This window comes from Rhagoletis zephyria, unplaced genomic scaffold (genome assembly GCF_001687245.7).
Source record: "Rhagoletis zephyria isolate East Lansing unplaced genomic scaffold, Rhagoletis_zephyria_1.1 Rzeph_scaffold_01034, whole genome shotgun sequence".
Classification (NCBI taxonomy): domain Eukaryota; kingdom Metazoa; phylum Arthropoda; class Insecta; order Diptera; family Tephritidae; genus Rhagoletis; species Rhagoletis zephyria.
The window spans coordinates 59822-129579 of record NW_016158118.1 but is presented as its reverse complement, the minus strand read 5'-3'; the positions used below and the strand labels follow the sequence as shown (position 1 = coordinate 129579).

Sequence of the window (69758 nt, the reverse complement as noted above, 5' to 3'; positions counted from 1 at the left end):
ATTCTGCTGCAAGGAGTGACTCTTCGAATTCCTGCAGCTGCCACCCATACCCTTCGTACTACGCACGCACCATACCCACCTCTATGACTCATTAACTACGCAAAGTCACTTTGTTTACCTACTTACCAACAACGAATTCGAAGAGTCTTCGGAAAGTTAGCTTTGAAGTTTTTATTGTTGCAGCGGGAATTTTCCACTTATTTAGTGTATTTACACTTGCAGACAGGTTACGAGGACACAATCGTACGCAATTTACCAAGAATTGAAGTTTCACACATACATACGAACACAACCAATTACATTGAATACACCTCTCCTCATATGAATCAACCGAATTGTTTTGTTGTTTGCTCTCGAAACCTTTCGTCGCATTGATGATTGCGTCAACAAGACGCAACTTTTAACTCCTTTTCGGTTGCATCAGCTTGTTTTTTCCAACCAATTTATTTTCTATTCAATTTTTTGATTCATTCTTTCACGCATTTCAACGCATTTTCATTTCATTCCTTTCAAAAGGATTAACGCAAATTAGAAAAGCAAAGCATATGGTACTGACAGTCGTCCTCCACAGCGCAGCACAGCGCGGCGCAGCGCAACGCCTTGAGTCATGTAAGTCAATAAATAATTCACTGCCGAGGAGGGGTGACTTTGCTGTTGCGCTACCATATTAACACCCTGCGGCAAAAAGACATGGAGATCTGCGCTCAGCTGCATACATTACGCAGTTTAATTGTAATCGGTTTGTTAAGCAGTTTTACGTGCGTGAGTTTAAACTTTAAAGTGCGAAGTGTTGCTAAGGGAGAGTAACTGCAAAATGAAGTGGAGGTAAATGGAGCGCGTCGTAGTAAGGGAGTACCGATATCACTGTACTGCAATATATGTAATTCATCTTGGTAAAATTTGTACACACAAACTCTGGCAACTTGCGGCAGGAGCACTAGTTCTGGAGCTCCCAACCATGACTAAAGTGCCCTGCCCTCTCCCCTCAAGCACCCATAATATAAATTTGTAAAAGAAATGATATATACGCTTAAAATCAGATAAAAAGGACGGACCACGCCCACAATTCCGGGGGGAGGACTCGCTTATCTGCACTTGTTCCATCCGAACTGTCACTGTCTCCGGCACAGCAGTCAACGTGCATGGATATGAGGAGAGAAATGAAAGCATTGTAATAAACACTATCAATGTAACTGGGATCGACTAAACCGCTCGGCTTGATTCTAGATCCAAAACTGCCTTCTTGCCCAAAACTCGGGGATTGACCCCAAGCAAGGCGTGTCATCTCGCGCAAGCAAAATCGCAATCGGGAATATAGAGAAGATCATACTCTAGTTGTATAGATGAACCTGATACCCATGGAAGTCACCCCCATTCTAAGTTTTAGGAAAACCTACTTTTGGTGCCCCCCGGATGACTGACAAAAGTGACTTTTAAGCCGCTACTTCCTTGAAAGACTCCCACTTAACGCCATTCAAGAGCCCTCAGTATGAAGAAAACTCGGTTCGACCGAGAACATGTCTTATAGTGTATTCTCACTTCGCGGCTACCAAGTTTAAACAGTTTTGTCGTAAAGATTAAGAGACAAGAGGGGATTGATTTTACTCTATCTAACTCAGGTTAAATTCTAAGCTAAAGCGACCTGAGCCGTACTCATGTTCCCTGGCGGAACAAGAATCTACAGAGATTGAGCAGCGATTCGAAAATATGTCTTAACTGGGCCCTCAAACCTAATACTGAGATGGACTGGGAACACTTTCGTTGTATGCAATATGAGGAGCTAGCAATTAGTAATTTTTTTCATGACTGTAAAATGTGTTTAAGTTCTTCTAAAAACTTGGCTTACAAACTCATACTTTATTTGGGATTCAAAATCTTTTTCTTAGGCGGTGTAAATTTTTTACTCTTTCCTTTCCGCGTTTCGTTTCTTCCCCGTAGAACTATTCATACTAAAATATCGATGCTTTGATATAAGAAGAAGAGATAATTAGGGATAAAATATAGAACCGTTTTGAAATAAGACAAGTCTTACTCTCTCCTATAAAATTAAGGCAACCTCACATACGAGGTTTTGCATTTTCTTGATACGCGGTTTTGTACTTTAAACGACGATATGTACATTAAGCTGGTCCGAAACATTTTCTTTTCAGGCTTTCTCAGAACTAAAGGATTTCAAAAATAAAGAGACACGTATTTTTTATTTAATATGTTGCTGCGTCGCCGGGTCCTTGAAGTTTTCAATAAATATAATATGGGAGAATAAATTTTTGCGTCAAATTGCTATAAAATCTCGTTAAAAATAAATATTCTTTGATGGCATAAAAATACTTCCCTTCAAAAATACTCCAAACAATACATTAAATTATGGTGCATACTTAACTTTAAAATTTTAATAACTATTTTTTTTTTAAAGTTAGTCGTCATGAGTTCGTAACAACATAACGCGGGTTGGGAAAAAATAATTTGTGAAAGTTTTTTAGTTAAATTTGCATCATAGTTATATTCCTAGAAGATTTCTGAAAGGAAATATTTTTAATCGGCGTAACAAACATCGTCGCTGAAATTCAAAATGTCATAACTAACAGACAAACTTTTACTTTTAGATTGATATGATGGATTTCATCGAATTACATACAACTCCCCACATCATTTTATGAAAAAAAGTAAAATATTAGTAACGACTTTTTTCATTTCATTTACGATGTTGTTACGGCATTTTGTATTTCAGGTGACGATATGTCCATATGTATGTAAGATGGGACTACATGCCGTCCATTGTACTGAAACACGCAGGCTGTTGTATTCAAAATTTTTTAAAATGCCTAAAGAAAATTGCTGTAAGAATTTTTTTCTCTCCCGTAAATTTTTTAAAAATTTACTTAGCAACTTTTCACCCCAAGCTGGCGAAGTGCATAATAACATTCCTAGTTGCTGTGCAGGTGAATAAATAAATCGCGAAATTCATTTGTTTATAATTAGAGCTGTTTACACACAAACGCACAAGCATAACAATAAAATTTGTACTCTCCTCGTGGTGAATAACTATTCAACTGGTGAATTAGCGACTTTGGCAGCATTCGCCCAACTGTTTCCGTGGTGTAGTGGTTATCACATCCGCCTAACACGCGGAAGGCCCCCGGTTCGATCCCGGGCGGAAACAGAAAGTAAATTTTTTGTTTTTTTATTATTTTTAATTTTTTATTTCATTACAACTTACTTAATGTTTATTAAACTTTATAAAATTTTTCTATTTAATCGATTTATTTTTTGCCTAATGTTTTTATTCGTTTGATTTTTTTAAATTTTCGTTATTTAATAAATTATTTAATTGTTGTATTTTATATATTGCATATTTTATTTAATCATAATTTCATTTTAGTTTAATTGTTTTTCTATTTAAAATATTTTAGAAAAATAAATATTCTTATTTTTTTTCTTATTTCATATCTCCTGCATTAATAAATTTTTTTAAATCTTATTTTATTCCACTTCATTTAATTCTTAAATCTATTTTTTATTTAATTTATTCTTTGATTTTTTGTGAATTTTCTTATATTTTAGTATGTTGATTTTAATTTTATATTTTACTTAGGTTTTTAAATTTACTGTATATATTTTTAATTTCATTTTATTTATTCTAATTGTATGTAATTTTGTATATCATAATTAATCAGATCGTACCGAATATATGTGTATGTACATATAATAAAAAATTAAAAAATTAAAAGAAAATTAAAGGCAAATATTTTTGAGCAAATAAAACACGAACTGTTTTTTATTTGTTTTTAAGTCATTTATAAAAAAAAAAAATGTAAGACATAAATTAGACGTTGCACTTGAAAATTCCGAGAAAAAACTTGCAGATTGTTGAAAGTAACCGAAAAATCCCTGAAATGCTCGATGAGTTAGTCAATTTCATTTTCAATATAACGTCTGTATATGTAGTTATGTTTCACTTCAATATATGTTCATATTTACCTACCGTTTAAAAATTAGCAAGTTGCCAAAAAACTGTGCCATAGCTGAGGCCAGAACTTTGACAAAGGGTTGCCAACTGTTTCCGTGGTGTAGTGGTTATCACATCCGCCTAACACGCGGAAGGCCCCCGGTTCGATCCCGGGCGGAAACAGATTTGACTTTTTGAGCAAATTTTTTCTTCTTATCAAGCGGTCAGTTCGACGAAAAAATGAGCTAATATAAAAAGGGATCATTAGGGCATTAAACAAATTTTATTGGCAATATTTTTTAAACGCTGCTAATGAATGGCCCATATAAAATCGTTTTTGTAATGGTTTCTTTAAAATAAGCCATATTTGCAATTTATGCAATAATCGGGAACTTGAAAAAAAACACCTGGGCATTTCCTACAAAATTTGGTTAACTTTTTTCTCTTGGTAGACTTCAGGGTAAACGAGAAAGTGAAAAATTCTGCCTTGAGCGCTTACCAAGGAATAAAAATCTTTGCTGGGTATGTATGTACATTAGGGTGGTCCTTAAAAACTCAAATGAAAGATTTTTTTCAGTCTCACAACTTCAACCGGTTACACTACTGTCATAGATGTCATATATAAATTTTGGTCCTAATTGGAGACAGTTAAGGCGTGTCGCATAGGGGGCAAAGTACAGATTCCTCTATGGAGACTCAAAAAATTAAAATTATTATTTTTTTTTCATATAATAACCAAAATCGATACTACCAAAATAGAATATATCACATATAAATTGTGAACCCGATCGGATTCGATTAAGGCGTGTCGCAAAGGGAGTCAAAGGCCAGATGCCTCAAAGGACTGAAAAAATTAAAAAATATGTTTTCTCATTTAATCCGATATCTTCGACTATAGTAGCATCGATGTAGGGGTTGATCCTTAGGAAATGTGATGTAAAATTTCATCCCTACATTTAAGGACCACCCTAATGTTTATATGTGCGCATGTATTCGTAGGCATGCGACTTCTACTTCAACCACAACAGCTGGAGATCAACCAAAGTTGCATTGGCATCTGCCATACCTTTCCATTCTGCATGGTTGATTGCATTCAAATTCATTTTATTTGCCTCAATATTTGCTATTATTCGGTAAATTGTTTATTTGTGGCTGTATTTTTTTGTAGTTGAAAATAAATATATTAAGTCACGAATAAATTTCCTCCAAATGAATTTCATCAGAGAATTTGGTGTGGCTGATTGCTTTGTTGCTTTTTGGTGAAATACAGGTGTAAGTAGTTTTTGGGTTAAGGTGGGTCATACGAATTGCGCTTACAATGTATGTAGCTGTAAGAAAATAAATTTGAATAATAGTTTTAAATGGTGTTTCATTTCGATGGTCTAAGCATTTAAAATATCTAATATTTTAAAATGTTTTGCTGTCACTTTGAAAAAGTTGACTTGACTCGCAAAACTATCGAAATGATTGAGTGAAACAGTCTATAGGTTAAGGTAGAGTTTGTAACGCCTCATTACTTTCGGTGGGAATATGAATTTCAAACACAACTAATAGAACTAATAGAAACACAACTTATAAACGTTCTCTGCTTGGACAATATGTGGTTTCCACAGAACGGTGCTACTTGCCAAGAAACAATAACTTTATTGCGAACATCTGCAGTCCTATTGAATCACCTTATATATTATTTTTTTAAGATAAATGCAACGAGGAAATAAATTTTATTTTATTTTGGGTGATGTCAGAGGAATGGCATCTATAAAAGTCAAGTGTAAAAAACATGATTTCCTGCTTTCCAAAATATGAAAAAACAATAGCAACAATACGAAATCTTTAAATGCATACAGTGCTTTATTAATACGAAACTGAAAAAATCAATTCGTTATTTTAAAGATAACCATATAAATTAATAAATATTTTGTCTCATAATTAAAACAGAAGAAAAAGATCGAAGACTAAAATCATAACCGAAAATAAAACGAATAAAAACATTTAACTGGTAATGTCTAATTTCAAACGAAAAAGTTGCAGAAGAAGGTAGGGGATGGCGGGGATGGTTGGTCACGATAAAGATTAAGATAAGGATTAAGATTACGATCGAGATTGAGATTAAAATGACTTTTCAGTGTTATGCAGACCATATACTTACATAAATCTATATATTAAGACGCTAAATCGTCGTTTAAAAATTTTCTTATTTGTGTATGGTTGTTGTTGCCACCTTTTCAATTTTAGCTGTTTTCGCATTTTGTTCCACTTTGTACTTGAAATTAAACTTTGAAATAAAGATAAATATGAAGATGAAGAAATAAATGGTAACGATGAAGACAAAAAAGAGAAGGCAAAAGTGAAGATAAAGACGAAAATCAAGGCAGTGAGAAATACATAAGAATTAGTCTAACTGAAAGAGTAAGAAAAGTAATTGAAATTTTGTGATAGGAATCGAAATAGATTGAATCATATAAGTTACCGAAATTTATCGAATCATCGAAGTTTAGTTATCGAAATTTATCGAGTTATCGCAACGTATTGAACTATTCAAATTGATCAATGTTTATTGAGTTGTCGGTATTTACGGATAGTTATCGAGCTATATATAATCGAAAATTTTCATGTTAAAGAAATTTATAAAGTTATCGATATTTATTGAATTATCGTTATTTATAGATTTAACGAAGTTTATCGAGTTATCGTAGTGCATCGAGTTCTTTCAACTTACTGAGTTATCGATAATTATTGATCTAGTGAGGTTGGTCTATTTATCGAATCGAAGTTTATGGAATTCTCAAAATATATCGACTTATCGAAAGTTTGTATCGTGTTAATAGAGTTCAACGAATTAGCGAAATCGTTCGATAGCTTTATATACATTTTTGAGTTATCGAAATCTATCGAGCCCTCGAATTTCAGAGTTTTTGAAATTGCAAAGTACCTACCATCACGAAAAAATTGCATCAATATGGTTTGAGAAGCTGTCCTACCATACAATAAATAATGAGTAAATGGGTTTGGAACGAACATTTTTATTTAAAGTGAAAATTATTTCATAAGTAACAAAACGAAAGACAGTAATTAAATTTATATGCATTTAACAAAACATTAGTGCATACATATCTAATAAAGTAATTTAAGGTATGTCGAAATAAGCTCGATGAAAAAAAATTAAGTCAAAAAATTTATTTTCTGGTTAAAAGAATTTCATAATAATAGAGGCAGAAACAAAAAAAGCGCTCTTATTCAACCAGTTTTGTTTCTTTTGTTTATTAAAAATTTAAATTATTTTATAAAAGTCTACCTCATATTACATATAATTAACTGCATATAAACGTCATGATTTTTTAAAAAGGCTTTATCAAAGATATGATTAATTTCAAAATTTATTTAAAAAATTCAGCGCAATGTAAAACAAAAATATGGGTCCCAATTGAAAGAATTGTTGGGTTCACAAGGACGAATAGGAATTGAAAATGCCCCTTTAATCTATTTAATTTTTATAATCTAAATAAAGTTAGTCCTTAACATATAATTTTTTCAAAAATAAGAATTGCAAATTTTCAAGAATATTCAAGGATACAATTATAAAAGGGTATTTTAAATAGCTACCCGTCCCTTACGCACCAAAAAGTGTAATGTATTTTAACTCTAGAGAATCTTCTCTTTCATTTGATATCCATATTTTTTTTGAAGTATGTTACACTGAAATTTTTAAATCATTTTTTGAATTACTCATATCTTTCAAATTTCAAAGTTCTTTTCAAAAATCCTGACGTCAGAGAGAAAAATTAAGAACGCAATTTTGTTATATTTTTGCCCTTGGTTTTTTTCGAATACATATATTGAGTTTTTTTGTGTGCAAAATTGCCTGACTCAAGGTATTATATGTATATTTCAGGGACCAAAAATAACTGTTATCTCGAAATTAAGAAAATTGAAAACGTTGCCCGAATTGTGAAATTTAACGAAAACGTTGTTTCATAACAGTTATTAGATGAGAAATATTTTTTCCGTTGCCGATAAGAGTTATTACCCAACGTTTATTTTTTTACGTTGCTAACTTCAACTTCAAAAAAAGTTTTTCGATTTTTCCATATTTCACTTTATAAAGTTGAAATGTGCCAGTCATAGATTAATTTCAGTTTTAGTTAGCATTAAAAATAAAAATCGTTTGTATTTCCCGTCCTATTCATTTTTCCCTCACGTCATATTTTCCTATTAACTACTATTATATTTAATTTTTTTCCTCAGATTACAACTAACTTCTCTGTCCTCATTTCAAATATCCCAAAGTTTTTAACTTAGAACAAAAAAAAAACACAAATATATATTCTAACTTTCTCGCTCTATTCCCCAACTTGCCATTCATTCAATGCAAAACTAAACCCCTTTTACATTTTATTGTTACTTATTTTGATTTATTTGAGTTACGAAACTTTTTCTGGCAAACTAACTACAAACATGTATTATACATATTGACTACGAATAACTTTTATTTATGAGCTACACATGCACTTGCTGAGAGAATAGTACGAAGGAGTTATTGAAATAAGCCAATATTGTTTTTAGAAGTTAGGCAGTTCACTTGACTGCTGTGATAGTCGTATGAGTGCCAAACTTTTGAATGGCTTTTTAAAATGTATCGAAATGTATTCGTTAAAAGTTGTTGTGTTTTTTTTTGAAAGGGCTGTACAAATTATAGTAATTGTTACTAGCAACTAAATAATTAGGGCAACTACGAATAATTGCACAAATAGTAAAAAATTAAAAGAAAAACACAATAGATTTGAGAACTTGAATGTAGAAATTAAGGGCCAATTTCACAGTGCATAGTTAACTCAGAATCGGCAGTTAACGACAGATTTTGTACTGAAAAGATATGAACATACTTATTTACTCGTACATCAGTGGCGGACCCAGGGGGGATGTTTTAACACCCAAAAGCCCTGCCTAAGTCGGCTAGCCTTATCAATCGTTTTCGTCGGGTTAGCACCAAAGTGAGAGAGGTGTTAGCTGATTTGATTAAAGTGGACAAGGAAGAGGTGGTTGGGGTCTTGGGACAGCCTTCACCAGCCGGATATCGGGATCCAGTCTAGATAAGAATGAGTTCAGTGAACTGCAGTATCCAGACCTTAATTGTGACAGAATTACGCCGGTCTTTTGCGGCAGCTGAAGCTCATTTTCTGCTATGGATGGAATGGTTGGGCTCTAATAATGGCCTGAATACGGCGAACGTCCCCGAAAATTGTCTTGTATGTTTGCCCCAAGTCCTGCCTGCGAGCTATCTGAGGACCTTGTTACGGCTCTGTTCTTTATTGAAAATAGCGGCTGTGCTAACGCTTAACATTTTGGATTATTCACCGTCGGAATTATTGCACCGTGGACGTGGCTGCCTAATTGCAGCTTGCCTTCCTACGAGCAGTGAAGGAAGACCGAGAAGATCGCCGTTTACCTTCGAACATAAGTGGGTCATCAATTCCATTTCCGAACGAGAATATCGAACAATCGTCAGCGTCGGTAAGTTATTCCTAGATAAGCTCATATAATCCTTAAAGCTTTTTAGGTTGTTTGTTCCTGGTCAAACCAAAAGTGTCCAGTTTGCCAAGGCAATCCATCACCAGTTTGGTTGTTACCTGAGGAGATGTGAGCGCTTTAATATTCGCTTGGCTGTCAGTCAAGATTTCGATTTTCTGGTTCCGGTAGTATCGCTTGATATTAAAGTCAGCGCATCTTTCTATATCGCATGTTTCACCCTGAAAGATGGACATGTGCTTTGCCATAGGTTCCAAGTTTCTCAACCTCGGGTCCAGCTACACCTATGCTGGTACGCTTTTTCAATAAATTAGCTATCAGTGTACCAGTTTATCGTGAATTGGTTTATCCGATATGTCTCGGATATGGTTGCCCATCTCTTTTTAATACTTGGATAAGTTTTAAAACTCTGTGCAAAGCTGAATCGCGAATGCATGGTATCCCTCGGTATTGCAATTTCAGAACATTACTTCGTCAGAATATCGATCTTCCTACGACTAATAAACTCTTCTGCCCCGATGTTGGTACCAACCATCCAAGCTGTGCAGTTCTTTCAACTCAGATGATGGCTCCATACGTACTATCGCCGTATGAATCCATCTCAGTATTTTTGGGGAGCATCGCTAGCTATTTCCTGACCAGCTCGTCACAAAATCCTTAAATAATTTAATCTTTCACTTTACCAAGTGTGTGTGCCTCTTCCTCTCCTGTGCCAACTACGCCATTCTCACCTCCTGCTTGTGTCTCTAAGCGAGCATTGACACCTAAATTCAATTATGACTGAAGCACACGTCATTTGCTCCACCAAACTCCAACTGTCAAAACGGTGAAAACAATATTATACGACATGTCAAATTAACACAATCAAGACTAACGAAGAAGAAGAAGAACATTGGAACTCACAGACATAAACGCAAAGCAACAAGGGTCAAAAGTCATAACTACTCAAAAGATACTACATAAATCCATTATCAATGCATTACACGTCCATATCAGTTACTCTCTCACCACTTTCCCTCGCATTCATCTTAAAGACCCAGCCAAAGTGGCCAAAAAAAACTATTCGCATTATATTCATGTTGTGATTAGTTTGAGTTTGTAGAATACGTGTGGCGCCAAAAAGACAAAAGCAGTAGAATGATCAAAGGACTTTCACTAAACTTGCGCAGACTTCCCATTAACTTGGCACGCATCTGTTTTAGCAGCGCTGTATTGTATTGAAATGTCAGCTGTATGTATTAGCTAAATTTGTAAAGCAACTGTGCATAATAGCATAGTTTATGTTTCTCTTTCTTGTAGTCACTGTGAGTGCCACTCAAATGATATGGAAAAGTATGACGTCTCTCATTGCCCTTGGTGACATATTTTTCTATTTATGAGGAAAATGAACGACGCATATAAAAGTTGTTGACCGCAGAAAGAACAAGAAATTATGCATAAGTTGCATGCATAAGTAATAAAAACTAAATTGAATACACTCTGCCTTAGCCTGCTACAGTGGATCTCTTTTCCAGTGGATGCTCCTATTTTTAACCACTCGTGGGACGGTCTCTAAATCAACCCGCCAAATCCAAAGAACCTATCGTGGTCTGCCAATCCCACCGCACTGGGAGAATTAGGAGGACCTCGTACAGAAAACGGCAGGTCGCTAAGTGCAATTGAGCTATGAAGAAAGCCACAGTAACAGCACAGAAGAGCGCCGAAACGCCTACATTCAGTTGTCGGACGTGAGCAATAGATCGGAAGATCAAAACAATAAAGAAAGCAGGATCCCTTGACAAATGGCAGTGAGTCCATTTGAATTGCAACAGCAGTACTTCGAGTGGAACAGAACAGCCCACATCCGTTCTCATCATGTTAAGACGCTGGTTGGTTGTCTACTACAATCGACTATGACGTTAGTAGATCCGTAGAGCTAAACAAAGCTGCGAAGATACGATAGCCTAGTTTAAATGTTGTTTCAGCCCAAGATATTCCATAATTACCTAGGTGAGGTGGTACCATTGAACCTTATGGAAATCAAGACTTTAAGTTAGGAACACCCGCGTAAAATTAAAAAGGGATCACTACGAACAAAGGGATAAAAAAACATAGTATTCTCACTTCCTGATAACAAAAGCTTAGAAATTAAAGCTTAGAGGTGGCAACAAGGATAGCTATGGCTTTAGGAAGATCGAGGTCTATAAAACCTACATTAAAGCTCTAATGAACTTAGCGACATTTGTCGAAAGTAAAGAGCTTACCAGCGAGCACAACTCCAAGTGCAAAGGTCATGATATACTTTTTTTTAAGAAAATGTCATGATTCTTTTTTGGGTTGGGTGAGAAGGGCTTTTATCGAAAGTCTCACACTTTCACTCGTTGACATATGTATGTAGTTGCCTTACGCGAGTCCATTTCATTCGTGAGTCACAGGAGGAGTTACATTTTCTCTACCAGGTTTCCTTTGCATAGAGAAAAAAATAATAGTTATAGTATTCTGTGATGACTCAAGTATGAACTTTTACTGCAGATCTCTTGAGCTCTTTTCCTATTAAACAGTGGCCATATGTATGAACTTGAGACTTTACAATCATTTCGACTTTTCTTGTAGGACCACTAAAGGGTGGATGTATGTATAAGCTGACCATTTCATCAGCTGCCTCATTCGGTGGCATATTTCTATATACGGGAGCCCTGACGATGTGACACAGCTGGTTCTAATTGGGGTAAGATCTGATCCTCGATCGATATCAATGCAGAACCCTCTCTGGCTAACTCGTCTGCAGCTTCGTTTCCGGCAATGTTCCGTTGATCAGGTACCCTTACGTTGATTTCACAAACCAAAAGTCACGTATGCTTCCAGCGTCCCGTGGCTTTAGGTTTTGGTAACAAGAAAGCTACTGTTCATTACCGTCTCCTTATTATTCCGTTGCTCTTTGTTTATTCGTCCCTCAAACTAAAATATTCCAAAAATACTACGCTCAGTGAGTGCTAACTAAATTTCATCACTTAATTTCATGCTACACTGTCCTTTTATTTAATTTCCGTCTCTAACTTCCCATTTAAATTTTTTTTGCCATTTAATTAGATTATTCTAGAAATATCAAAGAATTTCAGTTCCTCGCTTAACTGTCACTTACATTCCTATGCCACAAAACAAAAACGCGTGTTATCTACTAAACTGTCACTTTTTATTAGAGCAAACATATTGCGAATATATTTATGGCTATATAGTACATATATTACATGAAATCATATCAGTTACTCCCACACACACACTCTGCCAAGTGTGTGCGCAATTCTTCTGCGCTGCAGCTTCCAATTCCAGCCAGCCTGCGCTCGCATACAATGTTGCATGAAATTGAATTTTATTATCCTACTTCATTTCATTTATTTTATAATCCCTTGGTTTCGTCGTACTTCACTCGTTGCATATGAATGACCAGCAATATATATTCGCCAAGTACGTGACAACAGCGAAAAGCATGTGGCCGCTGCCACTGGCCACCATACGGGTAACATCAGAGACATTGTGGAGCTAATAATCGCAGCCAAGTCACTGGACAATGGCTTGGCAAGTTTTGAGGGAGTTATTCAATTCTTTTTTTTTTTTTAAATTACGTAAATAGGTAATACAAATTTTTAAAAATTTACAACTTGTACAATTCGCACTCTTTCTATGCTGCGTCTTCCAACTAAAAGTTTATGTTACTCCCTTTTAATTCAGTATAGTAGATTACTTCCACTCAGTGGTTGTTTTCACTTTGGCCAATGTGAGTTATCAGCAAACTTTAGATAAGCATAAGTACAGCCATCTGTTTACTGCCTGCAGGCCTTTAACTTGTTGCCAAAAACCCTCCTCACCAAGGCTACCACTTTCCCTGCTGCGTTGCATTGGCTCGCCTGGCAAATTCGTTGGTTATATCAACTCACTTCTATTTCTCTTACGTGCCAAATTGTCGTGATTTAGAACGTGTCTCGAATTGTTTAATTCTGCAACTCAGTTTTCACTCCATTCCAACGCCTCTACTACCTTCATAGATTCTAAAGTTTAGAAGATTTTTATTCTTCGTCTTTGTGCTACTGCCAGCGTGCGATTCTCGAGACTAATGAATGCATGTGTGTTTATTACTGAATAGAAGATTAAATGCATATATGCCATATCTCTATGCATTTAAGCAAGCGTGGAGCTAATAATTTTTTAGGTGGTGTGGTATATGTAAGTAAAAAATTACATTAACAAATTATACGCACAATGGCACATCATTATGACGTCATGCTCTGCACGGTGAAAAATTCAGGTGTCGCCCCAACACCACCTTGTGTAAATTCGCATTGGTACTCTTCGTCGCTCATAAAAACGTAAAATTTTTTCAAATAAGTTTTTTTTTTCGCTTTTCTCAGAGCTATAAAATTGGGCGTAAGTAGTCAATAAAAACGAAGAAAATTTTATTTTGCAATACATATGTACATGCATACATATCTATACATCGTTGATCTGAAGCGCTGCAGCGAGCAGCAGGAATTAAGTTTGGAGTTACTTAGGGTTTACACCGGAAAATATCAAGACAATTATGTCAAAATTATGTGTTTGTTGTAAACACGGCGAATTCGTATTACAACAAACACATCATTGTGACATAATTGTCTTGACAATATTGTCCGGTGTAAACCCTAAGTAAAAATTTCGCAGTGATCGAGCAGAATGTAGGCCAGTGATCGGACTTTAAAAAAATTCTGTGTGGTAGAATCTGGGAAAAAATGTGGTAGATTAAAAAAAAAATATGGTAGATCTCTGGGTTTGGATCAAACTTTGTAGAAAACTTAAAAAAATTCTGCAAGGTTTCACTAAATGGCATCATTTTTAATTAGACTCTAAAAAAATTTCATTTTAGTATAATAAAGTTCAAGATCGAAGTTGCTTAAAATTGCGTTGAGTTTTGGCAATTATTTTCCTTGACAGTGTAAAGCAGTTCTTTCCATATTAGGATATTTTTCGAACATATTTTAAGATATTTCTGCAACCTTGTGAAGTGTTGCCAGCTTTTCTTTTTATCACATCACGAAGTAGCGAACAAATGTGGCACGTTCCAAAAACAGCTAATCGGGATTTGCTGATTTTGACAATTCTCAAGTTAAAGTAAACAACGCCTCAGAAACCTTAGATGCACTTATATTTGCTAATACTTTCACAAAAATCGCCGTTTTTTTAAATTTTCGCTATTAATTCTTTTTATAACTCATATATGTATTTTGCAATTTAACACAATAAAACCGCCTTTCCTGTTGAAAAATTGCTTACTGAGATAATTTACTATTTTACATTTTTTTATTTTATCCTCCCATTCGGCTTTATCTACTTTTACTTGAGACATTTTTTTCGTCGCCGGGAATGCGGAATCTTGTATTATATCATTCTTGTTACCATATCCTGTTTAGTGTTGGACAATTTTTGCTCTTAAAATTAAGAAAACTATGTCGAGCAAAAATAAAACTACTTAAAAACGCGAATATGTGGTAGATTTCAGACCTTGAGTGGTAGATGTGGTAGATGCTTAAAAAAATGAGGTCTATCACAATGTGGTAGAAGTCCGATCACTGATGCAGCAGGATCATCCCAAAACGTTAATGAATTTGAGTAAAAAGTGCTAAGTCGAGAAAAAGTAAAGTCGGAATTTTTATGCTCTCCCCCCCTAGGTTTGTTCTATACCGAAAAAATGTACCCCTATTTCTTATTTCGAAATAAAAAAATATTTAGAGATCGCTCAAAGTGCTGAAAGTTTTCGTATTTTATAGGGGGAGAATTCTTGAAAATCAATATTTTTTGACCGGAAAACTCTGTTTCTCTTCAGGAGGTTTCCAAAAATGATATCCAAAAATTTTTTAATAATAATAATAAATAATATTTTGGACCACCCTAATGTACATACATACATATGTGTAAGCTATTACGGACTTTTATTGTAAATCAGTTTGCAATTTTTTGAGGAATACTACATGCAACAGAATACGATAATGTTTGTACATACATACATATCAGCCGCCTATGTTGAAAGTGACATAAGTAGTTTCCACCATAAACTAGTAAAAAACTTTGGCATTTTATCAGCGAAAAAAACGATTTTTCCCTTATTTTCAAGAGGCCGCCCTCAGGAGGCTTGTAGCCCGAGGAGAAAGGGAGGCAGGTCATTGAATTCTTTGGTCTTTGCTTTCTCAAGTCGAAAAATGTAAGTTTCCAAGTTCCCTTATTTTTTTTTGTACCAGCTTCAAATTCAAATTTCCTTAAAATTTTCTATATTTTTTTTAATGCAATGCGATATGCATTAGTTGGAAAAAAGTCGAATATCGTTTCTCGAATTGTTTGGATCGATTCACGGAACGAATCGGACTTAAAAAATTGACAAAAAATCGATTCGGAAGGGCTCGTTTAACCAATCTTCGGTTTAATCGATTTAAAAAGGCGTCTCTATAATAACTAGATGCGCTGAGATACAGGTACATACATGATCATTGAAGTCAAACGACATCAAATGACTTATGTCACTTTCAAGATAAACTGCTCACATTTGCCTTTATAAACGAATGAATATAGAAAGAAGGGCAATCTAAGTAAAAACGTACATAAAAGAGCAACGTCAAACCGTACATATGTAAATACTAAATATGTAAGTGTATGCGCATCATTTGCTGTTCGGTCTCAACACATACATATACATGATTTTATGGATTATTTAGCATCGAGATTTTGATCTGATTGACAATTGAATGTTGAAGTGGTATGTCTTTCAGCGTCAATCAACTCGTACCCTCAATCAGACAATCAGTTAATGTGCTGTTGAATACATTTGTCCGCAACTTGACAATTGAAGTGTTTAAAAGTATGTATATTAAATTGAATGTACATATATTTGTGTATGTAACTATGTATGCTAGGGATGTTAATTTTTTCGCTTTATACGATCCCGGGATTTTCGGGATGTTGTTATCACAATCTCGGGATTACTCCCGGGATTTAGATATTCATTACATTTCAACAAGTTAAATCGAAAAAATTGCTTCTACGTTGTATGAGAAGTTCTCCTGCCATAAAATAAATAATAAATAAATGGGCTTGGAACCTACTTTTTTATTTAAAGTGGCGTTTTTATTTTTTCTTACTGACGTCAGGATTTATTTTAAAGGACTTTGTAACGGGTGATTTTTTAAGAGCTTGATAATTTTTTTTTTTAAAAAAACGCATAAAATTTGCAAAATCTCATCGGTTCTTTATTTGANAAGATATGATTAATTCCAAAAAATAATAATAAATATGGGTATCCAATGCAAGAGGAAATTTCTTTAGAATTTAAGATAATTAAAATTTTTTGGACACACAAGGACGAATAGGTATTTTTTTAAGCTGATAAAGTTAGAAGAACGAAATTCGAGGAAGTTATCGAGTTTTTATAAGTCATTAACATATAATTTTTTCAAAAACATATATTGCGAAATTTCAGGGATAAAATTTTAAATGAACATCTATTGCGAAATTTCAGGGATAAAATTTTAAATGAACATCTTCTTTCTTAGCACATTTCACTGAATTTTTTAAATAATTTTTGAATTACTGGCGTCAGAGTGAAAAAACTAAAAACGCAATTTTACTATATTTGGCCCATGGTTTTACGAATATATTGATTTTTTTGTGTAAAATTTACTATCGCGCGGTGTTATATGTATGTAGCTAGACATTTATAAAAAAAAATATTTATTATTAAATAAAAAAAAAAGAAATATAGCCAATACTGGCAAATTACAATACTTGGCAAATAATCCCGGGATTTTCGAGACCTAAAAAAGGCCGCGATCCCGGGATTAACATTCCTAATGTATGCACGTATGTGAACCTAAAGGGTGTACAGTTGACAGACTAAAGATATGAATGGATATTTTATGTACTTCTCTGTATTTGATATCCAGCTGTTACAAAAGTGAAAAATTCAATTTGTATATTTGCAATTTTTGGCAGCTGATTCTGAATTTACGGAGGGAACAGTGATAGCTGAAACAGGAAAACAATAATTTGAAATGGAACTATAAACAAACTTCTAGATTGAGACTATTTAGCTACTAACGGTATCCAGAGATTTATGAATTTTTTTTTATTCAGGTAGCTCAGGTATTTTACTTATTCAGGTCGAACTCACATCCTGCCGATACTGAACCATTAGAAATTTCTTGGCGAAATAAAAGAATTCTTATGAATTTGGTATTAAATGAAAGTTACGGGTTCAGGCGCTTTATAAAAGTACATATTCGGTATTGCTAAACGATTATATATTTATAAAAAATTAACATCTGTTTCCGCCCGGGATCGAACCGGGGGCCTTCCGCGTGTTAGGCGGATGTGATAACCACTACACCACGGAAACGATTGGGAGGACGGTGGTACAGAAGGCAAAGCTAAAACGAAAGCAAAAGTGCGAGATAATTGAAACTAAAAAAAATAAAAAATTAAAAAGACAAATATTTATGTATACAAAAACATTGAAAAGGTGTAAAAATATCTTTTCTATTTTACTAAATAGATTCAGCTATTGAACATAGATCAAATGATATGGGTTGCAAAGAGTAGATATGAGTGAACTTACCTACATATTTACCTAAATATACCTACATATGGTTTTGTGTTTTACTGCTCGACACTTTTAATTTCGTTGGGTGTTTCACAGTCAGCACCTCCACTCGCTCGCCCCTTAGCAGCCAGCAAGTAGTTTTAAGCTGATTAAAAATGCGGTCTCTGCTATAAATAAACTTGTCGAGTGGTCAGGCGGGTGTTTCATGCCGTCGATTGGCCTACAGTTAAGTTTGCGTGAGTGTGGCTGTGTTTAGTCACTTTAAATGAATGGCATATCAGCGGCATCGAACGTCTCTTTCTTCTTCTTCCTCTTCTTCTTTATTGGCACTGTAACCGCCTAAGCGATTTGGGCCGAGTCCAAAACCGCACGCCAAAACAGAAATCGAAACTATTCTGATTTAGACTTATGAGGTATCATTAGAAAAGTATTTGTTCAGTCGTTTTATTTATTAAATGATTTTCTTAGCAAAAAAATAAAAAATAGTGGGAAAATACCTCTCTACTGATACCTCATAAGTCTAAATCGGAATAGTTTTGGCCCAGTTATTCAAGGTTTTCTTAAACCAAACTTTGAAAAAAGTTAAAAAACAGCATCAAACATCTTTTTTTTTTTTATATATATTTTTATGCGCATTTTTTTTAGTTTAAACTTCTTTTGTTATCTGAGTGGATTTTTTTCAAAAAACATCTTTAAGAAATTATTTTTATTAATAAAAAACTCCAAGTTTTTGGAGGAATTTTCAAACCGGTCCAGCCTACGTAAATCTTAATATTTTTCCGAAATATTTTGGTGGACGCCTTCAAATATAATAGATTTTGTAATTCCGGTGGAAAAGCCGCAACTTTTTATTTGTGAAGCAGTCTAATGTACATACATATAAAGTAACTGTTTTTCATGCAATCAAAGAAAGTAAAAATGGAAAACCCATCCTTCAGAAAAATCTCACGCATGTTTGCTTAAGCGTTAAAAAATAAATAAAAGCTATTCTTAAATACATACTATGTACTTATATGTTAAACTTTCTTCAATGTATGTAGTTTGATTTAAGCACATTTATCCATCTAAGTATAACATATCTATACATATGTACAGTCAGGGTCAAAAGTTGGCGTACAATTTGTTCGAATATAATATTCGCGATGTTTCCCATAAACTTTTTTTTTGTTATTCATTCTATAACATAAACCATATCGTCGAAGATTTTGCAAAACCGCCTAAATCGCCGTTGTGGCAAAAATGAGATTTGGTAACCCAGAACTCCAGGCATCGAGATTTATGCACAAAAATCGTAAAATCGATATTTAAAACAACAGATTTGTAAAATAATAGCAAGAGAAAATGCCGCCTATCAAGGAAATGCCTTCAAAGAAAAACCGCTTTTTCGCTCTACTTTAAAATTTGAGTACCCTAAGATAGACGGTTTTGCAATTGGTCGATGGGCGGTATAGGGCTGTATGGTTGCCATGGCAGCCAGCATAAACTGTGCAAATGCAATTCCAACTGCAAATCCCAGACCATACCAACAACATCCTGAACAGCCCTAATGTTTCATAGTCTATATAAACTTCGCAAAATTTCAACAAATTTTTAATAAAATTTTCAAACTTTTTAATCAGAATTTTTAGAAACTTTTCAATATCAGTATGTCGTTGTCTAGCTCACGAATTTTATAATATTGTCGTTTTAAAAAACCATTAGATTTTCAGGGCAACCATCTCCCCTGACAAAGTTTTAAAGCGCAGAGAATGTGCCTCTTACGCTTTTTCGCTTTGCAAGAGTGTGACATTTTAGGAAACGAACGAATTTTTCTCGCCCTTTGCCTTTAATTTAGAATCGAGTACAAAAAGAGAAAGGGGCAATCAAAAGGCGAAATTTTGTTGTAGAAACGAAATCACCATTAATTGGCTGAAAAACTGCATACCCGAAAAGTTTCTGAAAATTCTCTGAATGACAATTTGGTGAAAAATTTGTTAAATTTTCGCGAATTTTTTATAAAGTGTAAAACTGTTATTCATATGGTTTATATTATCGAATGAACTATATTTTCATAAAAAATTAATGCTTTTTTTTATAAAAAGCGATGTGAATATTATATTAGAACAAGTTGTAAGCAAACTTTTGACTCTGACTGTATGTACAAATAGACACATATATATGTACATACATATAAATATAAACGTGCTTGAGTTTTGTCCATGAATTTTCCAAAGCATTTTTCTACCAACTTGTCTTTGCAGCCTTCATCGACTCCACTACATAGATAAATATGTATGTATGTATCATTGCTTCACCATTTACCAGCGCATAAATATTTGTATAAACTTGCCGTTTTATCAGCATGAACAGAGTAAAGAATTTTAAAGAAATAAATTATAAATCAGAAGAATAAATTGACCATTAAAATTGTCCTTGCAGAGAAAATAAAAGCGAATAGTTTACGGCTGCGATAGCGCAGAGACACCGATTGTGGACAGGCAATGACACAGGCAGGAGGGCAAGTGGCCCAAAGCAGAAGATGCGTAAGAAAATGGCAACACAATTCAATTTTCCAAAAAAAAAAAAAGAAGTTATTTACACACCATCAAATGCGAAACTAAATATTACAAATTTTATTCACATATTTTGCGAACGGAAGTGGCAAGCACGCAAGAAATGAGACGGGCCGGGCCACCACACAAAGACAATGCATAGAACGAAGGTCGAAGGACGAAGGCGTATAACAAATTGGAGGCGAATCGTCTGGCAGCGTCTGACGCCAATACTTAGCTAAAACATTTGGCTTCGAGATATGAAAAAGAATGGAATTTCTCAATGAAAATATATATGAAAATTCGTAATGGCAAACAGCCAACGAAAGTTGAAAAAAAAAATAAAAAATGTGAATCAAGTGAACAGAATGGAATGGCAAATGAATGGAAACTGTATAAAACTATTTGAAAATTGCGTAGCGAATGCGTGTAATTTTTTAGTGAAATTTTTGTTTTGCGCCACTGCTACCACCTTCAATGAATTCGCCTTGCTCAAAGCACACTCAGTTGTGGGGAGAGGCATGGAAAGCGAAATTTTTCGTCTCAGCTCACTTGCAGTTGTAGTTTATCGCCTCCTTCGCCAGATTTCATTGCGCATCCGTTTGTTGAGGCGTTGGCGACATTGACATTGGGCACTTTGTGTGCCCTGTTCATAGTTGACTGGTTGCGTGACGCGCTTCTTTTGGCTTGCTGTCAAAAATTATGAGTGGAAACTGGATGCTGTGGAGAAAAAAACAAAAGTTGCGGGTTTCTTTTGAAATAGCTAAAAACAATGACGTAAAATCTACGGTAACCGATACGGGAATAAGTACTAATGTATGTATGTACATTAGACTGCATCACTCCCCATAGATGCAAAAAAAAAAAATCGGTACTGTTTTTCCATTGGAATCATAGAATCTATTATATTTTAAGACGTCCACCAAAAAATTTCGGAAAAATATTAAGATTTATATTTTTATTCACAAAAAAACTCCATTTTTGTAGGCATTTTCAAATCGGTCCAGCTCACTTAAATCTTAATATTTTTCCGATAAATTTTGGTGGACGTCGTAAAATATAACCAAAATTTGGTAATACTGGCGGAAAACCGGCAACTGTTTTTTTGTCAATGCAGTCTAATGTACATATGTATGTATGTATGGTCGTTTTTAATATTATAATGCTCCCTTATTACATAAAGGAATTTGTTATTTGTCATTTAAATACAAATAGTAAATTCTGGATACTTATCCATGTTCTGTTTCTCTCGTGTGACCACCACGCAAATATCGGACAGACACGCGAAATTCAGATCCAGAAATCAACAGCTTGAGGAGCTTCGTAGATGATCGCATCTATAGCTATGTTTCTCATGCTCGAAAGGGCCGTTCTTAATGAGCTAAGTGATTGGGGTTTTGGTGGAGCTAACTTCTGGATTATATTACGGAGACACCCTTTAAAATAATCGCAAACGATGTTGGCTTAGAAAAGGTGTTATCAAGCGGAAAGTGTGCACCTACACTTAGTAAAGAAGGCTGCTAAAAATAATTCACTCAACATATGATTTCATAACTATAGCCAAATAGAGTAACTAATTTTAGTTGACGTAACTAAACTGTTTTCTCAGTGTAAGTATTTTCATACGACATTTACAGTCAATTAGTGGATCCAAAAATAATCTTTGTAAACTATTAGCTTTATGCAGAAAGTTTGTTATTAGTTCTGTGTGGGACGTGACATGCGAAAATAACGATTTATAATTTATATATTTATTATGCACAATTCTTTCAAAGTCCTTAGGATGGCGGTAATACATTGAAATAAATGCTAACTAAATTCGTAGAAGTGCTTGTAGTTAAGGCGAAAAACGCAGCCACAAGACCGCAGAATAAATACTAATAAATGCTTTTTTCTTAAATTTTGCACATATGAATACATACATACATACATACATACATATGCATTGGCGAAAGAAAATTAGGCAGATTTCGCCATTCAAGAATTTCAATCGATTATATATGTATGTACATAAATATTTTATGTAAGAGTAATAATAACGGCAAAGAGTCATCAATGTGTACATATAGCGACTTTTATCGAGGTCAAATTTAATCATCATAGAAACGTTGAAACGTTGTTGTGGGCTGATGCTAAAGGAAGTGGATGACAGGAGGGGAAGAAAAGTTAGCAGAAGAGACGAAGAGAGCGTGTATGTTAAATCTTGTCAATAATTATATGCAAATGTGTATATTCGTATGTGTGGTTGACTGCACAAAGTGACACGATTTGCTGTTGCGATTGTTAAAGTATTTCTCGAAAAAGGGAAAAAAAATTTTTGAAAGATACTGAGGCTGATCGATTTTAAAGCGCAATATTCCACTGGAACTGGGGCTAGAAAAATCACCACGAAAATTGCTTTTAAATTACCGACCGATTTGTTTAATCTGTTATCTTTTATAATGGAGCAAAGTTTGGATTATAATCGAAGTGTTATTGGAGGATCCAAGAATTGCAGAAGCCTTTAGCGTTAATCCTAAGGTACGCTTCGTGAAAGGAGTGTATGTGAGTTGGCTGATTTTCGTGGAGGCAGCATTATATTTGAAAACACTGATGATGAAAAATCGGTCAGGGTGAAAGCTTGTACCTGTAGGTGAATTTTCATCAATCCGAACTTAGTTGTTGCAAGACTGAGTTTCAAGGACAGTTATTAGAAAAGAGGCGTAGCTCAAAAAAAATGTCAGTCTATTTAATGGGCTACAAACTGCATACCCAAAATTTTTTTAAGAACTCAAATTGGAAAAATTTAGAATTTCGATGAGGATTTCTGGCATTTTGCCGAGTCCTGTATGAAATTAAAAAAAAAAAAATGATTCTTGTGGAAAATATAAATATATAAATTGTGAAAACGTCAGGGTATGCACATTTTTGACGCTGACTGTATGCATGTATGTATATTGATTTCGCATCGTTTGGTCAATTTCATCATATTTTCCACATTTTTCCTATAAGTCAAAGAGCCATCGGCAAAGCGAACGTTAAAAGAAATGGGAAAAATCCCATTACAATAGATGTAAACAAAGGATATAAAAGCCCCATAGAATTACGTATTAGTACGAACATATCTGTTTTTTTTTTTTTTTGTACATTTGTCTATATCTAGTGCTCTAGAAATATATATATATATATATATATGTACTTGTCAATAAACAATGAAAAACAATGCTGAACACATAAATAGTAACTTTGTGAACGAAGAAAAAAATTAGATATGTTCATACATAAGCAAATGTCACGATTTTTTTTTTTTTGGTTTTAGTGTCACTCACGTCTTGCGGCACAAAAAAAAAACGCTAAAGAGTTCTTCTTGCATTAATCAATCAATGGAGTTCCAGAAACAAGTACAATAAGAAAAATCAATCAAGTATTTCCACAATTTTAGTCTTAAAAAGTTTATTTAGGCGAAAAAGTGCCGAAATTACACATTTTCTCATTGTCACTCGAAAAAAATCATAATTGTTTTTTTTTTTTTTAATAACTTTGGGAAGTTTTCAAATATGATGTTCATGTCAGAGGCAAGGGACGTGTTGGCATCAAACACAAAAAAACTGTGAAGTTTCAAGAGTGTGCCACTAAATGAAAAAGAAATAATGACAGCATGCAGGATATGTGTTGCAGCTGTTTTGTAATTTTTGAAATTTTACCATTTTTTTATTTTAATAATTTAAGATACTTCAAAATGTTAAAATGAAACGGTGAAATTGTCTAGTGTAACAAAAGTAGCGCGCCCACAAATGAAAAAAATTGCATTGATTAAAAGATAACTATGGATTGAGAAACTGAAATTCTATTTTTAAAATTTTAGACTAAAATTGTATGGGTTATAAATCTGCATACCCAAATATTTTCTAAAAATTCGGAATAAAATGTTGGAAACTTTGATGAAAATTTGTTGAATTTTCATAAATTTTGTATAAAGTTTGAAACTGTGATTTACACAAAAAATTTTGCTCGAAACACATTACTGTATATGCATGTAAGTGCATATGTACCTAAATATATGAAATGTTCCAAAAGATTATACCCGAATATTACAAGGCAAAAAAATTTAAAAATTTTCCTATTCGTAATTTTTCATTTCGTTTTGTAATTTTGTTCATCCTGCTTGCAGTGCACATTGCCACATTGCATTTAATTCATCTACGTCATAGACTATGCAGCGTACACATCTACAAACAAACAGTCGAAGAAATTCAAGCCGTAGTGCATTTTGATCCCAACTTGCCCACGCGAGACCACGCCCACACACGCTTGTGAACCGATGCACTCTCACCTCGTGCAAGGACAACACTTTCAATTCGTTTTTCATTTGTTTTCGGTTCGTTGATGTCGTCATCATTATTTCATTATCATATGACAAGGCTAGCGCCAAGCAGACACTCATAAAAATGCGCACATGTTCTTCAAGCACCTACTCACACATACTCACACACACACAATGCACAAATACCAACACTTAGCAGCGCTTTTGCATCTTCTAACATTACTTGCCAAAATGTCCTTGCTTTTCTTTCCGCCCGCTCGATTTATAGTTCTCATTCAGCTTTTCTGATTCTGGTTTTATATGACACACTAGTTTTTAATAGTTTTTGGTTTTGTAGTTGTTAGTGTACATATGTTTGTATGTATGCATGTATGCGTGCTTGTAGTGAGTCCTTTTTTTTGAGACTAGCAAATTTTTGTGATTCATGCTAAAAAGTTCAGAGTTGAGTTGGCAGCAGTGAAATCGCGCTCTAATGCAGATTGCCTCAGCTACCTACATACTACTTTTAAGTTAGTACATATGTACAAATGTAGAACAAGCAGTGTGTGTCCTTTGGGGACAGCGGTCCGACTTTTTAATTCTATTAAGTGAATCACATTTCCTATTTTGGCGGTGTGGGAGTTGTAAAAACTGAATTCCCACTTAATAAAAACATCTCATGCCACAGCAGAGTTCGATGTGAAGGATCATTAATTGGGTTAGAGGGTTGACTCGTGGTAAGTATAATTGAAATGTAAACAGAATTCATCACACTATTTGAGTTCTATTAGAATGAATATGTGATGTGATGTGATGCTAAAAGAATACAAAAAGGAAACAAGTTGAGCGAAAATATGGCTTATGAGACCAGCTCAATTTGACCCATTAGTTTGACATGCTTCTTTTTTTTTAAACGCTTAAGGAGATTCTAGGCTCACACAAACGAAATTCGAACCACATTTATCCAGACCTCAGACGATTATGGGATAGGCCGTTCCATATACTAGACTGCACTACATTCGCTTGTGCTAATTATAGAAACGGCTTAAGAATGGCGTGCTATTGCCTATTCTCAGGTTACTCCAATTACTAAAGAAATTTGAAGGAAATATGGTAAGATTGCTCCCATTTGCATAAATAATAATAGAAGTATATATAAAGTTTCTCCACGGAGTGCTAAGAAAGTGGATTGCGATGATCTTGGACAAAAAATAAACTGCTGAGGTGGAGCAATTTTGAAGGAAGAACGAAAAATGCCAGCAACGTGTTGTACGCATTCTAGGCGTCACGTGAGGATACACCTCGGCCTACGGTGGGTCGGCATTTCTTGTGATTCTATTTTTGTTTATGTTTTCTAAGCTATTTAAGTCCGAAAAGAAAAAAAAAATATTTTATGCTGAAAACCCTATTCCTTAAAATAAATCAGTAATCGACCTTCCTGTTTAATCAAGCAACTCCTCATCGCCAGGACATAAATGAGCAGTGGTGTTCCATATCCGAATCACTTCATACGACTGCGAAAGAGGTTGTTGGTTATTACCAACCGCGCGTAAACAGATGGTATGGCGAACAATGCTGCGCGGCTGCTGCAGAAATATACGCAGCTTACCAAGCTACCCTGCAGCCAATGGCGACACGTGCGACAATTGAGCGATTTCAAGAGAAAGAACAGAGAGGCAGGAAGGCGCGAGTGCGGAGAGCTTGAGATGCCGGCAAGCAGAAATTCGGCTAGATGATTATATTTGAAAATAAGGCAGCAATCAAATGGTTTTAAGACCGGGGAAAGCTCCCGCATAGCTGGAGATGGAAGTCTGGGAACAGATACAGGTGGCGCGTTTGATGATGCAGAACTCGAACCACGTCCCTCTGCTCGACCAATACGAGGTGAAACCAGCAATAAGGCGGCTTAAGTAAAACAAGGCCCCGGAGCCGACGGTAATCCTTGTGTTCCCTTCATATCTCCACTGTACTCTTGAGATCTGTTAGCAGGTTTCCATCTTCACCTATGCAGAAGCTAGCCCCGGTCTGAAAACTATTTGATTGTTGCCTTATTTTCTGATAGAATTTTCGAGCCGTATTCCTGACTTACAGTATCTCAAGCTCTTCGCCCTCATACCTTTCTGCTTCTTCCTTTTCACGGAAAGGCGTCTCCCTGCCCTCCTTTTTCCGGCAGAGCTACATTGTAGCGCGCGTGGCCATTGCTTCTTCGTCATACCAAACGAAGATACGTTTCGTAATATTCCTTTACGAGAAAACTACGGAACGAAAAGTAATTTACGGACAGGTCAGTGCCAAAAACTCAATCACAACGCCAACGAATCCGGGAAATGCATAATTTTAGAATTTTAGAAAATATAAAACAAAGCTTCAGAATATAGAATTAAATTCGCTCAAAAAAATATAACCTACAAATCCAGAATAACGTGTTTATGGTTAAAACCAGTTACAACTTGCAGCTATAGCCACAAAACAGCATTGACCAACAAGAGGAATTCAAACAACATGCAGCGCATGCAAAAAGGAAGCATACTAGCGTCATAATAGCTGTAATAGACAATAAAACAACAAAAATACATAAAAAAAAATATAAACACATTACTATGTATGTATGTAAGCATGAAAACCGGCAACAGATCCTGCATCGGGAACTACTCTGGTGCACATAGCAAATCCATACACACATAACTAATAACTACAGTTAACTGCCTGTGGCTGTAGTCGGTAATAAAAACATGTTGACAGCTAAATGACATAAAGGCGGAAAACTAATAAATATTTGACTATACCAAAGCAGGAAAGGACCACAAGTAAAGTTGTGGCAGCAATTTGTGTCACGTTATGACCTAACTAATAAAAAAAATATGAATTTCACTGCAATGTAATGATGCAATTGAGCAAGCAATGAGGATGAGAATATGGGGCGAATGGAAAAAAGAGTGCCATACCTAAATTGTCATTTATGTTATTGATATACATACATATTTATTTACTAAGGGCCAATTTCAGCACGGCACTTAAGTGTAATTTAAATGCCATTTAGTTTTCTTTTTTGTTTCAGATCAACTTTATTTAAATATGCCAAACAAGTGGCAACACTGTTGCCTGTTGAATCAGAGGGTTTAGTTAAAAAACTAACTGATTTAAGTTAAGAGGCGTGTTGTGAATACACCAATATGTCAGATCGGGGAGGGATATAGCATAGAGCTAAGGTAATAGACCCTTTCGCGGTTCATCCTTTTTCAAAGCCATCCTGAACATAATGTTTGTTAACATTGCTGGAAAAAGTGCCGCAGCTCGGGCTGCAATCAGGCTCAGAGTAACCGGATGCCTAGCAAGCTCTGCGCTTGGGTACTCTAAAATGTTTTAAAGTTTCGATTTTCAACAGATCACTGCTTTTCAGAAATGGTTCCAAGCAGCTTTTTCTCTTCGAACATTCTCTGAAATGATGATTGTGTGGGTCGAGGTGCGTGAACTTTTTCACGGATTTGCCATTAAAAAGGCAATAAGGAAGCTAATTGGTCAGGGTGTGATTTACCTCCCACTCAATTGCGCCGCAATATTATTTCATTATACTTCTATAGGTACCTCTACTAGGCCAACTTGACATTGTGGGAAACTGCATGGTTGAAATATTGGTAAGAAAGGGCACTCTTGAAATGCTATACACAGGCAGAGAACTTGCGCGCTAATGCAAAGTCTTTCTCCCCCAAAGGGATAAGGAATGCACTGAGAAAAGAGTCAACTAAATATATTTCTCTCAACACAAGATCAGGGCCCCTCTGTAATGAGATGAGAAAGAGAAATGCTATCCGATAGGCAATCGCGACACCGTTTTACTTACGATGTATTTGCCGATCGCATCGCTTTGGTCTTTCGAATCGCATTACAGAATAGCCCCCCTGGTAACTATAACCAAATCATGAGCTGACAGATACATATTAAGTTGACTTAACTAAACTCTTTTCTCGGTGTGAGCAAGGAAGCTGCTTATGCTTGCAAATTGACTTAAAGATCTCTGTCCAATTTGAGTTTACGCAGTGAGGCTAAAAACTTCATCTAGGCATCACTGGCGCAATTACCTAGAGGATGATGAGGTGAAGTCACCTCCATTTTTTTTTATCTATTTTACATGGAACGACATATATAACGTCCAAGAGTATCCACAACTGGGTTTGATGACCGCAACCTAACCCAATCATAAGAGACAATGAAGTAAAATCCCCGGATTTCAATAAGTTTTGGCTAGTTAAAATACCAGAGATTGGTTAGGACATTAAAATTGCCAACGATAGTTAATACTAAATTTGAAATAAGCTGTTTTGTAGTCCAATCAATCTATAATAAAGCATAAGTTTCAAGTGGCTGTAAATTAGCTTTGATTAAATTTTTTTTTTTTGTTGCCATTAAAAAAAAATTGTCAACAATCAACGCTATTTTACAATCACTTGAAACTTGCTCTTTATTATACTAAAATTGAATGGGCTACAAAACTTTATTATTATTAACTTCTTCACTGCAGGTCATTAGGTTAGGGCCCCCCTTCGTTGAAAGTACTTTCGATATAAATTTATTTAGCTTTCAAGGCTGAAATACATATATCGATTAAAATATATAAATATAAATATAATAAATATAAATAATATCGAGAGATGTTTAAAATAATAGATAGTAGAAAGATATCGGTAAATCGATATTTTTAACACTAAATCGATAAGCCAAAAAAATTATTGATAAATATAACGATAACATTATACCAAGCGATATCGATAACAAACAAAGCACTCATATCCTTAGTTAACGATACTGCTACTTAATACTCGGAAAGGGCTCTACCCATATACTAGTTATATATCTTCCATAAAATCCTTCCTAAATAATTTAAAGTTCAGAGCTTTCGTTGCAAGATTACGCGTTGAATATGATTATGTATATAGTACACATAGTAAGTACATATACTATGTAGGCATATGTATGTAGATACCTCTTCACAGTGATTAAACCAACCAAACCCGCGAAAAGCATGATTAACATTAGCCCAGAATGCGCGCCTCAAATTACCCACAATGGGCGCACACAGATACGCATTAATGCTAGCAGTGAATTACCAGCAAAAACAGCCAACAGTTCTGAACTAGGATAGCTAATTGTAATGCATAGTTGCCACTCATCAGCGTTTAGTTAGCAGCCAACAACAGGCAGCGCAATTGCCACCAAAGCCACACTGTGCTGCTTGCTACTGGCTGCCGCCCCCACAAGCTGGTACATTGGATCATAAATGCCAATTAACAACAAACAAGTTAATAGTTATTTGCGAATGTTTTTTGTTTTTTTTGTTGTTGTTAACGCGGTACATGGTTATTGGAGTTACGCGCATGTCCTGCCGAATGGCGCAGCATACTGGTGGCCCAACAACAACAAAGCAACAATTTGCTATACTTTGCTGTATGTGTGCATGTGTGCGTTCCGATGTTCCATTGTGGTTTTGACCAACATTCACTAGCAAATTTTCAGCTTTCACATTGCCTTCACCACTCAGGCGTCCAGCCTTCGGTTGCCTGCAGAATAACAAATGTTGCTGCTGCTGCTGCTGCGCACTGACTTCTGCTAGGCTGCTGTTATTTTACGCCACAGCTGCTTGTTCTTCTTTCATACTGGGTACATCCTTGTCTTTTTGTTTTTGACGACCATTGAAACATAAAATGTACATATGTGTGTGTACATATATATTTACTTCTTGTGTTGGTATTTCATTATTATATTTGCTGTTGCCTTACTGACTATCAGATTGGACTGCCATGCATACTTGCGCAATTTCACTTACCAAAATACATACTCATATTATCTCTTATAAACAAACTTTTATGGCGAAAGCGAAATGAATTTTGCGAACGAAAGTGCTGTGCTTTTTGTTTTGTTTGTGTTGGTTAAACGCCGCCGCATGGCCACACATACATACATATGTATGTATCTATTCGTATCCTTTGGCTTACTTTGCTTCGCGCGTTTGCCAGCCGACCGTTATCGTCACGCCGTCACACCGTCACACCGCTTTCCCTTCAGCCCCTCAATGCTCAAAGCTCGTTGGTATCCTTGCTGTCGTCACCGTCGCCACTGTTGTCTCTGTTGCCATTGTCGTTTTTGTTGGCATTGTCGTCGCTGTTCTCGTCGCTACGACTTGCTGGCTATAAATACAAATGTCCTGGCCAGTATGTGGCTTAAAGCGCCACAGTAATCCTAGCCGTAGAATACATACCGCCGCGAGCGAGAGCAGTGCGATTAGAGGCAAGTGATCAGTGAAAATAATCTTTGAAAAAAAAATAACAGACTTTTTTCTCCAATTTGAAAGTTTAACTGATTCAAAAAAAAACTTGCAAAACTTAAATTGCAATTCGGCCGTTTAGAAAGCGAAATTATTTCGAAATTAACTGACGTGACACAATTAAGTGAAAGTATAAGGGATATTTAAATTAATAACGGACAGTGTTCCAGTGTGCAGTGATTCAGTGATTTGAATGCATTAGAAGGTGAATAACATAAAGCAATTTTTTAATATATTTAGAGTTTTTGCATTTTTTGTATGTCAAGATATATGAAATGAGTTAAACATCCGAATTTTCCGAGGTGATTTTTTGTTAAAATAAAGCCTAAACCGGCCATGTTTTATATCGAAATGTACATACTACATATACAGCGAATACACATTTTAATTTCTTTCATGTTTGTTGATAAAGAATGGTTGCCCTATAAAGGCCTCAGTGATGTATTTGAGGTGAAAAACTAATAGGCTCCTAGTGAAATTGCAATTTTTTTATAATTTTTAGAGATGGGTATTGCCAGATTTTGACAATAACTTAAACGTAGAATGCGTGATAATATTAAGAGCATATTCAGTTTAAAAACTGTACATTACTTTCGATTTTATTGGATTGAATTTTGAACCCGCTTCCAGTGCTACACATCTTTTAATGATTCATATAACTTTTTAAATAAATTTAGTTTAACTTTTTAAATGGGTGGCAGCCGTCTTTATTATTCTTAGTGTTCGTGCTAAATATTTCCTAATACTTTTTCGTTTGACGCCCATATTTTAATATTCCATACAGTGACTTATGAATAATTTAAACAAAGTCGACTTGTTAAAAATATTTGCAAACTAAAACCTTTTTAAATAAATTTAGTTTAAATTTTTAAATAGGTGGCAACCACTTTCAAAATATTTTTTAACTGAAACCTTGTTAAATCTGTTTCGTTTGACAGACGTATTGTAATACACATTTAAATTATCTAATTCCGTTAATTAAAGTAGAATTGAGTAGTCCACTTGTAAAGTGTGCTATGTAAAATTTTTTCGATTTTTAGTTTTTAGTGGGTAACGCACTAGTAATTAAAGTACATAATTGTAAAGTAAAGTAAAGTGATTTAACTTGAATATTTGAAGACACATTTATAAAGCGACTGTAGCTGAGTGTGTAGAGATGCTTGCTGTTATTTGCTAATCCCGTCAGAGGCAACATGTTAAAATGATAAAAAAATTTCTGTTTTGTATCTCCGAATTATGAAAAAGCATCTGTGAAGTGCAGAACAAAAATTTATTCAAACGAAAAATCGCCAACCAAAAGTTTGGTTAATGTAAACAAAATTGTGGTTAATATTACCAAATCATTGTTGACAATATCAACCAAGGTATTGTTAATATTAACCAAAAATCACGTTGATTCTTATTCAAATTTGAATTTGGTAATATTACCCAATTTTTGATTGATTTTTCTCTCAGTGTAGAAAACTGCTTTAGGCCGTATAGACTGTTAATGTTATGTTATGTAATAATGTTAGATGTAACCTGTTGTCGTAGTCGTTTTTTATTTTTACTTATGGCTTTCTATTGCAAGTGGACTACATAATTTAGTTTTTAAAACAGGTTGTTACCCTCCTACAAGTAATTTAGAAATAAAGTTTCTTCTATGCAATTTTGATTGAAGTTACTTATTTAACCTATTGCATACCTTGAATTAAACCTTGTAAACAGGTAGCCACCATCTTCAAAGTATTTTCAAACCGCCACTTCTTTTGTTTGGTACTCATATCGGGATACATAGTTCAAACTTGGAATTGCTTTAAATTAAGTTAAACTTGATTTTTTAAACGGGTGGCAACGCTCCAACATGCATGTACATATGTCATAGCTACATACTCTGCGATTAGGTAATACATATTTCTCCGGAGCTGCGCCATCTGTTACACAAAAGACGAAATACATACATAAATACCTTTCGAAAAGAAAAAAATCTGAACTTTTGATTCAGGAAAACAAAAACATAATCATTCGAGCGGTTTTCGAGAATTTTGACAACAAAAAAAATTTGTAAATTTTTTTCAAATTTTTGTACCGACAAATGCTCAATATTTGTTGAATTTGTATTAAATTGGCATTCAATAATATTTCTATTAGCGCGGGTTGAAAATTCGCTACGTTTCTCTAACCACTTGGGTAGGGCGGCGCTTACGGTTTTTCGCATAGCTCCCAAAAGATATATCCAAAAGCGTTAAATCAAACGATTTGATAGTCAAATCACATCGTCGAGTTTCCTGGGAGTTTGTCGCACTATGAACGCGTCTAATTTTGGGGGTATTCTGTTACCTTGGCTTGATTTCATTTGTCGCTAGATCTTTTGTACATTTGTATGTATTTTTATCCATTTTGGAGCTATGCTAAAAAATTATATCTACCCTAGTTTGTGCCCTAATTCATTTATCTGCACATAGGCTGTACTATATATAGTACATACATATGTATACATCATTCAAACAAAAACAATAGTTTGTCAAGCAGCATTGCAATGCATACGAATTAAATTTGTATGTAAATATTAATCCCTACACTCATAAATAAAAATATTCGCACTCATTTTGTAGTCGTTGCAGTTTTGTTTACCGCGCTAATTAAAGAGTCGTAAGTACATGGATGGAGGGCGGCATCTGCATAAATGCATATTTATGGATGGGCAACTGCATGAAGTTGCAGTACCTCTTAATTGTATTAGGTAGGAGGTTGCTTTAGTGTCAGCTGCTCAAATACAAATACATACATACTAACATACGTTAACATTTGTAATATAGTTATTTGCTACACATGTAGCAAGCAGACATTATCCCTTCATAGGCAACCAAACAGCATGCGAGTGCAAACATTATGGTTAAATTATGTTGCCACAAATACAACAAATAAACAAATAAACAAAAACCCCTCACACCCCCAAAAAAAAAAAACGATAAAGTTGTTACCTTCTTTCGTCATGCTTGCTGAAGTGCTTGCTGCTGGTGCTGTGATTTTAATTGAAAACATACGAAAAGACTCAGCAACAATAAAAACAACAACAACGCAAACTATGCACCGCACATTTGTAGAAAGTCATAAATAAGCTAACATGCATAGATATGTATGTAGAAAATTTCGAATAAGCCACAATTACAAAATAGAGTTAAATATACACTACTTTTAATTTCATCTGTTTCGCCATGGCTTGTTGAGTTTTCACAAAAATTCAAATGCAAATGAAAGCGAGAAGTACCAAAATAAAAACACCAAAAGAGTTGCAATGAATATTACAAAAATTTGGAGATGTAAGAAGGCAAGTTGTTTTTTTTTGATTGCAAAACGATAGTGGAGAAAATCTGCAGGCATAGTGGGTGTGCGTCTAAATATGTTCATATGTATGGAAACATATAGGTACATATAGGACTTTTGTATGTACATTTGAAGATACAGCTTTATTTACATAAAATAACCATAGATTTTGACTATAGTCTAGTAGAAGAAGCTTGTGAAGAAACCAAGCAAAAGTGAACGAAACGCTTCAATAGATACAGATTTCAATATGGACTATCCATAAGTCGGCTGAGAACGCGAAAATAGGCAAGCATAAAACTCCTGTCGTCATCGAGTACCAGCTCTATAGTAAATATTTTTACTACAGAGGTATGCAGGGCAAGGGCTCAGTATCAACATTGCATAGCTCTTTTTCTTAGGGACTCCACAAATTTTCTTCATATTCAAGACAAGATGAGTAGATGCTATAAACTGGCAAACCTAACCTACTTAGGCCGAATTAGATGTCACGTCTGGTTGACACTTTAGTCTTAAGGTTCCCATACATTTTCCAACTATGAAAGATTGGAAAGGTGGCCTGCTGTCGGTAAATGATGGTAGTTCATCTGAGCTGCTGGATCAAAGATGGAAAAGGGAGTCGACTCGCCTGCCTGATAACTGTGGTGTCTTTCAGGCCATAGAGAAGATGGCTTGTCTCATACGGAACGTCACTTTATTTGCTGACAGCCAGGCGGCATTGCAAAAACTAGGTTCCAAGGTAGTAGAGTCGAAAGAAGTTCGCAAATGTCGCACATCGCTGTCTCACTGAGTCACGTGAAAACCTTTCTCTGCTAGGTTCCTGGACATAGCGATATCGACGAGAACGAAATAGCCGATGAGAATTGCAAATTAGCGAATGGGATAACTCTATACTACCACCGATTTCTGTTCCACTAATTAAGAATACCACAACCATAACAAAAGACTATGACTCAATCGGGACGACTGTGAGGTCTCAAGATAAGAGCCCCCTTTGCAATTTTAGATGTTGCTCGAATCATAGATCGAACCCCCTAAAAAATGTTTTGAGTCTAAGGTAACCCCTAACTACCTGAATGTGTACGTGGGCCGAAAGAAAGATGCTGTTCAGGTTTGGTCTTATTTCAGCTTACTTAATACTTTATTCCATTTTTTTTGTTGTGTTTTTTTCGGATTTGAGTACTGCTTTTTCCACCGTAGCCGAGTGCTTGGAGGTCTTTCAAATAGCGGTCGGCCTACATGATCACGGATCTGCAATTCGAGTTGAATTTCGGAGCTTCTATAAATAGAGGTCGAAGGTTGGCGTGCCGGCTTGAGGAGGGCTGACGCGGCGAGTGTTTCCATAGGTGGGTCGTAGATGGGCGTGTGTGTCGATCTTAGTAAATCCTATAAGCGGCCAGACTATTGCAGCATCTTAAACGAATGATTGACAATCTCGCTGCGAAAAGGCAATATTTTTGCACAGAAATTTGACAGAGTGCAGGGCAGCCATGGATGAACTACTACATGCTGGCACGGATGTGCGCTTGTACTGGGTTCCTCGGGTATACCGATGCAACGTTAACTAGGCGGCCGACACATTCGTCGAATAAGGCTTTCTATCGGAAACTGTACAGATAGGGGAGGTGTCGATTTCCCCATTAAATGGGACCACGACCACAGCACGATCCCGTAGACATAAAAGCCGTAGCCCATATCACGTAATTGCCAGGGGTAAGGACAATGTAAGGACGAAATAACATACTGGACACTGTTGGTTGGCTTTCCACGAAATAAGATAAAATGACTAGGAGTTGTGGAACAAATGAGTAGAAAGAGGAACCCATCCTCTGTGAGTGATCTGCCCTTAAAACAATACGCCTATTCAGCCTAACCTAATCGTACCCCTAAATACTTGACCCTATTGGAAATTTCCAAAATCAGACCTCTAGGCAGAATGGTGTTCGTTAATCAACATATCGCTGCCAAAAGCCTCATACTTTATCCTTGCAAAGGCGGAGCAGAGACACATAAATCCTCATCTTCAAGCCAAGAAGAGCGAATTGGGTTGTCATGTATGTTTGTGCCACGTAAAGTAATGAGTTCAGTAAAAGCAAAAACATAGCGCGGTCCTCCGAGATTGAGGGCAACATAACCTTGCCCACTTGCATACGCCCCGAAGCCTCCCAGTCATAGCTGAGCATATTATTCACACACTTTCTGACGGTGCCTCCGATGGCCGAAGGTGGAATATTATAACTGGTCGCGTACCGAGGAATACCTGGTCTGAGCTGACTCTGACTTTTTTGACATACACATACAGACATTTTAATAAGCTAACTTTGGATTGCCCCTTTATCTTTTTGTGGTCGATTCTAAAAAAAAAGATGAGAAAATTTTGTGTTCGTTTCTTAAAATTCTCTGCCCTTTGAAGCATTGTCAGAGGAGATGGTTGCCCTGAAAAGCAAATGGTTGCTGCTTAAAACGGCAATATTATGAAATGCGTCACCTAGAAAAAGATAAGAAGCTAAAAACATGCCCTTTTACAGGGTTGAGTGTAACAATAAAACACATTTTGCACCGCAGAAGGGCAACAATTTTTTAGAAGAAACGACATCACCATAAATCTATTAAAACGCACCAGTTACACATTTTCTACAATACATCATCGTCATGCACAGACAAACACTCTCACCCGCAATCAGCAAAAGAAAGTGCGTATGGCCCACATCAAACCGAGATAAAACTTTCCACTTAATAAACACAACTCTTCGGCGACTGGGCTGGGCTGGGGGCTTGCTCCTAAACATGTAGCGTTGCTGCAGACCAACACGGATCTGCTCCCAATCTCCAATTGCGATTAGGGGCAATTTGTATGCGCTTTTACTTCCACACATTTGTATCAAGCGACACTTACTGACATATGTACGTATGTATGTACATGCGTTTGTGTGAACGCCTAACCACTCATTTGTGCCTTTGGTTATCCCCATGGTGCCATAAATAACCAAGTTACGAGTAGATATTATTGTAGTTCAATTTATTGCGAATTTTCCACTCAACGATTTTTTTTTTTGCCTTTAAAATTGATTGGCGCAAATACAAACGCGTGGAAGGGCAACGAACGCATTTGGTGTTAAATTTTACACATATACGGTTTGGTACATAAATAATCTTACCATTTGCTTCCTATTGCCCTCGACCTCATGCTGATTAGACAATGGTTACGTTTTTTATTATGAAAGTCTTTAACACTTTTCATGATAAATTTCGGAGCCTACGCGTGTGCCTATTTACGACTGATAAGCCAGCGCAAATTGTGGCATTCATAAACTTTTTATCAATGATATTTTTGAAATTATTTGTGCGTGAAAATTTTCCCTAAAAATTCCCATTTTTTTAAAACCACGGTTGGCTCAAATTACACTTTTGTTTCTGTAATTTGTACGAGCAGGTAATTAAAAAACTGTAATTTACAGTTAAAACTTTGAACATGGCAACATTGCAACGGGCAAACCTAAAGGTGTGGTTAAACATGGCAATACTAGCGCTTTTTCTACGCGTTTCGCTGTCAAAATGCGAAATCGAAAGTCTACTTTCCCGTGTAAACAGCCGGAAAGTAATTTTTGGAGATTTGCAAAAATCACTTTCCGAAATGAAAATTGCAAGGTGTAACTGCAACTGAAATTATGAATTTATTCTAACGATATGGAGTATGTATTTAAGTATTAATGTATTAGGCTGTTTCGTGCACAAAAAGTAGTATCGCAAAGTTAGATTTTCAGAAATAAAAACTGCTTTTGCAAGTCAGTTTACATGCAAGGTGTAACTGTTCCTGAAATCCCTTTTGGAAATTCTTGAGTTTGACAGACTTTTGAAAAGGACTTGCACTTGCCACGTCTAACAGCTACTTAACTTCAGTGGCCTCCACTTGCAGATTGTAGAATAGGGTGGTCCAAAAATGCATGTAAAATAGTAAAGTCGGAATTTTTATGCTCTATATCGAAATAAGTATACCCCTATTTTTTTATTTTGATCAAAAAATATTTAGAGGCCGCTCAAAGTTTTCCATGTATTTTGTATGGGAAAAAAAGAACTTTTCGTGGAAATGGTATGGAATTCTTGAAAATCAATATTTTTCGAGCGGAAAACTCAGTTTCTCTTCAACAGATTCCCAATAATAAAACCCAATTATTGGAAGGTGAAAATCATAAATATAGTTAGTCTCGCATAAGGCTGTTTTTACAGTTAGCCATATTTTCCCACAGAAACACTAATGTGATCCATTGTCAACAGAGTGTGCTTCGATTGATACTGGTCACAACCTAACGGACCTCTTTCGTTTCACTTTGTGATACAAAGGAGAAGCGGCTGCCCAGTGATGGTGAACAAGCGTCTAATTTTCGGCGACATTAAATCGTTCCCAACACCAGGAACGGAGCTCACTTAAAGTTGGAGAACAAAATGAAACTTTCGGCATCTTTATACCCACACGTTATGAAAACTGCGTTGCTTTGAAATTATTATTTTTAGGTCTAAAGTAGATATAAAATATTTAAATACCACTGAAGTAACCGTGGCATCCATCTGCTCCACTGCGACAACGCCCATTTAAAATATTCATATAAATATCCGCATATTTATTGACCCGTAAATGCAATGGCATCGTGTTGGTAACTATATTTTGACTGCGAGAAAAAATGGCATTTTCATTGCATTTTTATTGCGCGCAACAGAAAATGGACAACGTGTCGCAGCTGGCGTCAAAAGAGTTTGTGGTTTAATGGTGCGACGATTGAGAGGCGCTTGTGCACTGCCCGCTGTTTATGAATGTCATTGTTTTTAATTTTACAACTTTTTTTAGCAATAAAATATTATAAAAAATATAAAATCTGTGATTTCATAGAAATAGTGCAAAATGCAATTGTAATGGCTAGAAGTGAGTAATTTGAGATGGATAAAGATAAAATAAAATAAAATAAAATAAAATAAATTAAAATAAAATAAAATAAAATAAAATAAAATAAAATAAAATAAAATAAAATAAAATAAAATAAAATAAAATAAAATAAAATAAAATAAAATAAAATAATATGAAATGAAATGAATTGAAATGAATTGGAATGAAATGAATTGAAATATGTATAATAATATTAAATAAATAAAACAAACAACTAAACAAAACTCAACTAAAAAATTTAAAATTTAATATACGCATATAAAACAAAAGTAAATACATTTAGGTAAACAATAATCCTTGGACAAATAAAATTAAATTAAAATAAAGCGAAGTCAATGAAGTTAAATTAAAAAAATTATAAAAATTCGGAAATAAAGAAGAACTAAGTACATATCAAAAACCTATATACGTATGTAAATAAACATTTATAAAAATAATAATAATAAACAAAAGAAATAAGTATACATTAAAAAGTCCCAAAAACAGAAACGTAAAAGCGCGTACATGTGTATGCATTTAAGTTGTATCATTTATGAAGAAGATTTTATAAAAACATTTAATTTATTAATTTTTTCTACATTTTTCTTCTCCTCCATGCTGGGCGTATTTGAATTTCAATGCCGCTTTTCGCAACATTTGCAACAATTTACATTAATGGCCAAGAGCAGCAGAGTAACAAATATAAAATTCCGTCAGTTGAGCATACACAAAGAAACAAAACCAAGACAAACAACAATAAACGAGCAAATTGAATTGTTGGAAAAATTCGGCGCCATTTAGGGGAAGCCAACGACGATAGTCCACCAGTGGGAGCAGCGGCAGCAGCAAACGCTGGCAACAAATAAAAGGCAAGCGCTGAAATAACGTCGATACGCACCAGCACCAGTACCAACTCAAATAAAAGTGAAATTTTTGCCACACGCCACCCAATAAAATAACCGGAAACACAATGGTAACAGCACAATTGGCAATTCGACGCAACAGCAGCCATAGCAGCAGCAACACCAACTCCAACAACAGACACAAAATCAACAACAAGAAACAGAGTGGAACTATGTGCAGCGGCAGTGGCAGCAGCAGCAGCCGCAGCAGCACTCAAGTGAAATGTCGCCGCAATGGCGTCGCCTCAGCGCCATCACTCAGTCTGGGCCTTTGGCTATTGCCGGTGTTGTTGGTGTTGCTGGCGTGGCAGCAGCAGCCATGTGAGGGACGTTATCTGCCGACAAGGTCACATGGCGACGATTTGGATAAATTGCGAGAGTTAATGTTGCAGGTGAGTGCAAAGTGAAAATATAAAGTAAAAAATAAGAAAGAAAAACAGCAAAAAAAATGAGAAATTACAAAAATATGTTCGTCCAAGCTGAGCCAGAAGCGCAGCGGATGGGTGTGGGAAAGTCACATGCAAAAATAAATGACTTAAAATAAAAATTGTATGGGTATGCTGCGGTTGCAATTCAGCAACACAGCAATTTATAATCGCCCCTTTCCGGCAGGCCCTCTCTCGTCAACACTCCAAATGTTTTTACACGTACATATATCATGCACTTTTTCTTGCCATCACCTTCTGACTATAAAAGTCCACCTGTATTCAAATGTATACGCATGCATGTATGTATGTATGTGTGAATAACTTCTGTTTTTTTTTTTGAACTGGGAATGACACCTGTATTGGTTAAAATACTGCAACTACCAAAATTGGTGATATGAGCGGGAATGCTCAACAGCAGTGGATAAATGCATATGTATGTATGTATGTACTATGTATGTGTAATTTTTCCCGCCCGTATCGAATTGCATTGAATTGCACATGAGCGGGGCGTAATTGATGCAATAAAGTAGCAGCAGCCAAATTTGCTACCAGAAATGTACGCGAGTATGTAAACAATTTTTCAAATAAAAAATATATGTAATATTAATCAGTCGAAACGAAATAAATGACAATTCCAATCGAGTGTGACGTGCGCATGCGCGAGCCACTCAAAATTCAATTATGCGCACATACGCATACCGGGCGGTGACAGTGTACTACAGCAAAAAAAAAAATGCGGATAAATCGGGAAGACTGCAGCATCGCGCACAAAGAAATATGGGACAGATACCTACTACTTTTGATTTCTTTAACGTGGAATGAGCTCATAAATAAAAATCAGTCAGTAACTTTTACTTTTAAGTCATCGATAAAAATCAGTCACTGACTTTTATTTTTTAAGTCAAACGTATAAAAGTCATTATAATTTTTCGCAGTTAAGCAGGTGTTGGAGAACAAAAGTTAGCTGCGACTTACACAAATGACTTTTATAAGTATGACTTACAAAATAAAAGTCATTGATTGATTTAGATTGCTATCTTTTAAAAGTAAAAGTCACTGACTGAATTTTATTGATGGCTTGTATAAATAAATGTCTTTAATAACTGTTATCTAAGACATAAAATATAAGAATCAAAAACAACTGTTATTTGCAGATTACACTGTGGGAAAGCCGAAACCAGCCAGGACTTTGTTAATATTTTCTGAAAGTATACCCATGCAGTAGTAAAACATTCGATGTATTTGAATGATGGTATTTTGATATTTTGTCGTACTAAAGTTTTCATGTCTCGGCCTAAGTAGTTTTCAAAAAAAAAAAAGAAAAAATTGTTACAATAAATGTCTGAGCGAAATTAAAGCTTAACCATATATGTAAAATTTCATGGAAAATATTTTCGTAGAACACTTTAACCCATTAGCTCCCACCTGATGGTTTCGTTTTGACCCTTCAAGAATCTCCGTAAAAGCCAAATTTCGAAGTTCTTTAGAGGATTGATATATTCTAGAAATTGATTCTTCGGAAAATTTTAGTAGGGCTCTTTTCAGCCAAAAACTTCATGACACCAACGTAAAAGTCTCTCTATAAAATTAAAACAAAAAACCTATGCCAAGAAGGAATAACAACCAAACTCAATTAATAAAAAAATTTGTGGTAAAAAACCAAGTTTTTTTTGCTGATTTTTTAATCTTAATTTTTAGAAACTTTTACGTCGGTGGCATGAATTTTCTAGAATATATCAATCCTCTAACGAACTTAACAAATTTTCTTTTTGCGGGATTTCTTGAAGTAGGGGTCAAAACGACCCTTTCAGGCGGGAGCTAATGGGTTAATATTTTCTGCGCATAATATTTCCCATGAAATTTTATTATATAAATGCCTTAACTTTTAATTTCGCTCAGAATTTGTTTCTATAATTTTTTCCACTCTTTTGAAAACTACTTAGGCGGGGACATGAACATTTTAGTAGGCCATAAATTAAAAATACGAGCTAACTTTTGCAAATCCTTTGAGTGTTTTATTACTGTATATCTATACTTTCAGAAAATATTAGCCGGTTTGAATTGACATAAAATTGTCGCACAGTGTTTTTTTTTATAAATAAAAATAAAAAAAAACAATTCTTATTTTGATTAGATTTGTAAAATAAAAATCAGAAATAACTGTTATTTAGGGAGTAATTAAATAAAAGTCAGAAAATAATTGTTAAATAGCTATTTTTATAATAAAATACGTACCATTGTGCCACGTAAAGTGTCCCCAGGCAACAGTCCCTCAAGTTGTCTGCAGTGTCATCTGCACAATGAAAGCCAATACATACCTAGCAAGGTCCTCTAAAATTGAGGGCAACATTAGATTTGCCCACCTGCAGCCCCACGAAGTCTCCTAGTCACAACCGCAGGTGCGAGTGGCAATACCAGGTATGGACTCCAGTACTTACGGATGTATTACCGTACGAATGTTGGGCTGAAGTTGAGCCAGTTTGTGAGTTATAATTTTTTATTCCAAAAGAAATAATTTCAAAGTAAAAGGTACTTCGAGAGTTTGCAAAATTTTCCTATTACCCCGCCCGAGTCAAGCAATAATTTGTTAAAGTGTCCCTCAATTATGACTTTTTGTTTTATCATTCTAAAAGTAATTAGACACACTTTTTGCTCAGAATTTAAACACTGTGTGCTGGATACTTTCCTATCCATCACAAAAATTCCCCCCCCCCCCCCCCAAAATGGCCAACAGCACATGACCGGAGTAGAGTTTTTGTGATGGACCAAGATGCTGATGACGAGTCATGCAAAAATCGTAAAAGTCATAAAAGTTGAGCTTACATCACAGCGGTAAGCGCTATCACAAAAAAAGGCACAACAACAACAACAACAGCAACGTTTAAGTGAGACAACCGTAAAATTGCAACAATGAAGCAACATACATACAAACATACATATACATATGTACATAACTACCACTGGAAGCACGAAAATTAAGTGCAACTGCGCTGGTAGCAACAAAAACTACGGAATGCCACTTATTTTGGTAGTCACATAAATGCTGGCAAAAATTAAAAAAAACAAGTAAGAAAGTCTAAGTTCGGGCGGAGCCGAACATTAAATACCCGGCGCAAGTATTAAATATATGTTTTTTCACCTTTCCGAAACCTACCGCTAGATGGTAAGCCGGGGTGTATCAATGTTGAGTAAATTAACGTCCTTAAATTTCGAAATATTGCAGTTTCAAGCATTTATGAAATTTACCGTTATATGAAAAGCGGCCCCAATTTNCAAAATTTTGCTAATTGGCCGCTGTGTGCCGTGCGGAGGGGATTGGCATCAACTCAAGTTGTGCATCAACTCAACTCAAGCGCAGTGTTGCCACTTACTCGGACGCATGTTGCCGGCTCGGCTGCTGCCGATATTTTTGCTGCTTTTGTTGTTCTACAGCGCAATTGCTGTAATAATGATGCGCTTAAATTGCACTTAATGCAACGCAGTAAAACCCAACACCGACGGCACGGCGAGCAGGTGGGCCTTCCGCTAAATCTTTTTCTCTTCCTCAACTGCTTTTGCTGCTGCTGCTTCTTCCGCGCTGCACGACTTTATCAATGGTGTCCGCGCGCCACTCGCTCTTTATGACAGGTGGCAGGTGTGCGGCGCGAGTTGCATGCCGAATTTCCTGTTCTATTTCGTAATCGTATTTGTGTGCGGAAAAATGTGATTTCCGAAGTCAAAAAAAAAAAAAAAAAAAAAATCATAAAATAATAATAAAATATCGTAGCAAGCATTAGAAGCGTTTAAAAATCGAGTTGTTGCATTAAAGTGCTATCGTTAAGCTGCGCCAGCATTCAATTGGCTATTGCGCATGCGTACGATGCATCAAAAGTGAACAGCGCGGTCGTTTCGCCTTTTTCGGCGCATTCTAAGCCGGCGTATGTTCATAATAAACTCCACTTGAATTGGTGTTGTAATACCCCTCGATTGTCGTTGGTTGCTGCAACATATTTTGTATCGAAGTGGAATGGCTAATCATTTGAGGCGTTCAAAAGCGATTATGCGCTCACTAATAAAGTTATTGGCATTCGACTGGTTTTTGTTGGTGTCCAAGTGGATCTCCAATTAATTGTTTGTGATTGGCAAGCGTATGAATGGGTGCAAGTCAGACCTAGTTGGTCAATAAGATTCGGACAATCATAATTGAGCAATGTTTTGAGCAATTCGGCTCATCTGTTAAGCAATTAGTAGGGATTTTAGTAAAGCAGTTGCAATGCAGACGACAGGAATATTAGAACGTATAAAATAAATTATCGGATCCGGCGACTGAAATCATTTTTGGCAGCAGTTTAATAGGAAGTGCGGGCTGGATTTGCCAAAAATGGAATAGTAGCAAAGTAAAATAGAGCTGGAGAAATATTTTCCTAGCATGCTTAGTCATATGGAGAGTACTACGAAACCACGAATGAAAACGTAGTAATAGTAGGATACCATCTAAAATCTGCAAAACCGAAAAAACGGGGGAATTTCGGCGTCATTCTTTCCCTTAGAACAGAATTCGGAGTTCCATACGCCTTCTCTATTTACCTGCGGTCTTAAGATGCTACATGGAGCAGGGGAGAATGAACTAGCAAGTTGCGGCTGCACACTGAATGTGTCCCACGCGATGAGAATGGGTGACTGGCTCATAAAGATGAAAAGGAGAATTGTCGAAATGTATCATTCGAAGGCTAGTCCTACGAACTACTTATGTATGTAAATTCAGGGATCTCTTGGCAATGAGCAAATACCAACAAATATGCCGAAAGGATTCACTTACCGTTCAATAGGTACTTTCTGGGTGAGTACCTAGCCCTCGCAAGGTTGAGCCTTAAGACATTCGGCAATCCATTTCTGTAGAATATTTCAGATTGCAGCCGGTTCTCTCTGTATGACGAACTGAAACTCATTACAGCCGCCAAATGGGTGTCGGTTGCATGAATGGTGGAATAAAAAGGGCAAAACAAACAAGGTCCTGCTTTGGTAGATATTTTATAAGAGAAATGTCTGAATTACTGAGCCTAGCTCTATCTTGCATAATTTAACAAAATTTCAGACTCAATTTCAGTAGATCCTATATCTAATAAATATGTAGTGCTGTCTGTCTATCAGAGCTAGCTTTACTACTAACGCGTGCCGTCATTCCTAAGTCTCGTATAAGCATCACAGGCATGACTGCGAGGTTTTCCTGGAGTAGTTTCTGAGTGACACCAAATTCATCGGGATATAACCCGGGCCTTATATCGAAGTTAAACTAGAATCCACTGATGTAGTTAGAGATGGCTTCCCTATCTAGTCTGCGAATTTATTTCTTACCGATCTATTTTCGATTCCGAATTGATCTGTACCCAAAAGATGTCGTTCGTCGCAGCTCAAGCCCATAAATCGCAACAGGAAACGATAAAGTGATTCACTTTCATTCTTATCACGGCAAATTTAGCAAAAGGAGCTCGTTGGTATTTAATATAGCCGCGTTGGTAGAACACTTACCACAAACATGTCGAGTTGCAGAAGCTCTTGTGTGTTTTTTCTCCTTGACCGTGGGAATAATGGCCTAGAGACCTCCCAACCATCTTGTATTGTTTATAGGACATTTGTCAGAGCCCCGGTGTATTCATTTATTTTCCTCTTATAATCCGCATTTGGTTTTTCATCTGGAGCAGAAGAGTTAGCCTGGATGGTGCAGCTGTCTTTCTACAGAAAAAAGGGTTACTGAACTACAAATGCTCCGATGATATACTGGACCGGCGCCATCAGTGTAAAAAGATATACATACATACATGTACATATATATCAGCACCTATCCCTGGTGGGCCTACATCACCTACTTCTCTTGTCGAAAACTGCTCCAAGTTCGTTGGCTTTCAAAAATTTCGTTCCATAAATCTGAGTGCGCTCTTGCGGCCACACCATAAAGAAAATGTCCCGCAATTGCAAGAAAAAACCCTCTAAATCTTTGCACTTTTTTAATTACTTTCTTGTTGTTATCTTTGTTGAGGGCCTACCAAAAGAATATCTGGGTTACAAACAGTTTAGTGACTCTTGCTTGTATGAGCAAATTACACGAGTTTCTGTTTTTTATTTGACGGCACACTCTTGAAACTTCACAGATTTGTTGTATTTGATGCCAATGTGCACTGCCTCTAATTCGATCATTTTATTTGAAAACCTCGCAGTTATTAAAAAACAAAACAATTATGATTTTTCGAGTGAAAATAAAAAAATTAGTAAATTCCGTACTTTTTCGCCTAAATAAACATTCAAAAAATGCGTGAGATTTGCTCATATATAATAGGCAATCGTTTTTCAAAAACTCTTTTGTTGGCCTAGTAATCCGCTAGACTCCTCTTAACACTCTCATACATTCAGATTTTTCCTAATTTAATTCGAAGTGCAAATTGTTGCCTAGGTTGCTCGATACGTAGAAAGAGTTCCTCCTAGTCTTGCCAGAGAAAAAAAACTTGATAAAATGTGCCGAAAAAATGTCTTAAAGTTGTAATACAAAACCGTTTCTCCGGCGAAATTTCCTATAAGAGAGGAAAATTTAAGGCCACTTATGAGTCTATCTCTAAGTTGAGTAGAAAAATCGACTCAGACCATCTGAACTAAATGCAGTCCAACTTTCTAAATTTTTCGAATAATTATAACTGAGGCCCAAGTTAATTATACAAACATAATGGAAGATTTGATTTTATTACAACTGCTGTTAAGCTTCCATTCAGGGGTTGAAAAAATAAAATCTAAAAAGTACTAACTGCAAATTTAAGAAAGCAGACTGCCTCTATAACTACTTCGTCATGAGTATTGGACTTCGATTAGTCGCCAATAGCAACTAAGAGTTTTAAATTTTACAAATAATTTATACTAACTAATAAATTACAATAAAAATTGCATGACCAAAGTAATAAAATAACTGCTCATTACTTTATAAATTGTTTGTTTATAAAACGCGCAAAAATTTATTACTAATAAAAAAAATCGGCTACTCTTAGTTCTACATATGTACGTATATATGTATAGCCATTTTATTGGTACTTTTTCTTGGCATCTTGGTTTATGTGTTTCGATTTTTTTTTTTATTTGAGTTGCATTTTTCTATCCAAATGGATTGCAATTTCTTTTTTGCTTTACTCCTCATTGTCTTTTCAGCCTCTCATCATCGCAATGGATCATAATATTTTTAATTGACTCTTAAAAATTACATAAATACTTTGATAATCTCTTCGAAGATGAAAGTTATTAAAATGTAACTTGAAGTCATATCGGTAATTTGTGGCATAGTTACATAAATATTTCTAAGCATTTGGCTGATAGTGCACAGTGTTTCAGTGCCTGCCTTCGTGCTTCAAATAATTATTATCTGTTTTCTCATGAAACTAAGGTAGCTCTCAAAAATTATGAAGCGCCAGCTCGAGTGCTTTGCTTTCTTATAAATTTAATAGTAAAATTGTTATTTCTACTCAATTGCCAAACTTATTTCCAAATGTACTCAGCCCACTGTGCAAATGATATGTAGCAGTTTTGCACTTCAACTCAGCATTTTAAATGCTTTCAGCGGTGTAGATAAATAACTTTCGATTTAGTGGTTAAGTGGTGATGTATTGGTCAAAATCAGATAACTACCATAAGGCATATCTTCCATAAATACACAAGTAACTCATTGGTAATGAGGAACAAAGAGGAAAGGAAATTAAATTCCGCAATGATTATGATTTTTTAAGGTTCGTTAGGGTAATCGATTCAGCGAATCGACCACAACAGCGCTTACAAATATGCTGTCAAAATGTTTGATAAATTATTCATTTAACTGAGATTTTGCCTTTTTAATTGCTTAGTAAGCGAATTCCCACGAATTCCACGAAAATTTTACTTAAAATTTTTATTTTGTATTTCAAAATCATTAAAGACGCTGAGCACTGAATTTCGACGGCAGAGTGGAAGATCGACCAATCTCAGCAATTGATTCAGGAACGCCCTACCTCTATATAAATTCAATATATCGAAAGCTGAGTCTGCGTAGAATGTTAGGAAAGTGTAACCGGACACAGTGCTGTTTGATTTTTTTTTTACGACTTGACAGCTTAGAGTAGAGTTACGCTGGCCAAAGTACGGTTACTTCGCTCTTATAGCAACGTACCAAGCTACCTTACAACAAACTATGAGAGTCCTGGATTCTAAATAAGTAACTCGAAACGATGAAATCTCCTGTTATAATGACGTTTTTGCTTAGATGGAATATGCAAAAAGGAACAAGAGTAGACTGAAAATAATTAACGTACTGATTGTTATGTTCTTTGTATTTCTTCAGTCAGTTACTCGTTTCATATTTTTCTGTTTTTTATGGCGTTTTTGTTTTTTCTTTTTAATATCCATTGCAAATACACAATTACTTTCGTGTTGGGTGTCCATTCCACATTATATAATCTCCCCACTTAATATTTGTGAGATTTCTCATAATTTTTGTTATAACTTTTTCATCCATCATTTCCATCATTCACGCCGTTCATACTTACTCCTTACTCATTGCGTTTTTTTTAAGTGAGCTGAAGTGTTAAGATAAGGCGGGTGTAATAATCATTACGACAATTAAAAGCATTATTTGCAGATTTTTTCCTCCTCTTACAACAGCTGTCCAACTAAGTATTTAGGTATGCGCTGAGTGGTAAAAGTTCATCGTTATGCGAATACTTGTATCGTTTTACAAATTTTCGCCACTTTAATTGTTCGTCGTGTTGGGGCGCCGCTTAAGGGGGTAACTGCTCAGCGATAAAAACAAAACAAGACGAATACGCTATGCCTTAATTGACACAAATGCGATGATATACAAAACACTTAAAATTTGCTTAAGACAGCGACAGCTCGTAGGTAGAGGCGATTACGACGATAAAGACCAAAAAAAAAATTAAGTCTAATAGCGCCGATCAGTTGGCCTGAGGCACTGATATGCAAATTAACTTTTTGTGAGAGCTTCTTTTTTGTCGTAATTGTAAACACTTTGTTACCTTAGCAATTGATTTGCTTTTATTTGACATTTCTTAACGACAAGATATTTGCCATTTTTTAATTATTTTTATTTTCATGCTTTAACTTTAATACTGGCAATTGTTTCTGTTGCGCCTTTTGGTGTCAAATTGACTTCCTCGTTAAAGTCACGTTAATTTGCATAATGACACATTTTTTTCGCAACTCATTAATCATATTTGCAAACTCTTTTCAGTAACTAGCAAAATTAATTTTGCAATAAATTAAATTTTTCTATTATAGCATGTGAGAAAAAGCAACAATTTACCTTAAGTAATAAATATTATAAATATTGCCATTTAAGCTGTGTTCTGTACCAACGAAAATATTGGTGGCAACCCTAACACATATTTTGTCGTCCCGTGAATTATTTTCGCACTTTCTTTTGCTTCGTATTTTTATTTTTGAACACGAAGATAAATACGAAGGTGAATACGAAGTAGAAGACAAACATCAAAACGAAGACAAAGATGTATATGAAAACAAATACGAAGAGCAACCGAAGACGAATTCTATGAACAATACGATGATTAAAACGAACTCGAAGATGGATACGAGAACAAATAGGAAGACGAATATGAATACGACGACGAATACGAATACGAGCAATATACGAAGGAAAATACGAAGATCAATACGAATACGAAGACAAGTACGAATAAGAAGATGTCAGCGAACACCAATACGAAGGCGTATATGAGACAAATTGCGAATATGAACTTTAATATGAAGGCGAATAATAAGCCGAATTCTAATACGATGACGACGAACAGGAATACGAAAGAGATGACGGATATAATTGCGAAGATGAACACAAACACGGCACTGAAATGAATACGAGCACGAATGCGGAGATGAATACGAAGAAGAATACGAAGAAGAATACGACAACGACAACGAAAGAGAATACGAAGACTAAAGCTAGTGTACATGCGAATACGATTTGAAGACGCATACGAAGACAGCGACTAAAACAAGTACGAAGGTGAATGCGATGACTACTACGAAGCCAAATGTAAATATGAAGAGGAACCGAAAACGAAGACGAAAACGAATACGGAGAATGAATTGCGACGAATCATTCCGTTTGATATAAATTTTACACAGTATCTTTTTTATAAACCTAAATCTTTGGTAGCCACTGCTTAAAGCTATAGGAATTAGAAACTCAGGGTAGTGTTTTTTTTCGACAAGTATGCGATAATTTAATGTTTGTTGTGCCATCGGAAATGCCCAGAGTATAAGTTAGGTTACCTCAGCCGGCACTGTAAGATACCGTAGTATGTATCTGATATTATTCGTGACTTTACGGCCTGAATTTTGCAACTGTAATATGCTATTTCGTGCAGTTATAGCAGATTGTTTACCAAGTAAAAAATAAAAATAAAAATATCTATAATTCAAAATATCGTGAATTATTTTTAAGGCACATACAAGTCTTAGATATCGCTGGATGAACAACTAAATCGGGGAGAAGACGTCAAACAACAGTAAAAAAAAACACAAGTGATCATTGTGGAATTTTGATGGAGGACAATCCTTCATTCCTTCAACGGCTTCCTCAGGTGATATGCTGATGAGTTTTGAGTTCGCCGCATATTTCTGAATAAGAATGGCTTTTGTTCCCGTTAATTTATCGCAACTTTCAAAAATACCTTTTTCGCTTAAAACATGGCCTCTACGACCAATGTGCGCTGTAGTTTACGTCTAACTTACAATTCCAAAAATTTAATTTTTTTTTTGCTTAAAGCGTATCTCTGTAAACATAAATACATACATTCATACATAAGTGACTGCAATTAACATATTGTACAGCTGACCACGCAAAACCACAAATAGTCGATCAACTAACTGCTGTTACCGTTAGCTCTAACGGCGGCATAAAATGAAAACCGTTTGCGGTGCAGCTTAATCGATGGCTGGCACTCGCTAATCACTGCGGTACAGCAGCTGACTGACCGACCACACAAAGTCAAGTGGAGCAATTTTGTTGCCGACAATTAAAAGGCATACTTGAGTATTGAACCTTTTTTTATTATTTTGCCTTTGCCTTTTAGTTTCTCAGTAATTTAATATTTTATGTACTTATTAAGTTTGTTGTTGGTGTTCAAAAAGTAGCAGAAGCTAATTTGTTTTTAGCCGCAAAATGAAAATTGCATTTCAATATTAATACATAATCTTTTTCCGTATGTTAAATAATATTTTACTTCAGTGAATGTAACGGTGGACTTTGAACGTTAACTGTATTTGTATCGATTTAGGGCATTAAGCAGAAATAGTTTGGCTAATGCACACTCGGCCACAAAAGACTTATTAACAGTTATTTGGGTCATAGTACTTCCCAGGTTATGTTTCAATTCTTAACTTCATTGACCGCGAAGTACAGAACGTAAAACCTACAGATCAGCATTCAAGTTCTAGAGAGTGGCGCTTGTTAGCTATGGATATTTGTCGGTTACTAAAAGGTCTTAAGGAGAACTCTCAATGAATGTGTTTCAACTTCTTCGAACGTCTATTAAATACAGTAGTAGCCTTTGATACAACTAAAATGGCATACGAAGGCCAATTGGGCCAGTGGGAGCTAAATACTAAATTTTTTCTCTTTCTGTGCTATTACTTGTTAGTTTCCCATAAATTGCTTTGAAGGTTTATACAGCATCACCACAACTCCATTAAACTTCCACCGTTTTGATTGAAAAAAAGTTATACCAAGAGGCTTAAAACGTACAGAATTTTAGCAGATCTTTTATAAAGTACAGACTTAAGGGCATTGTTGCTATTGAAACGCCACTGCTAAACCCTGCCTAAATGGGCTGGGCTATTAATCGCAATCGTAAAGCTACGTAGGTCTAGAAAAAATTGCTGTTTCGACAGGACTAGACAAAAAGCTAAGATGTGTTGGCTGAGTGGGTTTAAGGGAGAAAGCAGATACGAGTTACGGTATTCTTTCGAAGCAACTGAAGCACTTCATCTGCATTGGTGATAATTGAACTCCGACGAGTTGGTTACGGTGATGATCTCAGTGAATGTCGTTTATGGTCTCGCCCGAGAATTTGTAGAGATGACTCTGCTGCTGTTGCCGTAGCTCGTCCGGGTGCGGTGTTCTGAAAGGTCTGTTGGAACGATTCCTTGCTATGCCCCAGCATTTGCCACCGGTGAACAATATGAGAAGCTCGTTGCGGCTCTGTACTTTGCTAAAATTTACGAATGTATGCACTGGAAAGGAAAGCAAGCTATCGAAGGTAACCCCTAAAGTATTCGAGTGGTTACCCGTCGGCATTAGTGTGCCATGGCAAGCGCAGTGAGTTTAAGGAAATTAGAGCACTTTTGGGGTTTCAGCAAAGCCGTTAAGTACAGTCGTACTTAAAGTTGGCCACAAATTGGTTTACTAGCCGCGGACTTGCTTATGTCTGTGGAGTGATGGAGCTCGTCTTACTTGTTTATTAGGATATACAAAGGAGCTAATATCCAGCTTCCAACGGTCGGCATTGTTCTGCTTGAGCTCTCTTATAGGATCAAATATTTGTGCGTGACTCTAGGATCGAAGTTATCCTGGAAGCCAAATAAATACTAAGGAGTCATTTAAAATTGTATCCGATTTCTAGTTATGCACCAGTTTAATATCGGGTATTTAGAAGGGTAAATATCTAAGAGCTCTGACAGCCAGGGGGCGATCTGGGCTATAGCGCGACTGAAACTTCGCGGAGAATGGCCGACCTCTTCTCTAAATACTTCCAAGTCAGATTTATTGTGGTTCCAAGGCGCAATGACATCGCAGAAAAGAGGCTGTCACCCTCGAGGCCTTCTCTCCGAACAGAAGAGGGATACTAGCTTCAGTAGTTACCCAGAGACCGCTTCAGGAAAATTCCAAAGTCCTTCTGGCAGTAGTGAACCGCTAGAAACGAATAGACCTTTTCTCAGGTGGATGATAGTCAACTCTCGGTTTTTACAGAGGTTTGATGTGACTTAATGCCAACACACATTGCCGCAGTTTTTTAAGTTTAAGTTTTAAACATCTCGGTTTGTATTTCAAACACAAAAGCTTTTTGAATGTAAAGATTCCAATGGCGTGTAGCAAAAACCAAAAAGTTGTACTTCCAATTCAAAACAAATCTTAAACTTTGTAGCCGGGAAGTTAATTTGATTAGTTGGAAACTGCAGTGGACACAAGGCGAATACATATAAGGTTGTGTTGCTAGAACAGCTGCCTCGGTACACATACATATGTCAAAACTCCTTATGAGTGAGTGCGAAAGTAAGAGTGTCAGCATTTTCTTTCCCTCTTTCTACTTGAGCGAAGAAAAGCTGTACCGAATGCGCAAATAAAATACATGCAATCCCTTCTACCTGCACGCGAGTATCAAGCGTTTGGAAAGTAGTCAAAATCGCTATCCGTATGTTTTTAATCACAGCTAATTGACTCAACTCCTTAAACTTTTACGTCGCCTTAAAATTGCACTAAAGTTTTGTCTCTTTCGGTAATCATTTCATTCAATTTAGCTTTTGGCATTCTTACAGAATTCTCTCGCTGACGTCGTAGTCTCTACATCCTTTCCCTTTCAAAGACAGTGCAGTCATGCATAAATTTCTCATCACAATTTTACCGCTACGATTCTCGTCGATTGGGTGTGTGCACTTTTTATTTTGGCGCTAATCCAGGTCATGCACTTGAACTTAAAACTTTTTTTGTTTTTTTTTGATATTGGCCATCTACAAATATTTCAAATACAAAAGACTTTGTACACCGCTGGAAAAAGATGTACAAAAGGTATTACGTAGTCTTTTGTTTTTTTTTTCAAATAAATTCATGATTTTTCGTCACAGTGCACCGCAGGTGCTTTAGCGCAATTTATTTTCTTTTGTGGGCGTTTTTTTTTGTTTTTTTTTTTTGCAGCGCTAAAACTATTAGTTATACGAGTACCTTGCGCTGAGTTTTGATTTGATGTGTTTTGGGGGCTTATTATTAGTTTTTGTTTAAACTAACATTTTAGCCTTTAATTATCTGCAACACCACTCAGTTGGTGGTCATCAACGCTTTGTGGTGTTGCGCATTTAATTTTAGAGTTGTGAAAATTTTCGCATTAAACTACAAACTAAATTCGCATTTACCCAGTGTGCGTTGGGCAAATATGTAAGAGGCTAAAAATTTTTAGTTGAATGTTGTTTTTTTTTTTTTGGAAACATTTTGCATGTTTAGCTAATTAAAAACCGCCAAAAACGTAGTTAAATGTTTGCACTATACATATTTGAATTCAGATGGAGGACTCCACCAACTTCTGGCCATGGTATGCCTTAGATCAGTCTTATTGCAAAAAAACTATCTTTTGAATATAAGTTTCCGATGTATTGGTGTGCGGACTGTGTTGTTTTCTTAAATAAAGAAAAAGGGGGTGGGAACTAACAGGGCAATTCTGGCTAAGATATTTGGTAAAAATTTCGAAAGAGTTTGGTTATTCTAGCATAAAAGTCTTAGAAAAAGCTCTCTTATTCACCACTCGTGAGCGGAATTTTTCTTTATTCAATTTAATTTTTCACTCTTATTTTATGGTTTTTTATTAATTTTTTTTCTTTCTTAATTATTTATTTATTTTTTAATTTTAGATGTTATTTTTTTAAGGAGAAGAATATATTTTTTTAAATTTCGTTTAGGAACTTATTTTGCTTTGAATTTTTAAACTTTATTGTTCATTAAAGAAATATATTTTTAAATTTCTTTTAATTTTATTTAGTTTTTATTTTTTTAAATATAATTGATTTTTCTTTGTTAATTTAATTTTCTTTTAATTGTTAGATTTTGTTGTTTTGAATGTAAAAATATTTATTTATTTTATTTTTTAATTTTTACGATATTTTTTTAACCGACTTCCAAAAAAGGAGGAGGCTATCAGTACGTCGTAATATTTTATTGAATTTTTTTATTTTTATTTTTTGTTTTTTTTTATTTTTTATTTTTTATGTACGTTACCGCATAACTTTGGACTTTGAAATATACATATATATATATGTATTGCTTTTGTTATATGAGAATTGAAGTCGGTTTTTTTTTGCTTAAAAATTACTTGTTATTTTTTAGTCTTTTTAAGTATTTTTTTTTTAATTTTTAGAATTTGTTTTAAATTTAAAATTATATTTTTTATTTTCTTAATTCTTATGTACTATTTTCTTCTTTGTTTTTTTTATTTAATTTTTACACTTTATTCTTATTGTTGCTTTATTTTCATTTTGTAATTTTTTTCTTTTTTAAATTTATGTTTTTATTAGCTTTTATTGTTTTAAACAGAAATATATATAGTTTTTAAGTTTATATTAATTTTTTAAAAACTTATTGCCAAAAGGAGAAGTGCATAACGCTAAGACCTCCTCGCTAGCAGAACTATCAATTAGTCTTTCGTAAGACAGTAAAGAACTTTCAAGATAGTTGCCAGATTTGACAATTGTCTTTCGAAAGACGGTGCTGAGTTGAAAGACAGTTGCCAGAAGTAAGTTGTAAGAGTAGAAATGGCGATCCCGACGTTCGACCTTCACCGATGCCAGATAATTATCGACTTCTTCGAGGTCATAGGTTAAGATTCTTCGAGATTTTTAATTACCGAGTGGGTAGACTCGCAGCAGGCCTAATGATAAGGTCTTCGATTATCTTTTCGCTAGAAAATACAATTATATTCAATGGGCATCTAAATAATCGCCTGACAACGGATATTGGAGGGGAATCTCAGCCAAATGCTAAGCAAAATATGTGGACGCCAAATATTTGTTTTTACCAAAAAGTCGACTCGTATTTGCCTAGCCGAATTAAAATTCATCTTTATGAAAAAAAAGTCAACCGTCGATATGTATTTTTCGTTTCGTGCTATAAATAGCTAATCTAGCTACTCCAAAAACTTTAATTAATGCGCTGAAATAATTAATTAAAAAATTAAACTTATTTACTCAGCTTAGTTAGTTTGCATAAAAAGTGTTGACATTTGCTAAATTAACAAAAAATTTATATGAATTAATAAATAGGCACTAAAACAATTAATTGTGCTTGAAGGGTATCTAACACAAATTTTAGTTTAAATCACTTCAAGCGCATAGGCCAAATGCTATTTAGTCGTCATGCGAGAAGCAATTTATAACCAGCTATTCGCCCCAGATTTGCATTCGAAACTTAGTCAGTAGGCTATTATTTGGAGACGCGGTTGCGCAGGTCAGTGCAGCGTACATTTTAGCGCCAGTTACCTTACTAGTAGCGCGAAGACCTTAAAACCGAATAAAGGTACACACACACACATTCCGTTGCGTTGTTGCCTTGGTCAGTTGAGCGCACTGCAGGTGGGGACACAGGTTTGACACAGAGTCTATCTCACACGCATGCAAGGTGAGCGCTTTAAATAATGCGTATTTATATTTTAATTGTTCACGCGTTGCGCTAGTAAAATTCGTGCAAAAAAAAATTAAGCGAAAAATATTACCGCATAAATTACACCTGACAAGTTGACGTTTCGACCACAAACGAACGCGTAGCACTCAAAGATGAACCCGCGGCCCCGCGCTTAGCTTAACTTTGGCAGCGCTTAGCTGGTAATGAATGGCAGGTTAAGCCATTTTTGGTCGTCAGCGTTGTTGTTAAATATGTGAATGTAGTGCATTTCACATCAGTGCTGACAGTGTATTGCCATAAACTAGTAATTGTTTAGAGTGTTCGTTGATTGGTAGTAGTGTCCTGACACCTTTGATATCTTTAAATCATTAATACTTGTCGATGAATTTGATAAATGATAAATGCTTTTTTTTTAGTGTAGATTATTAAGTTTTATTTTTCGTTATATTTTGGGGATTATTGGAGTTATTTTGGAACATTATGGTTTTTTTTTAAAGCTTTTAGAAATTTTGCATGCTTTTTTAGGATTTCTTTGTGTGTTTATTTTTCAGAAATTCTGGGAGTTTTTCGGAGTTTTAATGGTATTTCGGGGTCATTTGGTAACTCGTAATTTTCTGACTTTTAGTTTTTGGGACCTTTTGGATTTTTCCAGAGCTTTTCTAGATGTTTTTCGAAACATTTCGGTTTTTTGGTTTCTTCATGTTTTATTTCTCTCAATATTTCCGTACCTTTTGTAAATTTTTTCGGAATATTTCGGACGGCTTTCAGGAATACTCGGACTTTTTCTTGTCGGGATTTTATGTTTTTTTGTTTTGTGTTTTATCGGCACTTTATGAGTTTTTTCGGGTCTATTGGACTTTTCGAGATTTTATTCCTGACGATTCGCTATTTTTCGGTATTCTTATTAAAAAAAAAAAAAAAACAATAAAGTAATTTACTTTTCCTCATTTCGGAATGAATTTTCATTTTATTCTGCAGTATAAAAAAATACGACAATAATTGGTTTTGTTTTTTAGCAGGGAGAAGGAAAATTTATTTTCGATTTTTATTTCAACGGCCGATGTAGCTCCAACCCAGCAAACAAATTTAGTGAAATTTGGTCCAAATCAAAAAAACTTAATAATTTTCTTGTCAATAGCTTACTAGAATTACAAGCTCAGTGCGGTAATGTATTTATTTAATCAAATTTTCAAAACAAATCAAAATTCAAAAATCAAAATTTAATCAAATCAGAAAAAAGGCACTTTCAATAGGGGTGATATTATTGATACCTACGAAGGGTAGCAAATTTCACTATTCGCGTGAAAGAGTAATGACAAAACCCTTTATTCGCAATGACATTATTTTTAGTGCAAAAAAATTTAGATTGCTCATTGAGCGCTTTGCCAAAACGCCCTTGCAATCGCAACTGTACAAAGTACTTTCAAACTTAAAAACATATGTATGTACATATACATACACATAAAAACCTACTACTTATGTTGATACATACACGTATTTTAGCCAGAAAGTACCAAAATGAGGAAATAAAATTTAACAGGCCAAGATGCCAAGTGTGATAATAAATATTTAAGTGAAGTGAGAGGCAAAAATCCTCACTAAAATTAAATTTGTACATATGTAAATGTTGACGAAGAGAAGTGCTGAAGTAGGACAACATGGAATACCTACTTACCTACAAATATTTAAGTAAGTGAACACATACATACATACTTGGCCTAATGCAATAACTGAACAGATGTTGCTATGGGCAAAAACCAGTAGGTACAATGCAAACATTAGTTAAAGATAGTCGAATTAAAGTGTCAAAATGGCGACTTATCATAAGCTGAGATGAATTTTTAAGCGAAAGCCAAAGTTTTCCAAGAAATTGCGAGTACTCGCATAATGCATGGATGTGTGCGTTTGTTTGTATTCAGAGAGTACTGTGGGTTATACAACAACAGGTGTCTTACTAGCGGCAAGTGAATGCGAAGAAGGCGCCAGTAATTGCGGGATCTACTTTAACTCGCTACTAAGATTAAAACAAAAAAATTATGACAGAAAAATTATAGCAAGACTGATGAGTTAAGTCAAGTGGGTAAGGAAGGCATGAATGCAAGAATAGGATGGGGCAGGGCAACGAAAGAGAAGTAAATGAGGCAACAAAAAAAATGACTAAGCCTCACCGCCTGCCGCTTTTCACACCATCCACCTGTTGTTGTTACATTGCCGAGGCTCTGCAGCGGTGCACAGCACAGAGGTTGCCACATTTTAATTAACAACAATTCATTTGTTAAAGTTAATTTGTTATTATCGCGACAGCGTAACTTTACAGCAACAGCAGCTGGCAATAGTGAGTAAGTAAGTTAGTAAGTAACAACAACAACAACAACAACAGCAAGTGCTGCAAAGCATCAAAATATGTATGAGATTAAAGCAAAGACTAAGCGTGAAGTCAAGAAAGCTAAAGATTAGACGGCGAGATGAGATCGCATTTTTGACGCTTGCGCGCAATACCAGCAGCCGCCAACCCGTAGTTAGTTAGGAGTCGAGTATTATGCCGCGTCACACAGTTTTATTATTGGCTTGCAACATCCATGCAAAGCTCCAGCAACCAGCTTCAGCTCCGACTACAGCTCCAATAATCTTGGCAGTTACACAAATAGCCGAAACCCTATTAACAATGTTGCCATTATCACATTAACACTTTTGTATGTATTTTTGCTGAAGCAAAGATGTAGCATACACGCATACACACGCATACACACGCACACACACACACTTGTGAAAGCTCATTCGTTTTTGAACAACAACTAACTTCCCACACAACGCGCTTTTAACCAATTTTCTTCTCTTCTTCTTCTACTTCTACGTCAAATTCACGAATGTGTACATTGTGGATGTGCGCTAAGCATAATCATTGTTTTTGTAGTTGGTGTCTTCCATGTCCACAGCGCATTGTGAGTGTTGAAAGGATTGTTTTTGTTATCGCGCTGGCACTAACAAATGGCGGCAAATTTTTCTTAATAAATGTTTAACATTTTTCTCTTTTGCAAGTTTGGCGGCGGTGCTTCCTCTCTCGGCAATTTTTATAGCGGTCATAAAAATAAAATATATTAACTTTGTAACGGTTTTCGATTAGGGCTATCAAGGCGTAAAGTACATAGTTGAACTCCCAAAATCGCAATTGTATTTAATGTGGTCTTCGAATGACCGAAGGTTGCGTTTGAGAAAAGCTTTTTTATGGGTCGAATTCGAAATTAGAAAAATCTTTGCTTACGGATAATTAGGGCGCAAATTAGAAATAATACTAATAAGGGAGATAATGAGAGATATTAGGGGTAGTAGTTGGAACGATTTTCCTCATAGTAAATTATTGTTGCCATGAAGTTTGTGGTTACTGTAAGGTATTCGTTTTATAACGAGCGGACAGACTAATGAAACGATAGTCTGTGATGCGAACCATGTACCGTTTATTGATCGAGTAAACCTATTTCCATATGGACCCCTCGTGCTCCATCAACATCTCGCTAGGTTCCAACTCGTCCCTCGTATTCGCGTCACTGCATCATATTAAGAGTCGCTTTGAAGTATTAGCAGCATGGCCACATCTCGAGTTTGTGAAGGTGGCGTCTTCACAGAGAAAAATATGACCATCATAGCCGAATAGGAAGGTCTTTAAACTGCCATTCAGTAGGTTTCGGGTCCGAGGATAGGCCAGCGCAGACTTTTTTTATTCTGACAAAAAATTAAAAGGCTTTCTTGTTGAAGAAAACCCATAGGTATCTCCTTACTCTTGTTCTATATTATTAGGTGACTTTCGCTCTGCATTATTTTGGAACGCCTTGCTGAACTACTTGTTAGAATTCTTAATTTTTCCTTCCCCAGCAGTTTCTCTTTTTTCTCTCTTGCCCTCTTAAGTTCTTCTCTGATGGTTTGTGATCTTAACGCAAATTAGTGCTTAATACTTATTGGTGTTTTGTTTGCAATCTTTTTGGTAAAAATGTCTGCCGCTTCATTTCCTTCTGTACCTTCGCGCGCCGAAACTTGGAGGAAGAATACCCTGCTGTTTGTCCTCATAATCACCCAAATTCTTATAGCTCAGTTTGTAGGCTCGATACCGTAGGAAAGCTTCTAGACTAAGTAAAGCCTTCATATTATATTACGATCTAAAGGCCATGCACCTAACTGGTCGGCTTATGAAATGCTTTTGAAATGTAAGCAATATCGACAAAACACTGGGAAGGTGCTATTACTGTTTTACCGCCTTGAACGTTGTCTTTACATTATATGTATTAGATTTGCTATAACTTAATATGTATGTTAATATTTTTATTGCGTGTAGAATATCTAATTACTAATTATATTACTGTATTATATTATATTGGTCAGAAAAGAGAAAATATCGTTACTAATTGCTTCTAAATTATCTACCACCACAGATTCTGGAGTCCAGCAATGAGGAGCAACGCCCACCCAATGAGCCCAATGGCAATTCACTTGCACAGCGTGCTTCCTGGTTGAATAAGTTGAATGGCGTTGATGGGATGGATACGCCTCGAAAGTATGGCCCACGCGGTGCCTATGACAATGGACGCTACTATTAAATTAAAGCAGATCAGTTATATTAAAAAAAAATGGCAGAACGAGAGGAGTGAATGAGAGGAACTTATTGGTTAGTTATGGAAAGCTTAGAAGAGAAATGAAGCGCAAACAAAAGATAACGTAAAATAAAGTAGGCAGTGCTCTTAAGCGAACTGAAGTAATTGTCTGTGGAGTAATGAAAATAGCATCGTCATGAAAGTTACTCAGTAATAGTTATCCGGAGCGACATCTACAAACCGAGAATATAGGCTTTTCATTTATTTAGTTAAACGAAAAACATCTTCTCCGAAAAACTAAAAAGTGGCGTTTTGCTTTAAAACCTTTCACATACGTATGAAGTTCAATGAGAACGAGCTTTTGCTTATATCTATAGAAAAATGTCAAAAACAGAAGCACCTTACAAACTTATTGTTTTGTTAATTTTTAGCAAAGTTTTTAATGGTCCAACTTTTGTGGATACATTAGAGGAATGACCTCTACAACCTATCTTGTAAATGTTTTTTAATATCATCTTCTGTAATGAGCTTCGTTAAGCTTTCGAAAGCCTGAACTGAGAGAACTTCTATGTTGTGTCGTCTTATTTTAAAAAAGCTTAGAAAAACTTGGCACATATTTTTAACTCTCTATGCTTTTATTGTGTGACGCAAGAACTGAAGCCCATCACTTCTCTAACTATTAAACCAAGTTTTTGTTTATCTGTAGATTCTCACTCTTAAGAGTCTTTGCTTACAGCAGCGATGGGCAGGGAGAGCTTTTACTCTGCCTGCGTCTATACCGGCGATGAGCACTGAGTAAAAGCTCTCGCTGCCCATCGCTGGTCTATACACAATACATAGAAAGCTTAAAAGAGCTTTGCCTGTAATGATGGCCAGAGAAAGCTTTCACTCTTTGTACGTACGTATATAAATATAAAACAGTGACCGAGACCGAGAGGAAAGCTTTTCTCGCGAATTTAATCTAAGTTAAAGACCTAACTCCTACATTTTTCTTTACTTTATAAGTTTTTCCAATAAACGGGTCATTAATATATGAATTTCATCTTAAATCTGCAAGCTCGGGTAATATATAGAACATTAGTTTGAAGCTTTCATTTCACTTTCATTTGCAATAATTTTCTAAATTTGAATGGATGTAGGTTTTTTTGTGGAGGCTTTTTGAAAGCTTGTTATTTCATCCAAATTAAATAATTTAGAATTTTTATTTTTGTGTGGTTTTAAGGAACACAATTTAAGCTTTCATTTAAAATTTGAGCTTTCCTTAAAATAAATTTGTAATTTAAGTCATTTAATTGTTAAAGAACAATAATTCATCTATATACTCGTATGTATGTGCTATAAAAACAATATAGTTTAGATGAAAAACTTCAAATGTTCCTAAATATTTATGTAACAGACACAATAATTATTAACCTCATAAATGTATGTACTATATTGAGCTTTTAAAGAAAGTTGTAGCCAAATAAAATGGTTTTTAATTCTTTTATTCATCTTCATGTATTATACTATAAGTGTGTTTATTAAACGAGCGGCGAACAACATAAACAACTGTTATTATTGTATATACGTAATGTATTCAAAAATAAATAATTTATTCATACGTGTTATCCAATTGTAAATGTTGACATAAAAACAATAATTTTTCGTAGTTTTTAGTCAAATGCGAATACAGAGAAAAATTACACACAAAAAAAAATTTGGGAAAACCGTATTTTAAGTAATCGAAAATATTACAAAAAAACCGAAAGCAAAAGGACGTTGTATTCCAGATGGGAAACATTTTAAGTGAAATTTTAAATAAATACATAAATATATATCTACCCATGTTCGTGCATATGTAAGTTGTATCAATCAGATCGGGGCAGCTTTATGTTTAACAATAAATAAATAACAAAAATATTTTAAGGTTTTGAATTATTACTAAATACATAGTGTGTCTATATATCCGTGAGGATCACAGAAAGCTTTTAATGCGCTCAAAGCTTTTAATATAACCTTCCCCGCTGTATATGTGTATGAATTGGTCGGGGATGATTTATTTCGTTCAGTTGTAGGTGTATTAGTATGTATGCCAGTAGAAGACTCTGCGCGCAGACTTAAAAAATCTACTAAATTTTATAAAAAGCGTTTAGTTAGCAGGCTGGAAAGCTGCCTAGAGACTGTAGAAAAAAATTACTTAGTCGGCATATAAATGGTTACAAGACAAGATATGCTTCCTCAAGAGATCGGAAGGAAGTCATGTGATAGAATTTTCCAATTGCGTTGGCGAAAAAGCAGTGGTAAGCAGTGCGCGCTTCCACTCCGCAGGCCTGGGTTCAAGCCCTGGTCAAAGCTACATCGTCCCCTTGGCAGGCAATGGCAAACGTCCGAGTGTATTTCTGCCATGAAAAACAGCTTCTCATAAAATTGTAAACGCCGTTCGGTGTCGGTGTGAAACTGTAGGTCCCTCCCCTTTGTGTGACAACATCAACAGTGTTGCCAGTTTAGATTTCTTTGTCGTTTAGCTTCGGAATTTAGGATTTAGCTTCGTGGCTTTTTTCTAGCCGTTTCTTATTTTTAAAACTAGCATTTTTTTAAGGACAATCCTCCACAATATTTGTAGTTGCACTAAATTATTGTACCAACTCAGTTTTACTTGCCGAAATGTTAAGCGAATATCACCCGTCGGCATTGCTCCATCTGACGAAATTTACTCAGCGAACTCGTTCTGTTTATACTTAAACAGTTTTTCAGGTGCTCTCAAGTGTCCCTATAAAACCAGGGAAAGCATGTTATTTCTTAGAACTCCGCACCCCACGGGAATGACGTCAAGCACTACATCGTGAGCGGGAAAGGTATTTAGTCGCCGCTGCTATGCCGTAGCCGTTCGGGGGTCCTTAGCCCCTTCATCGCCTCTGCTATTGCGTCACATGCTGACGATCATATTTCGCTGCTTTGTAGCATAGCCTCCATCTGGTACGAAGCTTGCATCTGGTACTGTCAAATCGCATACACTCAAAAAAAAAACGTCTTCTATTACATCTCCTCTGCAGTAGTCGCATATGGGTTCCGGTTCGTGTTTGAATCGGTGAAGGTATGCTTTGAAGCACTCATGTCGAGTTAAGCAGTTTGTCAAATAGAAATCGACTTCGCCGTTTAGCCTGCTTCATTTGGGTTTATATACGGTTTGCTTTTAACTATGCACACTCCAATTGAAACATTCACGATTGTAATCGTATTGTAAGGTATGACGATATTTCATGGTACAAATGTACTACTTTGTCTGTAAGGGCCATGGATTTTCAGACCCTAAAAAAAGAGTCACCTTTGAACACCTACATGAAATGTTGATAAGGCTGGCTTTTTTTAACCTTTTTTTAACCTTTTTTGGGCCATTTAGGTTTTCTTAGCTTTTTTATTTGGCCGATTTAGCTTTTTTATTTTTGAAGTCCTGGCAACACTGAACATCAAGACGCACACCACAATTGTGTAAGCGCCAATCTATTATTATTATTTTGTTGACGAAAATCTATCCAAACTAAGTGCTATATAACCATAATTATGTAGTTCCTAACACTAAGTGATCCGGCTGTGTGGACGAATACAACTGATTTCAGTTTTACCCTGGCCAACACCGGACAAATACATACAATGATGGATATTCGTTGAGGTATGCCCGGCGACCTGGTGAGCTATTGTACCCAATTTTTCCCTTAACCAGAGTCATATTGTCACGTCGGTCGTGGCTTGTCTTACATGGACTAATTCCGAGTTTGGAATCTTTGATTCCACTTTCAAATGGCAAATTGGGACTCATTGAAAATTTCCACAGGCTTGAGTTGACGTCGAAAGCCGTAAAGAGCTGTAAGACGAATTTCTTCCTGCATTGGTGACGGAATTTCTCCCGACCTCTCGCTAGATGTTTTACGTCTTCTCGCCTCCATTCCTACCGATTTCTCTGAAAATTAAAAAGGAACTTCCTAAGATTACTACAAAACATGTATCATTTTGAGATTTTTGAAAGTCGCTTACAATAGTCCCCTCACTATATATATGTATGTATGTATGTATGTAGGTGCAGAAAGGTAAGATGCTGCTCTATGGCATCGAATTTGGTCGATTTCGCACAGAGATTCGGTGCTTTTTTAACGCTTTCGAGAAAAGTAATCTGTTTAAAACGGCGATGGGCAGAGAGAGCTTTTACTCTAAATAAAATGTATAGAAAGCTTTATAGAGCTTTGCCCGTGGGCAAGGCAGTACCCATCACGGGTGTAAAATCTTCAGTTAGCCCGCGTAGGTAAAGCTTATCGAATAAGATGGAATGACGAGTCGTACCAACTAAAATACAACGATATAGCTTACTGGGACTTTTCGTAGAAATGGAAGCTGATGCTCTGGGATAATTATCCTTTGACTTGGCACTCATGAATAGATGGAAGCTTACAGCTTTTTATGGTGAATTCAAATATCTTATAGATATGTATGTTTGTATATGCAGCGAGCAAGTGCTTGTGCACTTAAAGTTCATTAAAGAAAATAGTTTATTTTAAGAAATGTAAGATGACACCAAGGTATGTTGCTTGAACCAGAACACGCGGTGAAAGAATCATGACAAAAAGGAAAAAAAGGAAACATTTGTATGTTCTTATAAATAAAGCATCAAGAAGGTCAAGCTTCCCTTCTAATTGAGTCTTAATTCAAGCGAATAAGTACAAAATCACACAGCACAAAATAAAATAAATGCCAACAGCAAAAAAAACCTAAGGAAAGAGCAACGGTGTTGACATTAAGAAACAAGTAATTTTTAGCAAAAAAAAACCGACTTCAAATCCCATATAAAAAATATATATATATATATATATATCATGATCCACAGATCGGATCTCAACCAGATTAGTATGGGACCACCTCTGAGACACTACATTTCCGATGAAAAATTATCGAAATCGGTTGACGTGGTCCAAAGTTATGCGGTAACATACATAAAAAAAAAAAAAATATTCCGACGAACTGATAACCTCCTCCTTTTTTGGAAGTCGGTTAATAATGCGACGAAGAGCAAAAACGAAAATTGTGTAAGTTAACCCAAAAATAACGTTTTTGTTGTTGTTAAAACGTTAAGACGTCATAATTAGGTTTTCATTGTCAGTTCAAAAGCTTCTCTCTAACAAGTCTTGTCGACCCTTACATTATACGGTTAGTCCCTCTTACCCGAAAATAAACCAAAAAAAAAAAACTTTTGCTTTTATGGTTGTCACCGCTGCGGTTGTCACTCTTGTTTTGCGGTCATGTTGCTGTTTGCTGCTGCTGCTGCTGTTGACGTGCGACAAATTATGTTTCGCCACATGAAGAACATCAACAAAAAAAAAGTAGAGACAAAAACACAAAACGGGGCACTAAAAGCAAAAAAGGACAGCCACGATAAAAGCGTAGTGCTGTAAATATTTCTTTCTGTTCGCAGTTTGGTTTTTTGTTTTTTAACGAAATTTCGGATTGCTGTTGCTGGCTGCGCGTCTTCAACTTCATCTTTTACTCCCCAACGATTGGTGGCCACTTAAAATTTTTTTCATTTATATATACCTTCGCTTGCACGCAGAGTCAACAAAAGCTGTTTAGTTAAATCTGTGGTCATAAGCAATAACCGCCTAAGTCGACTTAAGGAAAGAATTGAGTTATATATGCTACTACGTATTCTGCAACTACTATTTATTCCATGTGTATGTGAAATATCCATCTCGTCAGCTGGGCTATAGACGAACATATTTTGGTTTACCCAAATGTTTAAAACGTTTTTTCTCGAATTCCGGTTTTTCGACTTAAGCGGTTATTGGTTATGACCACAGAAACATGGAAATAGTGTTTTTCCCTTCTTTTGTTAATTCGGAAGTTAATGTGTGTTTTAGCTGTTGTCTGACCTTGCCTTTAATTTAACAACTTTGATTTTGTTCACTAAGTTTTTGAACTTTTGCTATTATTGTGATTTTTATTATCTTAAAGTTCTTTAGTTTGGGTTGCAATAAAAAGGAAGTTGTTTTGACTGTAACTACGTATGTACATACATATATGTATATATGGGAAGATATGTGAAACAAATTTTTGTACGTATTCGTAGTGGTAGGATAGGTTACTACCTTCATTATGAGACTGTGTTTCTTATCTTTATAAACCACAACGGTAAACAATTTTTTTCATATTTTTACTACCGGCTCAAGCTTCATAAAATTACCTGTTCACAACCCTACTTAAATCCGTTTCTTTTATCTAAAATCATACGAAAAAGTTTCTTCGCTTCTATGAACTTTTGCTTGAAGAAGCATCTTCTTAGATTCCTTTGACGTAACAATTTATATCTTGCACTTCGGCCAGAGTTAGCTCAATGTAATAAACATCTATTCGGCTACAGGTCTACACTGCTCCAAGAATTATTGAGAAAGTTTGTGAGGTGCTTTGTCATAGTCCCAATCAGGTATCTAAGTAAGGTTATCTTAGGTGGCAAAGTCTGGATCTGTTAAGAGTTTCACAGTGATTTATGCCATGAAAAAGCTGCTCAAAAACCGATTTGCTGTTCAGAGGCGCAGGTACACACATAAAACAAAGTATTACATTTCGATTCTTTCGCATTTGTTGACAGTGTATCGTGGCAGGCTAGTACAAAAAAAAAAACAATAAAAAATTTACTGAATGCGTGAATCTGAAATTTCGCAAAGCGATGGCAAATCTTAACAATTGTATTATATTTTTAAAATTATCTCTTCTTTTCTTCCTTATTCGAAATATCCATAGCCTCATTTTTGGCAATATGAAACAAATTTTGCAACATAAAACGTGAGCGGCGATTTGTAGTGAAGTGACCATGAAGCCTTGATCGTTTACAGAGATTATTTGTATTTATGTACACATTTATTTGGTAAAATAAAGTTGCATTTTTTTTTTTACAGAAAATTGATTATGAAGAAATACGTGCAATCGAAATGCACGAAAATATTTTTCTTTGGTACCAAAAAAAAAAATTATTTCATTTCAAAAACGCGTGCAAATCGATTAGAAAAACATAACACAAACGAATTGAATATGTATATTAGGGTGACCCTTAAATGTTTGAGCAATTTTTTTACATCAGATTTCCCAAGCCTCAACCCCTACGTCGATGCTACTATAGTCGAAGATATCACATATAAATTTTGGTCCTGAATGGAGACGATTAAAGCGTGTCGCACAGGGGCCAACGTTGAGATTACAGTATAAAGACGCCTTAACCGACTGCAATCGGAACAAAAATTGATGTGTGCTATCTTGGAATAAAGTAGTATCGATTTTGGGCATTAGATGAAAAACAAAATTAATTTTAATTTTTTGAGTCTCTATAGAGGAATCTGAACTGTGGCCCCTGTGCGACACGGCTTAACCGTCTCCAATCGGGACCAAAATTTATTTGTGATATCTGTGACCGTGCTATTGCCGATTGAGGGGGTGAGACTGTAAAAATGTGTTCATTTGATTTTTTAAGGACCACCCTAATGTATATATTAAAGATTATAAAACTAGTCTTTGAGCACTAAAAACCAAAGAAGATTTACTTATACTCAGTGTTGACTGGTCTTTTTCGCATTGGTAATATTTCTATTTTTATAGTTGTTCCAAACTGTAATATTAACGGTAACACACGTTGTGTGACATAACCGACATTTATCAATCTTATAATGACCCATAGACCCACTTGAGACCATTAAAGTCAGGATTTTATGCTCATAAAAAAGACATAATGGCATTTTGTTAATAAATATTCATGACAGCATTGTTCGTTTAATTACTTCTCCACCTAGTTATATACAGGTATGCACGAGTGTTCACATCAGCATTTAATTCGCACAATAGCGAAAAAAATAAACGCATCCATTCGCACATACATATTTGTCTATTAATAGGCAACATCAAAATCAACACTCAGCGTACATAAGCCGTGGAAAAATGCCTACATGCTTGTGAATTTTAACATTAAAATTGACAGCGAACAGATTACAGATTAACAGGTGGCAACAT

At 35.5% G+C, this 69758-nt stretch overlaps 1 protein-coding gene and 3 non-coding genes across 6 annotated transcripts; 3 read left to right on the top strand and 1 right to left on the bottom strand.

Annotated features, from left to right (window-relative positions):
* The first annotated feature begins 3087 nt into the window (after positions 1–3087).
* Positions 3088–3160, top strand: TRNAV-AAC (transfer RNA valine (anticodon AAC)). Its single transcript has one exon. It is a non-coding gene; the product is annotated as a tRNA-Val (tRNA).
* Positions 3161–4056: 896 nt separating this feature from the next.
* Positions 4057–4129, top strand: TRNAV-AAC (transfer RNA valine (anticodon AAC)). Its single transcript has one exon. It is a non-coding gene; the product is annotated as a tRNA-Val (tRNA).
* A 13662-nt stretch (positions 4130–17791) lies between these two features.
* Positions 17792–17864, bottom strand: TRNAV-AAC (transfer RNA valine (anticodon AAC)). Its single transcript has one exon. It is a non-coding gene; the product is annotated as a tRNA-Val (tRNA).
* Positions 17865–31113: 13249 nt separating this feature from the next.
* Proc (Proctolin) lies at positions 31114–62820 on the top strand. 3 transcript variants are annotated; one of them, XM_017615593.1, is made up of 3 exons: positions 31114–31405; positions 40117–40718; positions 61581–62820. In XM_017615593.1, exons 2-3 carry the CDS (start codon positions 40395–40397, stop codon positions 61743–61745), a joined length of 489 nt encoding a protein of 162 aa, XP_017471082.1. In that variant the 5' UTR covers positions 31114–31405; positions 40117–40394; the 3' UTR covers positions 61746–62820. The 3 variants fall into 3 exon arrangements, with proteins under 3 accessions (XP_017471082.1, XP_017471081.1, XP_017471083.1); XM_017615592.1 differs by having other exon boundaries at positions 40114–40718; XM_017615594.1 differs by having other exon boundaries at positions 40109–40718.
* The last annotated feature ends 6938 nt before the right edge of the window (positions 62821–69758 follow it).

Excerpts from the sequence above, each read along its gene's own strand:
- Proc (XM_017615593.1), top strand. The coding sequence starts at position 40,395 with ATGGTAACAGCACAATTGGCAATTCGACGCAACAGCAGCCATAGCAGC. Across the intron at positions 40,719-61,580 it reads TGCGAGAGTTAATGTTGCAG|ATTCTGGAGTCCAGCAATGA; the intron begins GTGAGTGCAAAG and ends CTACCACCACAG.